Source organism: Quercus lobata, chromosome 4 (genome assembly GCF_001633185.2).
Source record: "Quercus lobata isolate SW786 chromosome 4, ValleyOak3.0 Primary Assembly, whole genome shotgun sequence".
NCBI classification, from domain to species: domain Eukaryota; kingdom Viridiplantae; phylum Streptophyta; class Magnoliopsida; order Fagales; family Fagaceae; genus Quercus; species Quercus lobata.
The window spans coordinates 31,934,239-31,995,186 of record NC_044907.1 but is presented as its reverse complement, the minus strand read 5'-3'; the positions used below and the strand labels follow the sequence as shown (position 1 = coordinate 31,995,186).

At 34.7% G+C, this 60,948-nt stretch overlaps 1 protein-coding gene across 5 annotated transcripts; it reads right to left on the bottom strand.

Moving 5' to 3' along the window:
- Window positions 1-12,412: 12,412 nt before the first annotated feature.
- LOC115983727 lies at window positions 12,413-55,543 on the bottom strand. Of its 5 annotated transcripts, none has more exons than XR_004090170.1 (2): window positions 14,967-15,135; window positions 12,413-12,642 (listed from the first exon to the last, which is right to left on the bottom strand). XR_004090170.1 is itself a non-coding variant. In XM_031106486.1 (2 exons), the coding sequence occupies exons 1-2, from the start codon at window positions 55,443-55,445 to the stop codon at window positions 12,568-12,570; spliced, it is 309 nt and encodes a 102-aa protein (XP_030962346.1). In that variant the 5' UTR covers window positions 55,446-55,543; the 3' UTR covers window positions 12,413-12,567. The 5 variants fall into 5 exon arrangements, 4 of the variants coding, with proteins under 4 accessions (XP_030962346.1, XP_030962347.1, XP_030962349.1 ...); XM_031106486.1 differs by lacking the exon at window positions 14,967-15,135 and adding an exon at window positions 55,212-55,543; XM_031106487.1 differs by lacking the exons at window positions 12,413-12,642; window positions 14,967-15,135 and adding exons at window positions 52,563-52,824; window positions 55,212-55,543.
- Window positions 55,544-60,948: the final 5,405 nt, after the last annotated feature.

Genomic DNA, 60,948 nt, shown 5'->3' with positions numbered 1-60,948 from the left:
GATCAAATCAAATTCTAGCAGCAGCATCCGCAAGCTAAGCATGAATAAAGAGCAATATCCGAAACACAAACCCATTTCTAAATCACAAACATATGCGAAAAAATCAAAGGGAAAAACACAAAATCAAGTAGACATGAGTGCAAAACTGAAAACCCATACCTGTGACTTGAAGATTTTGAGCTGAAAGTATGCAACAATGGAGATTGGAAATGGGAGCACGGAGTGTTTGGGAGGGAGATAGTTTAGAGAGAAGATGAACAGTCACAAATATTCGAGGGAAAACTGAAAAAGTTTTAAAAACTGCTCTTATTTCTGCAAAACACGCATTTTTCGCGACTTGATTAAGTCGCCACACAGTCGCCAGCTCAAGCCGCCAAAGCACTCAAGAACAAAAATTTGAAAAATTTTTCTAAGTGTTTTTCGCGACTGGAAGGTCTACCCACGAGTGAGTCGCGAGCTGAGCCGCGAAAATCTCTGAGTGAACCTCGTGACTGGACCTTCCACTCGCGAACAAGTCGCCAAAAATGACCAGCGAAGATGCGACTGAGGCTCGCGACTTGACATACCCGCGACTGAGCCGCCAAAACAGGGCAAAACTGGATTTTTGAAATTTTCAGATTTTTCAAACAAAATACTTTCCAAAAACACTTAAAACACTCAAAAATCTTTTTGTGCTTGAATTAACAAAGATTGAGCATGTGAAAACACATTTCATCAAATACAATCACACAAATGAATATGGCATTTATTGAACATAAACTTGTGTGTTGTGTGTGGATATCAACAATGAGATAGTCCTTCGTCTAATGTGAAGCTTCAATGATCAATTCAACCAAGGCATACACAATTAGCACTAGATCATGTGACCCATCTCAATTATAGAAATATGTATATATGACCTCCCACAAAACTTGATAACATGACTTGGAGCTTTACATTTTACTCCACTTTTAATCATAACATTTGATCTTTTTGATCTTTTGAGACAATCACCTCTCATTGTGAGAGTGATATTTGACATTTCACTTTAATGAACAAGCCTTTGGCTTATTGAATAAACATTCACTTTAATATAAGGTCGCTTACCCTTTTTCTTAGTCAAATACTAGAATGTGCGACAGGCTTTTGCAGCTCAATATCTCTTTTCATTTGGAGATTTACATTTGGTGAGCTCTTTTTAGCAAAACAAAAATAAAGAGTGGGAAGATATATAGACACAAGTCTATGCATGTCTCAAGATCAACATAACCATTCACTAATCATTCATGACAAGTTTGAAGATCTATTTACAACAATCACATAGATTTCAAGATTTTTCCCACAGTGATATGAGTGCATGAAAACAAGCAATGCTCGAAAATGCACAAAGCCATTAGCACAAAGGTACAAGACAAAACAAGTTTTGAGACAAAACTCAACAAAGTCAATCAAGCTTTTTGATTTTCTAATTTTTTATGTGATTTTTGGATTTTTGACACAAGAAACAGAAAGATTGATAAGACAAAATTAAAAAGATTCACAAGTAGACAAGCAAACAACCAACATCAAAAACAGCAAGCAAAAAGCAAACCAAACAAACATTGTCACAAAGCATAGGAAGTATTAATGCATGGACATGTTGTAATACTTATGCATGAGTACCCTTTTTCACCCACACGTCACTTGCGTTTGGGGTGATTTCCATATAGGATTGGGTACGGGAGTTAGGGCTTTCAAACCTTCGTGAGAAGCTTTCCAAGCAGTTGGTGAATGCACCAATCATCTTCATCACGTTCATCATTCCGGGATCACCATTCTGATCTCTAGATTGATCACCAGCCCAAATTCTTCTATCATTTCTAAGTCCTCCTGACCTTTGAGGAGTTGCACTATTCTTTGCTCTCAGCTTTTGGCAATTTGGTCGAGTATGCCCTTGAAGTCTGCAATAATGACACACATAAGTTGCTCTAGGACCTCTTTGTGGTCGTGGGCGTGACTTGGCACGAGATTCAGACCTGGCCACAGATTGATTACAGGGATTCAGCATCCGTTGGTTCACCACATTCTTCTTCTCCTCCACCTCGAGCTTCTCACCAGTAGGGTCAGCTACAACTGGATCTTTGGCCTTTACAAACTTCACTTCTTTAGTGAAATTTCCAGATGAACCACTTCCTCCGGTATATCCCAATCCTGATTTGTCTGAAAAGCTCTTTTGAGATAAGATAACATCATCTAGCTTCTTGGTAGTGACCCTCTCTACTTTAGCATTTGCTTGCACAACCTCATTCTCAAGAAATCTTACTTTTGTGTAAGTTTCGGACAACTCACCATTCAGTGTTTCTATCTCACATTTGGCCTCCCTATATCGGATTAGGAGACTTTTGTAGTCCTCCTCAGCCTTCTTCATTTTTCTCACAGCAGCCTTGGCCACCCTTGTGTACTCACCCGACTTCTTCAAGAGTGAGTTATAATTCTCTTGAAGATTTGTTGTACTTTCTTCCTCTTCAGCATCTGATTCTTCAACAATTCCTAGTGATTCATCATCACTATGTTCTCCAAGGTCTCGTACAAGCAGATTCAACTCATCTGAAGACTCAACATGAGCAATAGTCATAAAAGCCGAATAGTTCCCCTCTCCATCACAGCTCTCTTCAGATTCTGAGTCAGACGAATCCGAGTCACTCAAGGTCGTGGCATACACTTTACCTTTCGATTTCAAATAATTCGGACATTCCTTCTTAAAGTGTCCATGCCCGTTACATTCGAAACAAGTGACACCTTGTGTAGGTTGGAATTCTTTTCCATCTTTCCTTTTGAATTCCCTTTTCTCCCTTCCAGAACTTTGGAATTTTCTTTTATCATCAAATTTGCCATTATTTTTGAATTTCAAGAACTTTCTGAAATTTTTGACAAGGTAAGCAACATCTTTGTCAACCACATCTTTTCCTGATGAGTCTTGATCTTCCACCTTCTCATTAATGGTCTTTAGAGTAAGAGATTTACTCTTCCGTTGATTGGGCAGCGACATCTCATCAGTCTGCAGAGAACCAACCAGCTCCTGTACTTTGATGTCATCAAGGTCCTTGCTCTCTTCAATTGCTGTCACTTTAGCACGAAAACTTTCCGGCAATGATCGAAGGATCTTCCTTACAATCTTTGAGTCCTCCGTTTTCTCCCCCAAGTTGAACTTACTGACCACCACCTCATTTAGCTTCCCATAGAAAGAGTTAAAAGACTCATCCTCACTCATTTTGAGCTCCTCAAACCGAGTGGTCAGCATTTGCAACTTGGTGTCTTTCACTTTCTTCGTGCCTTCATAGGTGGTTTCCAAAATCTCCCATGCTTCTTTGGCAACGGTAATATGAGAAATCCTGTGAAATTCATCTGGAGACACACCACAGAAAATAGCATTGAGTGTTTTACTGTTAGCATTAGATGCAGCAAGTGCTGCCTTATCCCATGTGGATTTGGCTGCCTCAGGTTTGGTCCAACCAATCTCAACAGCATCCTAAACGGATTCATCAATAGAACACAGAAAAGCTCTCATGCGAACCTTCCAAAAAGCATAATTACTACCATCAAAATATGGAGGTGCATTTAGGGATTGAGACCTATCCATCTCAAAAGGGAGTCAAGGATCACACAATGGTAATGAAACCAATAGCAGTGTACCTGCTCTGATACCAATTGAAAGTTCAAAAACGTGTAAAAACACCTTTGAACGTTTAGACCCCCAAAATACAACTTAACCAATTCAAGTAATATGTCAAACAACTAGTGTGCGGAAACTTAACATATGCTATAATATGAAATTGGTTAAAAACTATCTAAGCCATAACAAAATAAAATCCACAGCAGATAATAAAAAGGCAAAGATAGAGAGGAAGGAAGATGCAAACACAAAGACAACACGCGATGTGTTATCGAAGAGGAAACCGAAGCCCTCGGCGTAAAATCTCTCCGCCGCCCTCCAAGCGGTAAACAATCCACTAGAAAATACAGTTGGGATACAAGGACAGCAATAGACCCTCCAAGCCTAATCTACCCAGTGCACCTAAGCCCTCCAAGCTTCTTGCTCCAACGAGGTTGCGCCGAACCTTTTTCTTTTCTAGCTTCCCAGATTCCGCTACTAGACCGTAGCATCAACCAATGAAGATTGGTTCCTTCCTAACTGCTTCCCAGAAATCCAAACAACTGTCTCACAGTGATGATGATGGTGAGAACCAGGTTTGGTATAATGCCTCTCAAGGATTTGACAATGGAGAGGAAGAGAGTTGAGGAATTTGAAGAGACTCTAAGGTATAGATTGTGGGTGAAACAATCTGGTTTTTCTTTAGGGTTTCTCTCTCAAAATTCTCTCTGGAAGCTCTCTTTCAATCGTGGGTAAAAGGGGTATTTATACTGGAGTGGGAGAGGAATGTGAAACGTCAGGTTTTACAAAACAGGGGTGGCTCGCGGCTTGACCTCGCGGCTTGACTAAGTCGCGAGATCCAGTCGCGAGATAACCGTATGGCCAGTTGTCTGTTTTGTGTCCTGTAGTGCTCCAGCTAGCATGACTGTTCATCTTCCAGCATGCTTGGCACGTGTGCTGCGTCTGGCGGCTTGCAGCCGCGAGTCACCCGCGAGTCCCAGCCGCGAGTCTCTGTTTTCTTGCACACTCTTGAGCAATCTTCACTCTATCTCACTCACTACCCTTACATCAAACCCACCTAAATACAGGGTTACTAAATGCTGAATTACAAGCAAATTTGGCACGGAATAAAGCCAATTAGATGGTTGAATAAATTCAACCTTACAACATGCATAAACCCAACAACATTCTTCTCCTAATACACACATGCAACAATGGAGGACCCAAAATTGTCTCTAATACACTATTTCTTTCTCTTTGTGTATATATCTCTCTCAATAATTTTTTTGAACCACTCAAACAATGGGGTTGTTTCTATTTTATCCAAATGATAGGGATGGGCCCTGCTTTGCCACGAGTTCAATTACCTTTTTAGAATCATATTGGAGATATGTCAATGGTCTACTATTTAGGCACGTTATTTGATAATCCGATAAATGGACCCATGTTTCTTCCTTCTGACACATTAAAACGTTATCTAATAATCGATATATGGACCCATGTTTCTTCCTTCTGAAGTAGTTACTAAGGTTATTCCCTTGTGATTAGTGCTATGTATTGGGTGACATGTTCTGCATACATGCTTCCCTAGGTGCACTAGCTCTTCGCCCGAATACCTTAGACATATTCACCACTGCAGATCAAGTGTGCGTTTAGCATTAATTATTTTTGCCAGCTTATTTTACTATTCAACTTATTTTTGCTATTATTCATGAGTCTCATTACACTTTTTGGTACTATTCATGGATCCCACTGTATTATTTCAGCTAACTTTTACTTTTATCTATAGTAATTTTAGCAAAAAGTTTTCAATTTTAACTAAATAAGCTATTCCTAAACAGACACCAAATTAAGTGATATTCTCCTTGGCAAATGCACTTAGGCACATTGACTCTTAGCTTGATTTTGGATTTGATGGGCCTGGCCGGGTTGGGCCTCTCTTCACAACTAATAGATGTGACAAATGGGCAGGTCGGGTTGGGTTCGGGTCAGGTCAATCGAGTTGCGGGTAAAAAAGGTCATTTTAAGAGAGTTAAAAATGGGTCGGGTCAATCAGGTTACAAGTTAGGTCGGGTCGGGTTAACCTGTATTTTTCACATAAAATTCTTTTTATTTAAGAAAACAATATGTGTTTGCCATTTGGAAAGTCATGCAATAAATTACTTGATGTAAAAATACATTACTTTTAATTCACCATTCATATCAAGAATGAGCTTAGCTAAACAAATTAATACTTATTCAATAATTTTAAAATTATACAAATCCCAACATTACTAACCAAAACAAAATAGCACAAAGGATAAGTAAAACAAATACACAAGTTTCATTTCTACACAATATCAACATCCCAAAACATAAAACAAAATTACAAATGCCATATTAGATAACTAATTTGACAAAGAATAAAAACATGTAAGATATTTACAAATCTTGAAAACTAATTTTATAATCTATTATCAATTATGGTTGGCACTCTATTTCAATTTGAGAATATACATTAAAGTTTGGTGATAAGCATAAACTTGAATTATGTTCAATATAGAATGAAATGAACAATTTTGAACTTTCATACTTAATTGGACTAAGTTTGGTTACAGAATTCAATCATGGCTATCTTATTAATGGGGTGTGACTATGGTGTGGTTCCCTATTCATTGAATAACCAATGTTTGAGAAATATATACAAATTTTTTATTATTTATTAATATTTGATAATTATATACACTTTATGGATATTTAGGGTTTGGTTTACTCATTTTTAATTGTATTTAGTTTTTCTTTTAAGTCAAAATAAGGTTAGTATATTTAGGATATATATTCTTAAGAATATTTTCACTTATGAAGCCAGTTTGTATAACCTATAAGTTGGTCCTAAGCTTACAAAAAAAACTGAAATTTGTTTTAAGTCAAAATAAGGTTAGTATATTTAGGATATATATTCTTAAGAATTTTTTCACTTATGAAGCCAGTTTGTATAACCTATAAGTTGGTCCTAAGCTTACAAAAGAAAACTGAAATTTTTGTATCAATTAGAAATTCCAACTATTTTTCTTTTCTTTTCATAGGATAGATTTTATAATAAAGTTCTTCCTTTGTGTATTCAAGTAGGGACGGACCCAGAATTTCAAGCTAGGGGGCTGGCGATAAGTGAAAAAAAAAAAAAAAAAACTAAACTAAAATAAGCATCCATATAGTATTAACAAAACACAAATCAATGTTTCTTAATATATTAAGATGTAATCATCTACAAACAAAGACAAAAGACACAAAACACTATTATTTCTTAATACATTATCTATGAAAAAGTGAATTTGACGCTCTTTTAAATCTTCGAAATCATCTATAATTGAATCCAAATTAAATGTTAAAGCTATGTCCCTTTTAGTGTATAACATCAAAGAGTCCGTCAAAAAATCATTTTCCATTTATCTAATTTAAAAATATTAGTTATAAAATTATGAGTTAGCTATGTTGGCAAGTCACAATTTAATTTTGTTAAATTTGTGTGACATTTTTTTTTATATTGTGTATTTTTGTCTTTGTCTCTCTATCTCTGTCAAATTGTCACTATTACGTACCCCACTACTAAGAAATTATAATGCACTACTTTTCTTCTTTTCCAGCTTTACCTTTTTTTGGGGGGACCTATCGTTTGTTTCCTATTATTGCCCTACTACCAACAAATATTCTCTACAAACTCTCTCTCTATATTATAACTTTATTCACAACTCACTTCTCACTATCTCAGACATTTAGTAGCTGCAAAAAAAAAAAAAAAATAAAAAAAATAAAAAATAACACAAAGACTCCTAAACACATAGATCCACATATTTAAATTTAATTCACAATCCCCCTAAGAAAAAAAAAACACCACAATCACATATGACAAATTCACAAATTTTGGTTAGAGATTTCTAATATTGTTGTTCAATTTTCAGTATTATGAAAATACATATTTGAGTGTTATAGAAATATGTGTCAGAAGTGTTATTATTATTTAAACACTAAAAACTGTTGTTTAAACACTAATACCAAATAGCATTGTAATAGTGGAGAGAGAAAAATCATATCAAAATCAATGTTAAGTTTTGAAGTTGAAGGAGAGAAAAAAATACTTAGAGCAGATCGGGATTCAGGATGGAGGCCGGAGTCTACAATTGCCGAGATCAGAGGAGTGGTGGGCTGGTCAAGCACCACAATTCAAGAGAATCCTTTATGGTTCTCTAGTTGGCCTTTTTAAATAGACTTCAAATTGGTTTTGAGAAATCCCCTCAAACCCATTTAAATGAAGATTTTTAAGATTAATCATGTGTATTATTTAAATAAATCATGTATCAATTGAAAATATCATGCAAATAAAAGTACTCGCGGATTGTCTTTTCAATTACCATGTAGCATTCCTAAAATAAATAAATAAACTACCAGAGGAACTTTCCTCCAATCCAATTTGTTAGTTAATTTTTTCTATTTAAATATAATTATTTCACAATTTCCATTCTGCACTAAACTAAAATGGTAGATCACATTTTCAAATACGTATGTAAAACTTTTTTATATGTACCATGTAGTATCCCTCACAAATGAAATTTGCTCCCACCACTCTGTCTCGATTTGTTTCATTGAATGCTAACATGTGAAGAAACAAAGACTTTTCCTACTTGAGTAAGTCTATTACCATAATGATTTTGACAATTTTGACCACATTTCGTATATGTGGCGAGTTGTAAAAAGTCAAAAAAAAATTCATGCAGATCCACAATTTTACTGCTAACAAGTTATCATATAAACAAATTATATTAAAATTGTGAAAATAGTTGTGATTCTAAACTTACTCGATCCTACTGGCTATTGGCTACACCTGCAAGTTGCAACTGCAACCATGTGAAATGAAGACTTCCTGTTGATTTGGTCATCGATTATAGGACCATTGTCATTTTTTTTTTTGGTTGAAAAAAAAAATAAAAATAAAAAGACAATGACAAAGGTCCTATGTCATTGTCTTTTGATAGAAGACTAAAGATTTATATTGTGGTGTCACTATACTCACTCAATTCTACAAAGGGGAAACAGCGAAACGCTCCACTCACAAAACATAAATCAAGTTCTATGAAAGGAACGCTTCATCTTTTACATGAAAATAAATTTGTGCATTCTATGAGCTAAACACAATTAAAAAAAAAAGAAAAAAAGAAAAAAAAAAAAAGAGATAAGATAAGGTGCCACGCGTCAATATTATGCAATTTCTAGGATTGGCATCTTGTTTTTGTGAACATAAGTCACAATTAAATGTGAGTTATAGTTCTTATCAAAAAATAAATAAAATAAAACAATTGTGGGTTTTAATTAACTCATTTGGTAGTCTCTTTTCGTAGAATAAGTGATCTACCGACAGCAAAAACTATCTGACGATAACGAACAATTATTAGGAGTGTACGCCATAAGTTCAAACTATATTTCAAAAAAAAAAAAGTCACAATTAAATTAAATAACTGAACCTTTCATTTTCAAATAGATAAGATTTTTATGTACATCTCAACTATTAAGAACCATGAAGATGTACAATGGAATCTCCCTCACTAATGCAATTTTTAATATATTTTTATTATTCTATTGAAAATGGAATTTGTAGGTGTTTTCCTTATTTCTGGCCCACTTAAACCCTATTGTGCATGGCATTGGACCACCCCAACACTAGGTGAGACATACCATTGATTGAACCTACAACGTCAAACTTGCAATGTGATAAGTCGGGAGGAATTCCTACCATCAGACCACCGTTTGGTGTGGTTTTGGCATTAATTTCATTGTAAGACGAAGACTTGCTATAGATTGGTCATAAGAAGGACCATTGAAATTGTTGTTTACCAAAGAAAAGATTAATTTATGGTGTCACTCACATCTTATGAGTTGGGTAGAGAACAACGCTTAGATAGAGTGCCATAAGTCAAAATCTTGCCATTGCTAAGATTGACTAACTTGTTATTGTGAAGTAAAAACTAATAACAAACAAATCAAGTCAAATAAGCTAAGGCCAGACAACAAGGGCAGAGGTAAATTTTATGAATACATTACTTCTTAATAGTCCAATATTCATAACCATAAAGCAAAGCTAATCATATAGTAGTCTTATAAAAATTTCCCTTCAGCTTTATAGGTATTCTACGATTGTACAAAACTTCTGAGATATTTCTACATTTCATCCACCCTGTCCTTATCCTATAATTCAAATCCTCATCAATCTTTCTATATTTATGAATTATTGATCTAAGATTTCGTCGCTCTTTAGTATCTTTTAACCATCAAGTCTTATCGAAAGCCTTTAAATTCTAGAGCGCTTTGCCAAAATTCTAATATGGCATTAACTTCACTTCTAATTTTATCCCATAAAACTATATCATAAGCAAAAGGCATACACCAAGGGGCTTCCTATTAAATTGACTTAGTGAGCTCATCCATATAGTGATAGGAAATTCACTTGTGATTCTTCCAGTTGTTCTCACACTAATTACAACTTCGTCATTTATATCCTTAATCAACTTAATATACTTCAGATGAACTCCTTTCTTTTCCAAAACCCACCACTTAACCCTTTTAAGGATCGTATCATTGCTTTCTCTAAATCAATGAAAACCATATTAAAATTTTTACAAGCCTCTATGTATATTTCCATTAAACATCTAAATAAGAAAATAGCTTCACGGGTAGTTTGTTTTGGCATAAAACTAAATTGATTCTCCGATATTGTTGTTTCATGTCTTAACCTATACTCGATCACTTTTTTTTCCAAAGTTTTATAGTGTGGCTCAGAAGTTTAATTTCATAGTAATTTGTACAGTTTTGAATCTCCCTTGTTCTTGTAAATAGATATTAAAGTACCTATTATCCTCCACTCAGAAAGCATTTTGATACTTATCCGCTCAAAATCCACCAAAGCAGGACCAAGTGCCTCATGAGAGATACCCTTGACACTTAAATTCAGCACCACATGATAAATTCCAATGTGAATGAATGTGCACCATTGCCATAGTTAGAAGAAGATGTAGGACCTATGCAAGAGCATTAACATCAGCCTCATAACAATGTCTTAGTAAAAATTCTAGCTAAAATTTTCGTATTTGCTATTCTAATTAACATATTGTTTGTTTATTTAATTATTATTCACCTTATTACATTGATGGTTAACTATGATTTTGGGGGAAGTCAAGTTCAGAACTCTTGTCAAATAGGTCACTAGTTGGATGCTACCACTGTGTTTTCTCGAAGCAACGATGGATCAACATACTCACTTCATAAAATTTTCTATCATAACTTTCCAAAAGAACAAGTCCACATAAATAAAATCACCCTCATAGGCGCTCTTTATCTCTGACAAAATTAGTTATTTTAGATTCCCCAATTGAATTCAACTATGCTAGAGTAAGGATCAATGCAACAAAAAGATCGAATAGGTTCCACCAAATCTGTAATCTCCAATAGGCAAGGTTCCTTTGAGTTAAGCAGTGCAAGGAGCTATTTGCAAACTCAATAACCATCAAGGCTTTTAGTGATAAGTAGGCTGCCATCCATAGTTGATCACCCAGAGAGGAAGCTGGTCTCTGCAAGCCACCATAACTGCTCCATTGCTGTCTATAATAACAATCCCAAAGCTCACTCTGTTGGTTGCAATGAAAGATGTCGGTGCCATGTTCATCTTAAAATGATGAGGCGGTGGTGGCTTCCATTTCAATGGAACGGAGCTTGTGCCCGCTGATTTGTCTCTATTCTCCATTGAGCATTTCTATTACATCCATATAGCCACGAAAAATGTCTTCGGATCCAGTGTGTGAAGTGTTTGCAACACTTTTCCCACCAGTTCAATGAAAGGCATATGCCGACCCAACGAGAGCTTTTCAACACCCCTGATTCTAACCAACATTTCTGAGCACTGGTACATTCCCAAAGCGTATTAGTTCCTTTATAATGCCTCATAATACAAATGAGCACAAAAACAACCATTTTTATATAGTTTCTGAAACACCTTGTCCTCCATACCCATACTGATCCAAGCTGAGAACACCACCACAAAGAAATTAGTCCAATTTTGAACAGGCCTCAAATGGATTCCAATGCACCCCACCATAAATCACCTCCATATATTCAAATTTCAAACATCATAGCATCTTTATTTGCAACTAGCTAGAATAGCTTAAGAAATAAAGGAACCAAATGACTAATACCACACCAAGCATCATGCCAAAACCATCCCTACTTTATATCCAACAAAACTATATAAAGAGTCCCACCCTGCACTGATGGCCTTCCCAACTTTCCAACTCGTGTTATGCAGACAGAATTAGAAGGCTGATTGTAACTTGCTATCCTCTTTCCGAGTAGGCAAAGATTTACCTATGTAGAAAAGATGATTCATTCAAATCGACATCTACTTTTTATGTACTTACCTCCAAACATACTTCTACTCTCGCTGTCACCTAACTCTAATTTTTTATCCTACGCGAACATTATTGGAGGGTGTAACCATATGGTTTTACACTAAATCCTTATAGAATTTAAATCCAGATATTAACTCAATGTAATCAGTGGTAGCAAGCTTCTTATCATGGATTATCTAAGAAAAAGAAAAGGAAACTCAAGCATACAGGAAATTTCTCACCCATTTGTTCATCATGGACAGAGCACACAACATGTTACTTCTGGTTTGAGAGAAGCAAGGACAGTTCTTAATAATAGAAAAAACTTCTGCTAGCTTCTCTTTGAAAAGAAATAGAAAAGTGTAACCATGAGTGTGCTTTTACGCATGCATGATATCCATTCTCTGTAAATGAATTTGTTTTCATTAAAAAATATAGACAATGATCTTCAAAGAAGATGGCCAGACAAAGCTACAATCATTCTCAGAAATAAAACTCAGTGCCTAAAAAATAACAAAAATATTCCAATTTATGTATACGAGAAGTAACTTATTCATCTCGTGCCCTTGGACGAACTCCAAGTCCAGTTCTTATATTTGCACCCACTTCCAGGAGGTCTTCCACCTATATAAGATATGCAACATTGAGCACATTTTCAAGGATTCAAAAGGATAATTATGTTGACTTTGCTACCTTTAAAAGGTCATATATGATAATAGAAACACTTATATTTTTTTATAAATGCCACTCTCCATCCCATAAATGAAAAGAAGAAACTTTAGACATGCATAGAAACAAGCTGATAGCTGACACAAACACAAAGGATGGAAGGAAACAATAATTAATAAATAAACCAAACAATCGCTTGAGAAAAGTTCTTCACTTTTAGGTATAGTGAGAGATTAATTATTATGCCAATGTGCTCTAGTTCAAACTGTAACTGGGTTCAAAGCCCACTACGTGCGGGAGTAAACATGGATATAATAATAATAAAATATTGGTTATTATTTTTTTTTTTATTGGTAAGTTACCTTGCTCTTACAAGGAGGTTCCATTGGAGTTATTGTTAGTCCCCCCTCCCTTTTACTCTTTTCTAGTGATTAGCAATAAGATCTTCAAACATTGTCAAATGAAAAATTATTATCCATTACAAACAGCCAAACAACAAGTGAAGTAAGTTTCAGAATCCCTATATAATTAGTGATAATGAGGTGGAAAAGATGCACAATGATTTATTGATCAATTATCATAGCTGATAAATTGTTGAACTCATAGTAGCAATGTCTGCCAAAAAAAATCAGCTTAGTATAGAATTAAAAATTAGGATTTTAGGTGACATCATAAAGGGTTCGAAATATGTTTGGAGATGAGAATAGAAAAAGTAGAAATTTAGGGTGAAAAAAAGAGGTAAAAGTACTTGACTCTAACTGCCGTGAGGTTGGAAGAAGAAAAGGAGAAGAGAAAAAAGAAATAAAAGTTTAAAAGATTATCTCTAACATCTGCCAAAAGAAAGAGAACATCTTTTTACACCCAAAATTTAACTCAAAGCAATGGAGCAAAGATATAATTGAAACACAATCCCTTCCAAGTAATGACACTCCAACGAAGTATAGTTCAGTTTTTATATATGGCCAAGAAGGCATAATTCCAGTTAGGAGGTTCAAAATTCAGAACCAATAAAGGTAAATTAGAGCTCACATGTGTTGGAAAACTTTTCAAGCATTAATGCTCTCAGTACACCCTAGCTAAAATCACTCATATTTGAAAAAAAATCAAATTGGGGGAAAGGACTCAACTCAACTCAACTTCAAATAACAAATTAGATGACTCATTCTGTTACCATCATCACCAGATACTGGTTAACAACTAAATATATCAAACAATAGGTAGACACTAAACAAAGAAATTCTATTTCCAGAAAATATGAGGAAAGAATATCTGTTTTGTTCAATGCTTATCATGGCATGGGCAAGTTACCACCAGGAAGCACTGCCAACCTTTTTTAACTAAAGCCTCTAATAGGACTAGAACCCTAGAAGTTACCTGTGATTGATAAACACTTTTTGCAACTAACAGAAGACCAAAATCACATCAAATGTTTTTCTTTTTCCTCTTTCAATATATCCAATGATCAACATACTCAAATTAAACAGTGTTGACAAATGAACAGACAAATTCATTTGCTTTTGTTCTCCGGCTGTGTTTCTATGGATCCATCCAGTAGAGTTCTTAAGGGAACTCCACAATAAAATTTCTGAAATCCTATCCATCCATATTGAAATAAGTGAACTAAATTTCGTCACGTCAGCAACATTTAAACAAACATTGATTATCACCATTTTGGTTCAATTTAAATTACTGACGATGTGGCAAAAAAAATCTAACCTGCCCATTTCAAAATGGATATAAAAAGGTTTTGTGGGGGGTAAAACATAAGTACATTACATTTCCCAATTAAATTAAAACACATTACACTAGTCATGCTTCATTAGTCAATACAGCCTTGTGTTTGAATTTATTTGAGGAATCTAATGTAGCGTACATAAGTAACTGTACCTATGTTTTGCCCCTTTACAAAACCTACCATTGAATTACCTAAGGACTCCGAAGCATCCTAATACGGGTTTCTATAATATGAATTTTGAAGATTGTTTAAGACCCATCTTACACAAGTAGTAAAGTAAATCTGCAGACAACATATTCAATCACGTTAGATGAACTACAAAAAAAGACACACAGTTTAAGCAACGACTAAAACTCCTTAGTTTTTCGTAATGAAAATGGTATATGTTGCAGTTTCCTATGATTCTTTTTTTCTCATAAACAGTACATGAATTATTTACTTAAGTTGTTCCACACTGTTTCACAGCCTTGACTTGATATTGGAAAGACTAAAAAGCCCCTAAAATGCCACAGAGAGAGAGAGAGAGAGAGAGAGAGAAGCGGACCTTGTGGATGCCGGAGACGTGGAGGACGGAAACGGCAGCGGTGGCAGTGGTGCCGACGAAGAGGGAGGCGACGGAGAAGGCTTTGAAAGGCATGAAGTGGGAGTCGCCGACGTGGCCTTTTCTGAAGGAAGATATGGCCCACCCCAACTGGGCAGCACTAGCTAGGGCCCACCAGATGTGGTTGTAGGTCTTAGTCCTAGTCCCACCCCCTTTCCATTCTTCCTTCCCCTCTCACTCCCCCTTTTTCAATAAAGAAGCCCCGCTAACTAGGGGACCCCCCTCTGATAAGGAAGGAAACGAAAGAATCTCCATTTTATGACAAATCCGGTCCGATGGCTGTTCTCCACTAACCACAAGGATATAGGGACTCTATACTTCATCTTCGGTGCCATTGCTGGAGTGATGGGCACATGCTTCTCAGTACTGATTCGTATGGAATTAGCACGACCCGACGATCAAATTCTTGGCGGGAATCATCAACTTTATAATGTTTTAATAACGGCTCACGCTTTTTTAATGATCTTTTTTATGGTTATGTCGGTGATGATAGGTGGATCTGGTAATTGGTCTGTTCCGATTTTGATAGGTGCACCTGACATGGCATTTCCACGATTAAATAATATTTCATTCTGGTTGTTGCCACCAAGTCTCTTGCTCCTATTAAGCTCAGCCCTAGTAGAAGTGGGTAGCGGCACTGGGTGGACGGTCTATCCGCCCTTAAATGGTATTACCAGCCATTCCGGAGGAGCAGTTGATTCAGCAATTTCCAGTCTTCATCTATCTGGTGTTTCATCCATTTTAGGTTCTATCAATTTTATAACAACTATCTCCAACATGTGTGGACTTGGAATGACTATGCATAGATCACCTCTATTTGTGTGGTCCATTCTAGTGACAACATTCCCACTTTTATTATCACTTCTGGTACTGGTAGGGGCAATTACCATGTTATTAACCAATCGAAACTTTAATACAACCTTTTCTGATCCCGCAGGAGGGGGAGAGCCCATTTTATACCAGCATCTCTTTTGGTTCTTCGGTCATCCAGAGGTGTATATTCCCATTCTGCCTGGATCCAGTATCATAAGTCATATCGTTTCGACTTTTTTGAGAAAACTGGTCTTCGGGTATCTAGGCATGGTTTATGCCATGATCAGTATAGGTGTTCTTGGATTTCTTGTTTGGGCTCATCATATGTTTACTGTGGGCTTAGACGTTGATACCCGTGCCTACTTCACCACAGCTACCATGATCATAGTCGTTCCCACTGGAATCAAAATCTTTAGTTGGATCGCTACCATGTGGGGGGGTTCGATACAATACAAAACACCCATGTTATTTGTTGTAGGGTCCATCTTTTTGTTCACCATAGGAGGGCTCACAGGAATAGTCCTGGCAAATTCTGGGCTAGACATTGCTCTACATGATACTTATTATGCGGTTGCACATTTCCATTATGTACTCTCTATGGGAGCCGTTTTTGATTTATTTGCAGGATTTCACTATTGGGTGGGTAAAATCTTTGGTCGGACATACCCTGAAACTTTAGGTCAAATCCATTTTTGGATCACCTTTTTCGGGGTTAATCCGACCCTCTTTCCCATGCATTTCTTAGGGCTTTCAGGTATGCCATGTCGCATTCCAGATTATCCAGATGCTTACGCTGGATGGAATGCCCTTAACAGTTTTGGCTCTTATATATCCGTAGTTGGGATTCGTCGTTTCTTCGTGGTCGTTACAATCACTTCAAGCAGTGGAAATAACAAAAGATGTGCTCCAAGTCCTTGGGTTGTTGAACAGAATTCAACCACACTGGAATGCATGGTACAAAGTCCTCCAGCTTTTCATACTTTTGGAGAACTTCCAGCTATCAAGGAGACAAAAAGCTATGTGAAGTAAAAGAAGAAAATTTCATCGACTGCTACTAAGAACCTAACAGAACTTTTCAAAATGTGGGTTCTAAAACCACTTGTGTAGGTCGGGGTTGAGAATTGGGGGGCCGACGAGGCTAGGGCCCCATTTTCCAGCAATGACCGATCAAGGTCAATCAAAGTGGGGATTCACAGATGATTCTCAGCATAGAAAAGATCTTAACAAGTCTGATCACCATTTATAGAAGGATTGAACGGTGAATTGATCATGAAATGGGCATACCTTTCATCTGCCCTAGGATCCCATCTCTCTTCGATTATTCAAGTGATTGATAGTTACAGGACAGGGACATCTCACTCCTAAAAGAAGCTTTGATCTTATTCTACGATACCACCAAAAGAAAAGATATCCTTCCTCATCTCGAAGAGCGTATAGATCACATTTCATTTGAAGTCGAAGCAGAAGGCATAGAGGAAAGTGGGGAAAGTTATAAGGAAAGCCAGCCATATCCTTCAAGTCCCACAGCTGATTCAATAGCAGTCCTCTATCAAGCACCGGTTACGAGAGCAGTTACCTTTCTAACAGCGTCTGATTGAACAAAAGCCATTCTTGAACAACGGCTATAGCACCAGCTCATTCCCTTTCTTCTTCCCTTCCCTTTGATCTGACTAATCTTTCATTTTCTCGGGAATTTTTGTTGCAGTCACTTTTCCCTTCATAAAAAAAAAAAAAGGAAATCGGACAAGTTCACGTTTTCTCGGGATTTTTGGATGAAAGTCAATTTCCTTTCCTAAGTGACAGTTTCATCGTGCCATTGTTTCATTTTCCCCGTATTTTTGGTTGAAAAAGCAAGAGGAAATGAATTAGCTTAGCTGCTAGGCTAGAGGAAATGGCACATTATTAGATTAGATCAATAGTGCAAGAATTATTATAGCTTAGCACAAGCGCTAAGCGATAATAATACCTTGAGTAATCATTAATGAAAGATATGAAGTATGATGCACCTCCACATGATTTAGTGCGAGACGGGCCCCATAAATCCTAGTGAATGTAGTCAAGTATGCCTTTACTAGTGTAACTCCCGGCCTTGAAGCTTCGCTTATGATGCTTCCCATATACACAATGCTCAAAAAATTCCTTGTCACCAAAGCACATCTTGGGAATAAGTTCCCTTTTCATCAAGATCTCCATACCTTTTTCACTTATGTGACCCAATCTTCTATGCCATAACCGCACCGGAAATTCATCATGTTCTATCACCATTTGTGCACCATCAACAACTGTGCTTCCAAGCAATTTATACAAGTTTCCAACCCGAATACCTTTCATGACAACCAAAATACCTTTGGTGACTTTAATAACTCCACCTTGCCCGGTGTATTTGTAGCCACGAGAATCAAGCTCCGAAAGTGAAATCAAGCTTTTCTTCAATTCCGAAACATGCCTCACATTTTCAAGTATTCTCACAATGCCATCAAACATCCTTAATTGCACCGTACCAACACCCATGATTTGACTCATGGAATTATTTCTCATCAAGACATACCCACCTTCACATGACTCATATGAGCTAAACCATGATTGATGTGGACATATGTGATGAGTAGCGGCGGTATCAAGAACCCAATTTTGATGGTAAGTGGGGTTGCTACTAGCCACAAACACCTCATCTTCAATGACCCCGGATGTTGACTCTTCCACTTGATTGGCTTCACTCTTGGTCTCGGCTTCATGCTTCTCTTTCCCATTCTCTTTACTCGAGTTGAAACTTTTACCCTTTCTAAAGCGGCAATCCTTCTTCAAGTGACCCTTTTTACCACAATTCCAACAAGTACCTTTCTCATACCAGCCTCTTGACTTTGAACAATGACTATATTTTCCTCTTGAATTGTTTCTAAGTTAACCATCCCACTCATTAGAACGCCCTCTTGTAACAAGAGCTTCGGTTTCTACCTCTCCCGAACCCTACAATGATGCACATTTTCGGGATTCATCGGCAAACAATGCACTAGCCACATCATCCAAGCTAAGCTTATCAACCTTGGAACAACTTTAAGTTGTAACCAAGTTATCATAACTATCCGGCAATGTACATAGCAAAGTCACCGCTTTATCCTCATCATCCATCTTTACACCAATGCTTTCAAGTTGGCTAAGGATGTCATTAAAAGTGTTCAAGTGCTCGGAAACCTTGGCGCCTTCTTTCATCTTCAAAGAATACAATCTCTTCTTCAAAAGAATCCGATTGAGTAGAGACTTGGATTGATACAAGCTCTCTAGCTTTGCCCACAACCCGGATGCCGTCTTCTCACCCCTTACATTAAAGATAACATTATCTGCCAAACACATGCGAATCGAGGAGACCGCTTTCATATCCATCTCTTCCCAATCTTCATTGGACATAGTTGTTGGCTTCTTGTCTCTACCGAGCAAAGCCTTATGTTGCCCATGAAGCACTAGGACATCATGGATTTTTATCTTCCACAACTCCACTTTCTCCCATGAAATAAGTTAGCAGAACTTCACAACTCCATGTATTAGTCTTTTTCAATCAAACAGAAACTTCACTACGAAAGCACGCAACTAAATCAATTTCAAGACTTTTTTTCGAAAAGAAGTTACAAGAGATAACTAAACTAAAAACAACTGAATAGGGGGGCCTAAACTAAACGATGAGCCTAGAAATATCAATATCTGTCATTGACTGGCAAGCTTCCCGCCTTCTTGATCCAGCTCCATCAAAAAGCGATCTCACTTTCCATTATGATCGGGACAATCTTGCTGGGTCTCATGTTAACAGAAAGGATCTCCATTGGATAAAGAGGACTTTTTCCCTTGTCCTTTCTTGCTCGGGTTCGGTTGTCAATCTTTTTGTTGTCTGTAGTTATTTTGGTATAGTTTAATTAGCAAAACAAAGGCCTTAGTCTTCGTCCTTTAGTACTCCTACGAGTACTATACTGTAGCCTCCATGGCATGGCTACATAGCATTTTTCTCACTAAGGTAGCAGTGTGGGTTTCCCTACTAATGGATTGAATCCTTTCTTTGAACTTCCCCCTGACGGTGAACTGAGACCTTCAGACACCTTCCTGTGACCTTTAAGACCTAGGTGGCACTGCACCTTGCCTTGGAACTGAGTCTTTGGGTTGGCCTTCTGACTTGGTTAGACCTAGGCGAGGACTCTTTAACCTGTTGGGTTGGACGAAGACTCCACCTTTGGTACGGGGGTGACCTTACTACTTTCAAACTAGACCCACTCAGTGGTTCATCTCCTGGCTCTCATGCGGGATTTCATACCAAACCACGAAATCGATTCAGAGGAAGACAGGCCAATACACGCACTTGCTTTATCTAGTGGGCCGCCCCTATTACGAATTAGGGGAATCGAAGGGCAGTCCACACACGAACTAAGAGAAATGGGGAAAGCCAGACTAGCCAATCGAATGGACAAAACAAAGCCCGGTTGAAGTCCACCATTCCAATCGGATGAAAATCAGTTCAACGGTTGGTTCCTCAGGCTAGTCTTCTGCTCTCTTTCGGTCTTTTCTTCCGTCACTCCATTCTCGAGCCTCTAGCTAGTTGATTTGAGAAACATTAAGGTCCCTCACGTGAGATACTTTCAAGGCTCTCTGTTGTTACACTAAACTGGCCATCAAATTGATAGCCTTCGATCTGCTCCGAGGCTGCTGATCCACCTTCTCGCTTAGTTTCTTGGGCAACTTTTCAATCATTGAATTCGACCAGGGAAGAGGTTTCATAACCAGTGAAGACAATTCTGTGTCAATTCTATAGCCATATTTCTTTTGTGCTGCTTTGAGCTTCCATTTCTATTAGCTAGGTATCTGGCTATGGAGGTCTTTCCCTACCCACTGATTTGAGTACCGAAACGATTGTGTAAGAGACTCGGCGCTTCTTTCTCTATGCTGTCTTTTATAGGCCTTCATTGGTGCATTTCCTTTGTAGGTTTGCTCCCCAACCGCTCTTTTTCTACAACCTCTTTTGGAAGAGAATCTGTTGTTTAATCTAATAGGTTGTACGTACCCCAAGCTGAGCTAAAAGAATGATTAAACCTTCGTCCAGGCCTAACTGGAGTGAGTCCTCTTCTACTATCTAGGTATCCCGATAGTTCGCTAGCAATCTAAGTGAATAAGGGTCCCGTTAACCTCGAAACGAAAGTAGGTAGAAGGAACCTCGCTAACTCTGAGAAGGTATGCTGCCCCGATAAACCCGAGTTAGTCCGATAAGCCCGATCGGGATGAGAAAGGTGGACTTGTCCTACCATTAATTAAATTAAGAAGAAAGCCTGAGGTAACTATCACTAGAATTCCGAACCACCTATCCTAGTAAATAACATCTTTTTTGTTTTATTGAATCGCTTTTTAACTGCTAATAGAGTAGGTTGGTATTGTTCCTAAATAGAATAGGGCTGGTCCCAGTGCCTCTTTCCTCTGAGCTGGAATAGGGGTAAAAGAACGAAGTTGGCTTCTACTGCGGCCAGGCATAAATAGAGGCATTCCTGGGGTGATTTCCTACTTCTTCCTGTGGATTCCCTACCCAAAGGGAAAGGTTACGGTACATAGGTACTAAAGCCAAGGCCTTTTTTTCCTTCTATCGTTCCTATCTATGCGTCTCCCGACTCTAGTTCTATCATTTTAAGGTTCTTTTTGATTTGTTTAGATGCCCTTCCCTATGTAGGTTCTTTGTAGGATTTCAATCTAAGATTCCAACTTTGAAGAGAAGTTATATCATTCTTGAAGTCCAGAACAGGGTCCCGGTCGATAGAGTTTCCTTCCTTCATTCTAATTCTTTCGATCTTTCTTCTTCCTACGTCCCCCTTCTTCTGGAGTTCTTTCCCGCAGTTGGTTCTTGGTCTTTTTCGTATCGAAATGTATCGCCCTTACCTTACACGAGCCCTTGTTCCCTATCGTTCTCCGCCAACAGGCTTAGTTGTAATGGATTCCTTCTGAACGGGATGCTTCTGCCTCCCTGATCACTTTGGCTTAAATGCTTTTCCTTATCCATATTGCCTTCCACCTTGTCACTGGAATTTCCATAATAAGAAGACTACTGATCGCCTGAACGGTCATAATACCTCACCTAGCCTTCCATTAGCATTAGGCCTTTCTTCCTTAAGCGCCTTCCCTTCCATTAGATACAGAAGGAATCCCATACCTACCATTCCCTTGATTCCTTGGATACCTGACATTAGATCCCCTTCCAGCAGTGCTTAGATAGGTTTCGCCCATACATATCCCTTTCTTGGCACTTAGGATGCCATGCTTCTTTGAAAAACTTGTCTTTCTAAATGAAAGTGGAAGACTGGACCGTACATTCCGTGGTTCATGGGATTGGGATTGAGACCTTAACTTGGATTGACAGATTCCTTGGTGTGCTTTTAAGGATACCTGATACATTAGATCCCTTCTTATCGACATACCTGCCCTTCTTGCAGAAGCACTACTGTTCACGAGCCCGAGCCCCTATCGTTTTGTTCTCTTAGCACGGATTGATCGAAAGCGAAATCATCAACTTCAGAGTTTTGTAAAGTAAAAGACATAGGGGTTGCTGGTTCAGGCGTGATAGCTCTCGGCTTTCGTGACTTTTCTTTATGGCACTGGTACTTGTATCCCGCACTTCTTCTCCTTATCCCGCAGCACCTTCTGTTGTGTAACTTCTCTTTGCAACCTATACCTCTAAAGTAAGGTTCTTGCCTTTCCGAGCTAGTTGGAAGCTATGCAACGTGAACTGCAGTGTTCATTGAACCCTTTCTTCTTGCCTCTGCCCCTCTCTCTAAAAGCTATGGCATCCCATCGATCCTCGCATCGGGTCTGCCTTTTTTCTTTGCTATCAAGGCAAGGCATTCTATGGCCTCTTCCGCCATGTCCAGAAATGGTATGCCACCAAAGATGTTTTCTCCTTAGCCAACCAAATCTGATGGCAATAACTGTTTTAGGATTACTTCTTTTGGGTCCATCAACAGGAAAAACGAGAGCCATCTAAGGGGGATCCATACTATTGATCAGAAGGAAGAGAGGTTCAGCGCAAGATGTCCCCACAGGTTGATCTGACCCCTTGTTTCGACCTCAATCTCAGGTAGTGGTCGTGCAAGAGACAGGCTATTGTGTTTTCTTTGGCTCATCATTGATCTGTTGGAAAAGCAAGAAACAAGAAACTATATCCAAGTCCAGCACAGAAGAAGCCGAGTACCGTGCCATGTCTTCTGTTGAGTCATTTTTTTTCTTTGCTTATAGCTTTAGAAGAGTAGTCGCACAGTGAAGTCAAGCGTTAGCAACATCTTGCCCAAGTGAAAGAAAGACAGGAAGTATATCAGTGATTGAATCCCCGCCTCTACCTCTGTTCGTTCCAAATGTCTCCCCTTCTCTCCAGTCTTTTATGTTTATCATCCCACCTATCTGGATAAGTATGCCCTCCATACAGACATAGAGAGCTTGCTAGTTTAGAATGAGTGCTTCTATCAGCTTTTCTGAGTTCCGCTTGTGGACTCTCTGTGACTGTCTATTTCGTGACCCGACCAATTGACTCCCACTCCTGCTATCCCTACTTCTGTCCTCGCGGAATCTCGATATCGATCTCAATCAACAGGCTCTGGTTCAATTGTCTCCACCTCCGCTACCTAAACTCAGTCAAATACAATTGTGGGTGATACTTCAACCAGAACTGGGCCTTACGTGCCACACTAACCCTCCACCTTTACCTATGCCTTCGCATCTAATGCTTTTTTACGATCAACCACCCCCCTTTCCTGAGAAGAAAGAAAGAGATATTCATTTTGAACAGCCTTTAAGAGATAGGGGGTGCCACAAGCCTAGGTCCCCAACGGAGATATTTGATATTGGTTTGGTGGACAGAGTCTAGGTCTCCAAACCTAAGCCCTCTGACAGAGAGTATGGATTACTATGTCTCAAAAATGCGTCTTGCTTAGGTTGAAGCAAATCCCAGTATAGTTGCTGTTCTTATGCCGCTATTAGTAGATCAAACGCTCTTCTTTCTCTGATCTTTCGGAGTAGATCTTTCCTTAGTCGAGTCAGATCTGCACCGCACAGGTTAATCTCTCGTTTTTTGGAGCTTTACTTTACTAATAAGGGCTCGCTGCCCCTACATGCTTCAAGCCTATGGACACTTTAAGCTCGTATCTTCGCATCTTGCCTTTAGGTTTTATCAACTTGCATGCTGATAAGCTCTTTCCCTCGGGTTCTATGACTCGAGTAACAAGAGCTCTACGCTAGAGCACAAAAGAACGGCATCTCTCTATCGGGTTGGCTTACCCCTTTGGTATACCATCGGCTTACCCCGACAGTATTTGTATCGGTATCTCGTTCTGTATGGTCCAGTGGCAAGATTCATGTCTTTTTTTGGCTTCTCTGCCCCTGGAACAATATATCCTCTTTTCTGTCTCTGTCTTTTTCAAATAAAGACCTTTTTCTGTCTTTTCGGGAAGTGGATTTGCCAACTCTATTGTTCTTATATCGGTCTGAATTCCTCTTCATCTTGCTTTTCACTTTTGGTTTGTGGATTCTATTTCCCCTTGTGCTTCCACTTCCTCTTGCCTCGAGATCGTGCCTCTTTTACTCGACTTGCTCCCTGCTAAAAAAAGTCGATCTTATTCCGCAACTCGGGTCGATATGTTTGGGAGTCATGGTCACATCATGAACTTTTCTACCTGTCGCGCTCGCGTCATTCGCTGGCCGGTCGGGAGGATAGTACATTCCAACTCATATGCTTCCCAAACCAAGACTTGGGGACAACAGCGCGACTGCTAAATCGACTAGATCTGGATCATCCGGAACTACATCTAAATCTCTGACTATGGCGACTAGGACTCTCTTTGGATCACGATTTCAAAATGCCTAGATCGCTCTTCCGGGCCGGGTCGAGTCTTTCAATAGTGCATCGTATGTAGTAGTAACAAGTAGTTCCTTCCTAGATCGAGAAGCTTGAGCAAGAAATTCCCCCATACAGATAGAGGCGCCTATAGCCTTGCCTTTGGCTTTGCCCCTTATCTACTACAAGTGAATCTCTTCGATCCGGAATTTCACTATCCCTAAAAAGAAGGCTTTGCTGCTGCTAGCTCCGCTATTGGGCCGACTTAAACTACTGCCATAGGTCCCTCTCTATCCGGGTCCTCACCCTCCACCGGAACTCCTTCGGGTTAGAGAGATGGAACTACTGAAGCTGCTCCTTCTGCTTCTGGAATTGTAAAAGGGTTGGGGGGCAATCACTTTTTAGATCATGGCTTGTAATCCTGGAGCCTTTCCCTTTACAACCGAGCTTGCCTAAGGACGGCAGAAAAAGTCTAGGATTGAGATCTGAGCAGGAATTTCTCCCAGGTGAGTGGCTACGTCATAGGGTGATAATGGGTTGCTTGGTCGAGTAGCTGCCCTTCCTTGGCATGGAAGGAAAGGTGCTCCATAGCATCTGGGGCCGAGGCCCTTTTCTGGTTACTATAATGTAGCACCTTTCTTTTCAGGGCTTACTTCGGAGAGTACCACTGCTATTGTTTGAGTATAATCCTGGCATCTTTCTACAATCGTCTTTGTGGCTCCTGTTGCTACAGAGCCTCTGTGCTGTTGGTTTTACCCTGCTTGGTAATGGGTCCTTGAATATTCTCAAGTTCCGATTGTCGACAAAAAAACCAGCTAAGCTCTTTTTTCCTTCCTCCAGTAGGTAAGGCAATAAGTTTTGCCAAGTCCAACAGGCATTAGTAGCATGCCCGTGGTACCTGTGGAATCAACTGTATGCGTTTGGGCGAAAGTTCGTGGGTTTGGTGTAGTGAAAGAGAAAAAGTAGCTTCAGTTTCTGAACAGGGCAAGCATACCTAGGAAATCGAGATTGGGATCCCATTGATCCAGCAGAAGCAACGGCTAGGGCATGGACAATAACAGATCTTTTTCCATAGCCGGGGTCATGAGGTTTCTCGTAGCCACAGAAGCTACGACATGGGCATAGCTAGGTGCTAGCTTAAGTACTGGTGAAAGTACCTAAACCAGTGGTGACATCGGCAGGAGAGGCTCCAGCACTGGTAGGTAAGGGCGAAGTCATCATAAGTGGTTGACTGGGCCTAGGAACGACCATCGGTCGGGGCCCGCGAGCTTTTAAGGCAAATTCATCGTTTTTCGCTCGTCTTTCATGCGTGCCTATATGAATTGCATAAGTCGTTGTGTTTTGGCGGTGGAGAAGTACAGAAGTGAATAGTGTGTTAGTATTTAGTTGTGCGAAGCATTGTTGACAAGACTTACTCAACTCACTGCTTTCACCTTCTTCCGGTGACAACTACCACTCTCTTATGAATGGGAGGGTAGAGTACCAAGACATAGGGGTTGGCCAGCGAAGGCGGTTTATTTAGTACCAGATTTACGTATTTCGAATTCTTTTCATGGCAGTTCAAAGGCACGAAAGATAAGGAAAACTAAAAAGCTTCTCAAACCAGAGGAGTAAAGCGAGGGATAGGATATCAATGCCAGGAGGCGGATCAAGATTCATGGGAACGATAACCTTTTCCAAGAAGAGTAAAGCGAGGGATAGGATAGATGAATAGGTTTAAGCCTTTATCCGCTTGGAGGGATGCATTTCAAATTTGTAAGGCTTCATTTTTTTCCGGCAAGCAGCTAAGGAAGCATTTATTCCCAAGCGATAGGGCTTGGAATTCATATTGATGCCTTAGTGCACACCGAGATAGAAAGATACCAATAATGGAAAAAGATATGCTCTTGAACTCCAACAGTAGGTTGATCAGTTACTATCGGTAGGGACGGGAGACAAAACTGCCACTGATGGGAAAGCGATAAGAAGACTGAAAGCGATTCTGACAGAAGATACGATGACAGGAAGGGAGTTTGATCAGAAATAGACAGAAAAAAGGCTGCTAGGCTCCTTTCTTTCTCATAGGAGGGGTTCGCATCCAACCCTTATCGATACCCCTCGCTAGGACATTTAAGTGAGTCGAGTTTCTTTCCGATTCTGAAATGAGGCGGTGTTACCAATGACTCGATATCCCGCTGCTACCAAATGAAGTTCGTCCTTCACCCCTTTCCCTATAAGAAAGTGCAGGCCCCCGTAGATAGATGTCCTATATAGCCCCTCCTCTCCTGGGTTGGGTCGAAAAAAGAATCGAAGTGGGTTGAGAGAAGTTTATGAATCAAGTGAAAATGAAAAAGAAAAATCGTAAAATAAAAATGGGCAAGTGTGCTTGCTTATTTTTATTATATTAGAATTAGAAAAATACCAAATATATGAAGAAGAACTAAGGCACTTGCTTCGGCGAAACCTTTCTCCATCGTTACGGAGTTCTTCTACTCTAATCTCCGAAATCGAAGATTAGCTGACTGAGGAGTTAGTATTGATTCATGCAAAGATTCTCCTCTGAAGTTGGAGTAAGGGATTGTCCACCTCACCACCCCGAAGAGCAGTGGCTTTGTTGTTTTGCACGCCTACGGAGAGAGACTCCAAAAGTACTGACGCTCAATCGAAAGAAAGAGAAATCAACTATATGCTTAACTCATGCCCTAGGAATCCCTAGACACAGGGGGTACGAGCGAATATTTTACTAGAGGGAAAGCTGGGGAAAAGCATAGAGCGCGCGTGCTCAGCTCTCGCCTTCCTCCCGCCCATGACGCTCCCAAATCGATCGTTATCGTTTTCTTGCTTTCTTGTTGTCTTGAATTGTTATAGAACGGCTTTCTCTCAGGTATAGTTGGTAGAATGAAGTGGGATGAAGCCTTAGTGGATATAGCAAGTGTGCCGGGGATGCGGCTCGAGCGTAGTAGGTCTGGACGCCTAACATGAAACAACCTTCTCTCGTAGTGGCACTATACTAAGGTATAGTATCTCTCTAGCTTCCAGTCTATATAAAACGTAGTTAGTAGAGGTAAGTCTGTCTGGCGTTCCCTCGCGTAAAGGGCGACTTTAGCATCAGCTCTCTCTCGTTAGGTAATTACCGAGGTGAAAGCAGCTTTCTCGGAAGTAAGTTTCCTCACCATCTTAGTGGGACTAGTCTAATAAACTTTCACTTGAACTGCCAAGACTTGGATTTTTTTTTTTTTTTTTTTTTTTGGTAACGCTCTTCTAGAATTACGTTTAACTTCCTTTTATGACTTTCCCGATCGGCGCCTCGGGTCGGTAGCCGGGGTCCGGGACATTACTACCACGGCTACTATCGGCTCAAGCAAAAAGAAGGAAAAGAAGGGACTAAAGCGAGGAGTTCATTGGTCATACATAGTGAAGGGGGATGGGGGTCAACCTCTTTCATGACCCATGGCCCCAGTGTGTCACTTGGTTAGCATTTCTAGAACAAATTAAGTAGGGTTGGTTTTTCGATAGGGAAACAGGGGAGTTGGCTGTAGTTGAGACACGTTTTTCGGATGGACAATATGGATTTTTTCGATATGGTTAACCACTTTTTTAATCGTGAGAGGGAGGTTATTCAGAACCCGCTGGCTTTAGAACCGGTGGAAGTTCCCCATGCCGATCCCCATCAAGAACAACGTGAGGCACTTCGAAGTGCCATTCACACTTTGATTCTTGAGCAAGTTCGGGAACATTGTGAGAAGGGGAAAGGGTGGCTATCCGTTCACTTTCTGGAAATGGCAGAAATCTATTCCAGTGTCGCAGAGAACATTATGTCTCGCGATCTGGAAATATCTGTGGAGATGGATACTGAAACCCTCCGCGGATGGGTGGAGGAGATAAAGGAGAACCCTAATCTCCTAAAATCCCTCATTAGGGAACACCTGTAAGATGAGTCTGCCGCTTTCTTTCATAACAGAGCCAGGAATAACGGCTAGCATAGAAGTCTCTCGCACGCAAGGAGATGCTACTGCTGGATGTCACGGTTCTAGGGCGCCATGATCCTTCTCTCTGGAACAATCAAGGGCATTGCCTTCCTTCAGCTTTCAAAGGTAGGGGCTGTGTCAATCATCGCTTAGTGAGCTATTTATTGCCAAAATATTCTTTGCATCCTTGTCTATTTGATAAGGAATAATCTTTTCTTCCACTCAAAGGAATAGCCTTTTTTTTCCACACCAAAAAAAAAAAAAAAAAAAAAACCAATTTAGTTTTTCTTTCTTTAACAAAAAAACCAATTAACTTTTCAAGTTACAATAGGAATTTAAGGCATTTCACAAAAATATCCACTTTATCTCAAATTCTATCACCATTTTTTTTTTTCCTTTTGAGATAGCTCCAACTTAATCAAAGAAAACCTTTTCTTGAAAAAAAAACACCACTTATATAGCTTAACCCATACTCATGCACACTTGGACTACAAACTTGTACCAAATATAATCTTCTCTCAAATTCCATCAGGACCTACCGGTCCTATATATCTCATAATTCATACAAGAAATAATCCAATAAATCAACTAAGCTCTAATACCACTAATTGAATCCTAATTTAGTCTTACTTGAATTAAGAAAATCAACTAACAATTTTAATCAATCAAAAACTTTATCACAACAATTACCGTGTCAAGATGTCAATCACACACATAATCATAGAATTAGGAAGATCATTTATTCTCAAAAGGAAAAATCATGGGACAAATTCCAAATAAATTCACTATTATAAAATAAATTACAATATCTTCTCAAGATTATGCCCAACTTGAGATCTACGCCAAATACAATGCACCTTCTCTTTAGAAAATAATAGAACTCACTTAAGAATCACTCACCTTGGATACAACAATTTTTATGGTTGTAGCACCCCAAAACTATTTCCCTAGAGAAAACCTAAAATTTATCTACCTTTCTTTTGATTTCATGCTCAATTTTAAGATTGTCTCCTCTCCCTAAAGGGGAGGTCCCTTGGGCCAAAGTTGTCAAATCATTTGCTACATACACTATCTATTTATAAGACTTTAATTCCTAAACATGGTAGACAAGCAGAAATACATTATGTCTTTGACAAGGAAGAAGCTTAGGGTATGTTTGATAATTGTTTTTTCCCCTTATTTTTTGTTTGCAAAAACAATTTTCTATTTTTGAAACTAAAAAACTTGTTTGGCAATCCAAAACAGACAAAAAACAAAAACTGTTTTCAAAATTCAATTTGTGAAAGAAACTGAAAACATGCAAAATGCTGTTTTCAGTTTCTAATTTTCAGAAGTCAATGAAAATACACATTTACTTTAATGAATCTGTCTCATTTAATGAGTTAGCATTAAAATTCAAATCCTAATAACAACATATTTTAGTATTTTCTATTTTTTTTTCAAAAAATTATTTTTTAATTTGAACTAACCAAACATGTTTTTGATTTCAAAAATACGAGAAAATTTTTTTTTCTTTATATTCCCAAAAATAAGTTTTTGAAAATAGAAAACAAAAACTGTTACAAAACATAACCTTAAGTTCTATTTCAAGGAATAGTCTTTCCTTCCACACAAAGAAAATCCAAAAAATAACCAAATTAATATTTCTTTTTTCAAGTAGAAAACCCAATTAGTTTTCTAAGTCACAGTAAGAATCTGAGGCAATTTCCCAACAAGTGCAGCCCTATAATAGTTTAGGGAGTCTAATTGCATTTTACCATTGAATTTAATAATTCTTTGAAATAATAATACTGTTTGTATTTTATTGGTCAATACAACCAATTGTTTGAATTTAATTAAAAAATATAATATAATGCTCCTAATGTACTGCATCTAAGGCATTGCCCTTCGGAATACATGGGTTCAAGAGCATGGTTTTTTCTTCTCAAAAAAAAAAAAAAGGGTTTTAATGGATTGTGATTTATGTGTTTGAAAAAAATCTGGCGTGACACTGAATTATGGGAGGGTGAAATACAAGGGCCTTTATACCGAGTCTATTAAATTTATTTATTACCAGCACTAGAAAGAATGCAATTAATAATGTAATAATACAACATGGTGTTATATAAATTAAAACGGAAATGGATGTCACTCTTTTATTAGGGAACAGAGGATACAAATATGCTTCATATTTTTTAGAAAAGGAAAGGATATAACAAGCTGGAATTCGAATACAACTACTAGCAATGCCAAACTTCCAATACATATTAAAATATCACAATGAAAAGAAAGTTAGGTATTCGTGAACACAAAAGGCCTAAGGAAATTTAAGATAGTGACGAGCACGACCACGAACCCAACAACAGTTGCCGTGCTTCTCCAAATATCCCGGAAATCTACATTTCTCAAGGATGCCATATTTTTGTTCCAACTGCTATTGTAGTACTTATCAAGTTTTTCAGTGACAGCACTGTAATAGGATTTTGTTCCCACAATTTCACGGCAAAGGTTGTTAATCATTTTAGCAACTGCATGGTTGCTGCCCAATGAGTTAACAATAATCTTTTTGTCAACAAGCAACTCCACGTCTTCCTCCCTGTTGATAAGAAAATCCAATAGTTTGATATAATTGAATATGTAAGCTTCATCTGGATAATGACACTGCTCTAGGGCCATGAGGTTTCGGAAAATTTCTTCAATTCGGTCATGTACCACAAACTCTGGGATTACCAAGCGAATTTGAAAATGCTTCAAGCTTGGAAATTTTTTCAAGCAAACTGTGGGCCATGAGCAATTGATACGCGGACAACAGGCCGAGCTAGGCTTGAATTGTATGTCTAGTAAACATCTTTTTTCTTCTAATGAATATTTCTTCTGCTTCTGATCATTAGGTTCCCACTTCTCTAATATCAGTCCTACGTTGTCCAGCTTTGTTGCACTATGTGGTTGCTGATCAGTATTTTGTTCTTCAATAATTCCATGTTTGGGGGGATGGTAGAATTTTCTGTACAAATCAGTGAAATGTTTTACGCCTTTCATCTCATCAGTAGATAATTCCTTGTCATCGGGCAATTTCTTGCGATCAAAAAAGTATTTACAGGCAAGCGTAAGAAAGCCCTTAGGAATGCCTGTAAACCCACTTAGATCATATAAGCGGTCGAGAATAAAAAATGGAAGCTGATTCTCAAGTAATATCAAGTCTTGCATTATGCCATCTTTTAGGCATGCTTTACTTAAAATATAATCTTTTTCATCTTTTGGATCCTCATAATTCCTCAAGAAGAGCTCAATGATAAAGATGGAATCCAATAGAATCATATTCACGAAATCTTCACCTTTGGGTTGAGAAATCTCTTTTGCATAACAACATTGGATGTCATGTTCATAGTTTATAATGATGGATTTAAAATCCTCCTGGGATTTGCCAGTCCGCCGAAAGAACACCTCTAAATATATATTTTTCAGCTCTTGCATCTCCTTTAGTTCGCCATTGTTGCGATGAACAGGGCCTATTGAAATTAACTTTGGAGTGTAGGCTTTTTTATTGACATTACGAAGTCTTTTGGGGACCCTGTAGATGCAACACTTGGGGTTCCAGTTAGGCTCCCTGGGTTGTGTAATGTCAATGATAGTATCATTTTTTTCACAAGTAGGCATGTTTTCAATCGTTAGCTTCCTTTTTCCTGTGATAGATAAACAACAATCATTAGCACTAGAATACAATCATTCCAGAATTTAATCCACGAGGCATAACTTGCTCTAGGCTCCAGGCCCCAACCCAAACCTATATACATATCTTCATCAGGACTTTTATTAGGTTTTTTCTTTTGAAATTATCGCATAATCATCCGAACACTGGGGCCATGATTGAAAGATAAATAATTAGACAATTGAATATTTTTTAAGAAAACAATAAACAAAAATTTAATGTCTTCAATCTAACCTTAATTGTGCATCTATATATATATGTATGTATGTATAACAACAATTTATTTTAACAATCAAGATTAAGTGGATAATGATTCCTCCATAAAAAAAGTGTAAAATTTTTAGTTGATTTGATTAATTGTGCTTATTGTGTGTGTATATATATATATAGATAAAAGGATTTTGAGAGAGAAGGGGAAGGATTTACATAATTCGGCCTCATGATTTATGTCTAAAAGAAGTAAAAAAACAAAAAAAACTCTTAGTAGCTACATTTTTTTTTTTTTTTTTTTGAATTGTTATTTTACAATGAACCTTAAATATAATGTATATTGGAACTAAAGTTAACTTATTAGGAGAATCCTTTGATAAGAATAAATTCAAGGATGATTAATATTTATTGATTTTAGTCAACCAAAGAAATCAACATGTGTTGAATGTGATATTCATTAAACACTAACACTTAGGCATCACAATTGTGAATAGAGTATTTCATGAGAAAGTTTCGCTAGAAACTTTGTTATAATCAATGATTACAACTCCCACTAAAAAGATTAACATAGGCCACATAATTTGAAAATCAAATTGTTAGATTGTATGCATGTTCTTTATATTCTTAACATGCAAGTCAAAATTTGCGCTAATCAAATGTTATCTACTATTTGATCTATAAACTTTATTGTTTATATACATAATAAGACTACAAAAAGTTAAACTTTCAACATTTAATTGATGACATAACTATAGATGTTTTAAAATTTTGTAATGATAGAGAATATAAGAAAAAAATGTAATTCAAATTTGAATTTGTCAAAATTTACATATAATAAAAATATATTTAATGGAGTTGTAGTCTTTTGCTACAAATTGGTTTGTATCCCGATTTTGTCCAATTTAGTAATAATTACAACATGATGATATGTGAATTATCGTGAGCCCACTGATGTAACCGAGTCCAAAAATCTTTCAAAATCAATTAACTTTGTTTCAATAGAAGATCTTGTGTAAAGACAGTTTTCCATATTTTCTAGTATTTAATAGTGTAAAAAAAATGAGTAAGAGAAAAATTATCTTTGTTAAATAAGAAAAGAGTGGCTTATTTTTAAAGATTGTTTTCCATTAATTTTTTTGGAAAATGACTCTATCTCACAACAAGTTAAATAAAGGAAGTTATGAGATTGTTTTTCCAACTCATTTAAGGTTGCTACCAAATATTGGAAAATGAGATAGTTTTATTGAAAATACTTTTTAGAAAATATTATCATTGAAACAAACAAAGTCAACCAAAGAAATCATAATGTGTTTTTTCTCAAAAAAACACATTATGATCTTTGGTTTTCCACTTGTCCGGCTCTTTTCTTTCTAGCCGCAAAAACAACATTAACTAGCAGGGGTAATTCTCACCTCTCAATAGGCAAAGACTTGTTGCACATACGTTAATACGCACAGAAGAAGAAGAAGAAGAAGAAAATACAAACAAATGAAATGGTAACAAGAACAAAGTTTAATTACAAATTAACCAAGTTGGAGGACATGCCATCTCACCCAACCTTCTTAAGTCATTTAACGAACCCATTCAAAACTTAAGTCGTTACTCTCCCATCCTCTCTCTCTCTCTCTCTCTCTCTCTCTCAACCCTCGACTGCTTTCTCTCACTTTATCGGCACTCCCGATCCCTTGTCTTTCTTCACCATTCCCTATCCCCACTCCCTTCACCTCCATAGTGTCACCACATTACTGAATCAATATCATTTTTCAAAGACATCAACTGCATCCAATTTGACCCAAGTTTGTGTCAACTGAGCTCAATAACTCAACCTAAACCCATGACCAGAATCACCCACACAAAATTCAATTACTCTCTTACCTAATTAGCCACCAATTGTTAGTCAAATAATCAACCACCACACATATCTAGCTAAGACCCACTCAACCAAGCCTCGCATAACATACCATCATGGGTCCATTAAATGACTTAAGGTCATCATGTGAGATTCACATGACAAGACACTTGTTTAATTTAGGTGGATGTTACCACTGCACACTCTTGGTGCGATGGTCACTCTACAAGTATAATTACTTATGAGGTGTGGGGGCAATTGCCGAGGTTCAAGTCTCTAAGAGGGAGCTTCACACACATATACACTTAAATAAGACTAAAGTAGAATTTCTATCTTGTATAAAAAAAAAAAAAAAAAAAAAAAAAAAAAAAAAAAAAAGGTGGATGTCACCTCTCCTCCAATCAGGTTTGTAACTAAAACTTTTCCATGTGAGAAAGGATTTCTTAAACAAAATAGGACATAACACTGAAAGCTTTTGATGCAAGAGAGAAAGGAAGAAACTAAGAAAGGTAAAAGAACAAAGAAACCCTTGGCTTTCTGAGCAATGACCTAAAAGACTTCATAAATATGTAATAAAGGTAGATTTTGTGAATAATTAATTTGAATACCATTAGACAAAATAAATCTTAATCATCTTTTTAACTCAAATGGTTCTCAATAATCCAAAAAGGTGTTCGAAAAAGGGGGAAAAGAGTTTAGAGAGGGAATAAGGAAATCTGACCAAATAAGCAAAACCTAGAAAGCTTTACACAAGAGGAGATAAGAGACAAAAAGAAAAGAAAGAGGAAGAGGGATAGTAAATCTGAGGATTGTAAAGACACCCGACCCAACATAAAAGGACCCAAAGTATATTAAGAGGTTTTGTTAATGATCGACCCTCTCCCGCCTTTTTTTTTTTCCCTCCTTATTTTTATTTTTATTTTTTTCTCTAACGAGAGTACATAGAGCCCTTTGAGATTTGAGCACCTCACTATTCTCTCAAATGAGTGTAATTCCTTGTCTCACATATACTAGATTAGTGGCGAAGCCAACAATATTTTCCAGTAAGGCCAAGCAAAATATATCTATAATTTATACCCACACATATCAATTATACTTAAAACATGTCTATTACATGATTGAGTGTGTGTATATACATACATACATACATACATATATATATATATATATATATATATATATATTATTTTTATGTATTTATAAAAATTTGATCAAGTCAATTTTATACAATTTAAGAGAATTTTTGTTTTTCATTAAGTTGTGTAGTTATCCTTTAAATTAATTATAATTAATATTTTGAATATTTTAAATAATTTTGTGTTGAATAAATTAAAGATTACACAGTAACGTATAATAATAGTTTTAGAAAACATGAAATGTATAAAATAAATTAATTCAAATACATTAATTAATAAATATTACTTTTATATGCCTTAACATATACAATGTAATATAATAATATTAACTAATTGCTAACCCGTGCGATGAACGGAAAAACTATTGACTTTTAAAATAAAAAAAATCCAACAATGAGTAAATAGACATTTTGCTAGATAGTTTTTTTTTTTTTTTTTTTTTTAATGAAGAAATATTTAACTTCTATACTTTTCCATAGTTTAGAAGTGTTGTCTAACATTGAACGTTATTGAGTTGCAAGTGCATAGTTACCGAAACCTCCAAAGTAATTTACAATTCTTAAATTAATAAAACAAAACTCTCAATAGTTATACACACACACACACACACTCAAAACTAATATAAACTACAAATATATAAACAAAGGCCATGATATGAGGAAGACACATCAAGTTTCAAATTTGAGTATCAATATGACTTTCTCATAGTAATAACAATATAGACAACTCAAAACATGGAACAATATCAAAATTATAATACCTAATTCCATTATCTTTTATGTTGAATTCAAAAAAAATAATTAATTGAAATTAATCCAAACAAATAATTAATCAACCAAAAATCATAGCTTTTAATAGGAAAACAAAAAATCACATGAACCTAAATAAAAAGCATTTAAGGTGAAGAATTAATATCAAACTTCAAAATTTATAGAATCTTCAAATTCTACTTCAAAACCAAACCAAATTCAACAAATTTATATATAACATACCAAATAAAAATTTATCATTCCCTAGGCTGGAAGACATAGGTTGCAGCTTTGATTTTTCTCCAAAAAATAGAGATGCTTTATCTGCCATGTACAATTAAAAAAAAAAAATTAGTAGAAATTTCAACCCAAAAACCAAACCCATGAAAACAATGTCAATATAAATATGGAGATTAACCCAAATACTCAAAAGAAAATCAATTCTAAACATAACAAAAGAGTAAGATAGAAAGAAAATCTTAGATATAAACAAATATCCAAATATGTTGAATTGAAATTTTATTAATAATAACAATATAAAAAAATTCGACATAAAATTTATTAATTAAAGAAGAAAGTTGAATTAGATTGCTTGCATTTTTTTTTTTTTTTTTTTTACGTTAGTCTCTGTTTTTTGCTTCGATTATATATATATTATCAATGTTTGAATTTGAGTTTGAGTTTAAGTTTGACTTATTAGAGAAATAGAGTTTCACTCATTGTTAAGTTTGGATTAAACAAAAATAATTTTGTTTTAAAAAAATGATAATGATGAATTTGAGTTTAAGTTGGACTTGTTATAGAGATAGAGTTTCACTACTTGTTAAATTTGGACTAAACAAAAATAATTTTATTTAAATATTGTGCAGACGTGAAAAATTGTGAGAGTTTCGGAAGCTTTGGTTATATATATATATATATATATATATATATATATATATATAATAAATTAACTATAAAAAATATTTTACTTTTTTTATGGATGAAAAAATATAACCTATCCTAAAATTTTAATTGTAAAAATCATAGTATCGTTTCTTTTAATGGAAAATGGAAAAAAAAAATGCATTCTTGTATCCTCAATATTTATTTAAATACAAAATGAAAAGGAGTGTGCTTTTAAAAACTACAGAGAATTAATAAGTTATATATGGTAAAAACCGTAAAATAATAAATATTAAAATAAAAAAAGAGATATTGTACTTCAAATTAATATTTGTAAAAAAATTTAAATATATGAGGGGCCATTAAGGCAAATTAGACATAATAAAATATATTTTTAAAAAGTGGGGTGGGGTGTGGGTCCTTTCCCTACACCACTACACCAAGTAATTACAGGAATGATCCTTTTAGACGGCCTCAAACCTAGATTCTCATAAGTCTCATGATTGACCCTCGGTAGTCCTTCTAACTCACCACCAAAGAGGGAAAACACAGGCACATGCTCCAGCTGTTTGTATTGTATGTAATCATTGTATTTGTATCGTAAAATTTAAAGGTCAGCAACAGTAGTACCTCATCCTTTGCTTTTTTTGGTAGTAAAACCCATAATACAAACCCATAAAAGAAATTATGTATAGAAGGGGAAAAAATAAAGAAAAAAAAAATTGATTGTGTCATATATATAATTAAGATGAAGCTTCATGCTTACTAACTTATTCATAAATACATTATTATTAATAAGCATAACTTGACCAATAATCAAACTTGAAATTAGGTTAAACGTTTGTTTGTTTGCTAAAGAAATTAATATAAATTTGGTTGTTTCTTAACATGAATTCAAATTGTTTATGAACATTTAAAGAAAAAGCACCTAGTGGGGGTTCGAATATGCTTAACTAGTAAAATTCTTGTCGTCGAATAAGAGATCTAAGATTCAAACCCCGCCTATACTAAAAACTAATTGATATCTTGCCCAATAATAAAACGCAATTATCAAGAAGTAGACACTATAAATTAAAATTAAATTATATCTATATAAAAAATGTAATGAAAAAAAAAAGTATCCACTTATGTTTACATATACAGCCATGGTGCATGGTTATATTTTTTTTACCAGTCGAGATAATATTTTATATGTTCATTAATGATGTTGTAACATAGCAGTACTTCTCCTTCTTCAATAAAACTATTATTCTATATTCATAATAATATGGAATGTGTGTTGCCCCATTTTTTTTATTTGAATTTCATCTCCTTTTTATCCACTACCTACCAATCTCTTCTTCTCTTTCATAAGTTGTATGTAGATCATATTAGAATATCTCTTATCAAACCTGTTATTGTTTCCAAAATGCCAAGTAATTACTCATTTAAAATATATTTTTATTAATTAATAGTGTGTTTGAAAGTTTGGACTCTAAAGCGACAAGAAAGCAGAGAAGATGAGAGAAAAGGGGAGATGAATGGTTATCTTTTCCCTTGTTTGGATGTTTTAGAAATTAATTATTAGAGGATAGGAGAATAAATATCTATCTCCTTTATTTAGATGTTTTAAAAATTAAAATGGGACAAATATGCCTCTTTTTTATGTTGCGCATTTGTATTAGAATCTCATTCATTTTCCTTTGTGTGTGTGTGTGCGTGCTTGTTTCTCAAAAATAAAATAAAATGGGAAAGAAAGAAAATGATAAGAGAAGTATATATAACTCTTTTATGTTCAATTATAAGTGTAAAATTGACAATTTAATATATATTTTTTAATATAAGTGTAACCTCTACTCTTCCCCAATTTTTGAGATTAAAAATAAAGGGTTTGGCTCCAAATCTCTTCCCCATTTATTTAAGGATATACACACACAAGCACACACAAACACACACACACACACACATATATATGTATAGGTGTGTGTCTATATATATATAAGGTTAATTTAAAAATGCCTACATCCCATCCCCTTCCCTCTATCCCAATTCCCAACACAACAAATTTTCCAAAAAAAAATAGGACAAGATTTTTCTCTAAACTAGTTTGAATAAAAACCCTTCAAACTCATTATAAATGTTTTTATTAGATATAACTTTTAAAAACCTAACCGTTTGATTGCATTTACTTTATTTTCTTAATACGCATGCCAAATTTTGTTCAAATCAAATGTTATTTACTATTTGATCAATAACTTATTTTTGAAATTTAAATTTTTGATTGATGATATAGTTATTGATTTTTTATCTTGTTTTTGTTGAAATTTTATAAGCATGGAAAATATAATAAAAATATGTAATTCAACGATTAAATTTTTAAAATTAACATTCAACAAAAATATATAGGAAACATGGTTTCTCTCTAAATAAATCTTTTCCAAAAGAATATATAGTAAGTGCTGAAATGAGAAGGTAAGAACCTGCAAACTTCACTGGAAAGAAATGCTTGTATTTCTTGAGATACCTCCTCTAAAATACCATCACACTCATTTGTAGTCTGTCTCTTTTTGTTGATTATGTGCTCTGATCTCTTCCGCTTGCACTCTTATATATAGTAGGTGTGGTCTGTCCAGACTGTCCCAATCCCAAACACTAATCTCCTTTTCTCTCCAAAGCAGCTGCAATAATGTTTAGTCACGTCGGGCAACAGTGCATGATACGGGACCAGTGTTTCCATATATGCATTGTGTTGTTTTATTTTACTCTAAAAAAGGCCAAAACAGTGCACGATAGGGCACCAATGTTGTCATATATGTATTGTTTGTATTGTTTTATTTTACTCTAAAAAAGGCCAAAAGATACACTTTTTTTTCTTTTTTCTTTTTTCTATCTTTTATCTCCCAAAAAAAAAAAAAAGACTTGGTATTAATTTCTTCTTGTTTAAAAACAAAAAAAAAAAAAACAAAAAACAAAAACAAAAAAACTTGCTATTAATTTGTTCATTAGTCATTCATTAAGGACCATTGCCATTGCCCTTCCTTATTGTTGTAACTATTGATTTAAAAAAAAAAAAATGCTACATAATGTTTACAAGCTAACAAGACAATAAATTAATGTGATTAATTTTACATTAGCAACATAATTGATAAATGGAAAAGTTAACGAATGTTTTAAGAACATCAATTTATAAAATATTTTTAGAAACTTTTTATGGGAAAATAAAAAAGAAACTAACTTTTTCAATATTTTTTTATATTTCTTGTAAAAGTTGTATTAAAACTTTCCTAAAATTGTCTATTAACAAATACCCTAAGAGTACCCGTTAACCGGACACATAAATAAAATTTTTTAATTACTTTTTAGTTGTGTTTTATAAAATGATACATTAGTTTATAAAAACATTCACATCAGACTCAACAAAATTTTAGTTAAACAATGGAATGGGACTATGGTAGTTTCCTATTTATTGAATAATCAATGTTTGAGAAATACATACAAAATGTTTATTATTTATTAATATTTGATATTTATAAACATTTTATGGATTTTTAGGTTTTGTTTACTCAAATTTAATTGTTTTTAGTTTTTATTTATGTTAAAATAAGATTCTTACATAGTAGAATATTTAGGATATATATTCTTAGGAATATTTTTATTTATGAATTATGTTTGGGTAAAATACGTTTTTGGTCCTTATTTTTTACACCGTATTTTAATTTAGTTTCTAACTTTTCAATTATGTCAATTTGGTCCTTAACCATTTAGTATCATGTCAATTTATTCCCTGCTATTATCTTTTGAATGGAAATTATTGACGTGGCTAACAGCCAAAATAAAATTTTAATTTCCGTTGATGTGTGACGTAGAACAAACAGTGCATGCCTTCCTAGAGCAGCAGGGGCGTTGGAAGTCATAACGTAAGATCAAGGGGGGGTGCCAGTAGAGGCCATTGAGGTGACAGTGTCGGAATTATATGAAATTTGGCAGGTTGAAAAGAAACGGCAATCTGATCCAGACTTAAGTTAACTTGATTGTCACCTAAATTTAGGCAAATTCCTTCGTTAAGGCCTCGAAAACAGTATTTTTGCTATTTATAGTAATATTTGTTTTTCCTTAATAACTTTTAGTTTAAAAGTCAGAATAAGTTCTCGTTTATTTTAAGACGTCTCTTAGAGATAGTAATTTCGCCACCTAATTACGTGATTAGCATGAATTAGAGTTTCTGGGCGTTTCCCTAGCTGCTCTAGGGTTTCTTTTACTATTTAAATAAATTGTAACCTCTAGGAAAATTCAGTTTTTAGATTTATAAAATAGAGACTTTGTCTATTTTTTTCTGGTGGATTAATTTCTGATTTATCACCTTATGAATTCAAGGAACCTCTCATGAATTTGAGCTTTATTACCCAGGAACTAACAGTTTATTTTCTGTCCATCAAAGAGAGCATCATGTGTGTTTTTTTCAAACTTTCACGACATCAATGTGACAATAAACTAGTTTTTTATTTTGGCTGATTGCCATGTCAATAATTTCTGTCCAAGAGATAATGGAAGGAACTAAATTGACATGACATTGAAAGTTTAGAGACCAAATTGACACAATTGAAAGGTTAGGACCAAATTCAAATATACTATAAATGATAGGGACAAAATACATAGTTTACCCATTAAGTTTATATAACATATAAGTTGGTCATAAGCTTAAAAATGAAAATTGAAATTTTTGTATCAACTATTTTTTTTTTCCTTTCATATGATAGATTTTATAGTAAAATTCTTCTTTTGAGTATTCAAGAGAATCCTTCATGACTCTAGGTCAAATTTTTCCTTCACATGAATATTAAACAAATCATATGAATATTAAAAAAATATTAAAATTCTTTTATGTGTATTATTTAAACAAGTCACATGAATATTAAAAAAAATGTTATATGACTAAAAGTACACGTAAATTCTCTTTTCAACCACCACATAGATAGAGGGGTAGGCTTCACTTAGTTCAATTAGTAAAGCCTCTTGTCATTAAATATGAGATATAGGGTTCAAACCCCGTCTTCTTGACCTGATGATAAAAAACATGCATTATAGGATGAAATTTTATCTTATTTGTTATTATTTTTATTTTTTTTAAACCTCTATCTGGTTGGAGGAATTTTCATGCTAACCGATTTTACACATTTCTTTTTGGGCAGAACTAAAATAGTAAAATGGTAGATCACATTTTCAAATACATACATAAAACTTTTATACATGTAGTGTTTTTTTGCTGAATCTTTTATACATGTAGTTATGTAGCATGTAGTCTCCCTCACAAATTAATGAAATTTTCTCCCACCTCTTTGTGTCAATTTGTTTCATTAAATGCTAGCATGTCAGTTTGTTTCATCAATTAAGGGACCTCTTGTCATTTTTGTTGGAACGAAGGGGAAACGCTCCTTTTACAAAATGTGACTTATTACTTTCTATGAAAGGAGGCTTCATCTCTTGAAAGAGATAAGATAAGGGACCAGGTGTCAATATTTTACAATTGAAAAGATTGATTTGTTTGTTTTTGTGAACATAAAAATCTGTTTGGTTGGATGGAAAGCATGTAAAAGTATTTTTTTTAAAGAAAATATTTTGTGTGTTTCTGAAAAAGCTTCGAAAAATATTTTCATTTGATTGATTGAATTCCTAAAAATGTTATAGAAAACATATTTTTACTAATAATTTTTATGGATTTTTAGGTTTTGTTTGCCCATTTTTAATTGTTTTTTAGTTTTTATTTAAGTTAAAATAAGGTTCTTATATTGTAGTATATTTAAGAAATATATTCTTAGGAATATTTTTACTTATGAATTAAGTTTATATAACATATAAGTTGGTCATAATCTTAAAAACGAAAATTGAAATTTTCATATCAATAAAATTTTCAACTTTTTTTTTTTCTTTTCATATGATAGATTTTATAGTTAAATTCTTCTTTTGTGTATTCGAGAGAATCCTTCATGACTCTAGATTAAATTTTTCCTTCACATGAATATTAAACAAGTCATATGAATATTAAGAAATTATTAAAATTCTTCTACACATATTATTTAAACAAGTCACATGAATATTAAAAAAATGTTATATGACTAAAAGAACACACATATGGCCTTTTCAACCACCACATAGAGGGGTGGGCTCTATTTAGTTTAATTGGTAAAACCTTTTGTCATCAAATAAGAGATCTATGTTTCAAATCCTGCCTTCTTGACCTAATGATAGAGAACAATCATTATGGAACGTGCATTACAAGTTGAAATACTATCTTATCTGTTTTTTTTAAAAAAAAAAAAATCCTCTATTTGGTTGAAGGAATTTTCCTGCCAACTGATTTCACACATTTCATTCTAGCATGAACGATAATAGAAAAATGGTAGATTACATTTTCAAATACATATGAAGAAACAAAGACTTGGTCCTACTGACTACAACTGCAACAATGTGAAACGGAGACTTCCAGTTTTGATCATGAATTAAGGGACCTTTGTCATTGTCGTTTGATCGAAGGGGAAACACTCCTTTCACAAAACGTGACTTACATTCTATGAAAGGAGTGATTCATGTCTTAAAAGAGATAAGATAAGGGGCCACACATCAATATTTTGCAATTGCAAGGATTGACTTCTTTGTTTTTGTGAACATAGAACCATGTTTGATTGGATGGAAAGCATGTTAAATTTTTTTTTTTTTTTTTTAAGAAAATATTTTGTGCAGTTTTGAAAATGCTCTGAAAATTTTATTTGTTTGGTTGAGTTCTTAAAAATGTTATAGAAAACATATTTTTTACTACTTTTTCGTATTGTCTCATCTTCCAAGCAGGTTAGTGGGGGATGGTGATTGCGTGACTAATAATAATGATTAGGGGTGGAGGATTAGTTGAGAACAATGGTTCAACATGCATAAACCCAACAGCATTCTTCTCCTAATACACACATGCAACAATGGAGGATCCCAAAATTGTCTCTATTACACTATTTCTTTCTCTGTGTATATATCTCTCTCAATAATTTTTCTGAACTACTCAAACAATGAGATTGTTTTTATTTTATCCTAATGCAGTAATGAGTATGTGTTAGGTTCTAAGGAATTAGGAACTAATGTATTAGAAGTTCAATGTGTAATGTTGGCAAACCATGATCAAAACATTTAGTCTAGATTTAGGTTGCTCAAAGTGTGTTTTTGTGTAAAGTTGGAATCGAGTGTACTGCAAGATTTATTGTGTAAATCTGCAAGGCTCGATCGATAAAAAAATTAGACTCGATCGATCGAAACTCATGCAAATTGTTTTTTTGCAAAATTTTCCAACTCAAGCCCAAGCCCATATGACGTGTAGAGTTTTATGTTTTGCCTTAAGTACAAAAAGAAAAACCCTAGTCACGTTTTATTGTTGTTGTTTATGCTGTGTGTGTGAATCTCCTGTGAGATCTAGAGGTGTTTGGCTTCTTACATACTTAGGATTATCAAGATCAAGATTGATGTCGAGAGCTTGGTGATCGTTTCAATTGCTCATAAAAAGCTTAAAGAAAACACAAGTGGGAGTACTTGTGGTTGCTGTGAATCTAAGAAAGAAGTAGTTCGTGGACTCGGAGCTGTCATGTGGTCGTGGTAGTAAGTTTTCTACTTGAGTTAGCAATAGGATGTTAGTAGTCTAAGTCGCTATTATAAAACTTCAATTCTTTCATAGTGGATTTGTTTTACCTTGAAGATACCTAGGTTAAATCCTCTCCAGGTTTTTTACCGGTTTGGTTTTCCTGGGTTATCATATTATTGTGTTCTTTATTTTCCACATTGTTTCAATTATATGATTTACTTGTGTTAACTTAGATTTGAATAATTTACCTAAGTTAATCACTTGGCTAAATAACTAGGTTAATTTGTTTGTGTTTAAGGGGTCTAAAAACATATAGTATGTAATGATAGGGGTGGGCCCTGCTTTGCCACGAGTTCAATTACCTTTTAGAATTACCCCTACATGTCAATGGTCTACAATTTAGGCACGTTATTTGATAATCCGATAAATGGACCCATGTTTCTTCCTTTTGACACATTAAAACGTTATCTGATAATCGATATATGGACCCATGTTTCTTCCTTCTAAAACAGTTAGTAAGGTTATTCCCTTGTGATTAGTGTTATGTATTGGGTGACATGTTCCGCATACATGCTTCCCTAGGTGCACTAGCTCTTTGGCCGAATACCTTAGACATATCCACCACAGCGGATCAAGTGTGCATTTGGCATTGATTATTTTTGCTAGCTTATTCTACTATTTAGCCTATTTTTGCTATTATTCATGAGTCTCACTACACTTTTTGGTACTATTCATGGATCTCACTGTACTATTTCAGCTAACTTTTACTTTTATCTATAGTACTTTTAGCAAAAAGTTTTCAATTTTAACTAAATAAGTTATTCCTAAACGGACACCAAATTAGGTGATATTTTCCTTGGCAAATGTACTTAGGTGCATTGACCCTTAGCTTGATTTTGGATTTGATGGGCCCGGTTGGGGTGGGCCTCTCTTCACAACTAATAGATGTGACAAATGGGCAAGTTGGGTTAGGTTCGGATCAGGTCAATCGAGTTACGGGTTAAAAAAAGGTCATTTTAAGCGAGTTAAAAATGGGTTGGGTCAATCGGGTTACAGGTTAGGTCGGATCGGGTTGACCTGTATTTTTCACATAAAATTCTTTTTATTTAAGAAAACAATATGTGTTTGCCAGTTGGAAAGTCATGCAACAAATTACTTGATGTAAAAATACATTAATTTGAATTCACCATTCATATCAAGAATGAGCTTAGCTAAACAAATTAATACTTATTCAATAAGTTTAAAATTATACAAATCCCAATATTACTAACCAAAACAAAATAACACAAAGGATAAGTAAAACAAATACACAATTTTTATTTCTACACAATATCAACATCCCAAAACATAAAACAAAATTACAAATGTCATATTAGATAACTAATTTGACAAAGAATAAAAACATGTAAGATATTTACAATCTTGAAAACTAATTTTATAATCTATTATCAATTGTGGTGACACTCTATTTCAATTTGAGAATATACATTAAAGTTTGGTGATAAGCATAAACTTGAATTACGTTCAAAATAGAATGAAATGAACAATTTTGAACTTTTATACTTGGCTGGACTAAGTTTGGTTACAAAATTCAATCATGGCTATCTTATTAATGTGGTATGACTATGGTGTGGTTCCCTATTCATTGAATAACCAATGTTTGAGAAATATATACAAAATTTTATTATTTATTAATATTTGACAATTATATACACTTTTATGGATATTTAGGGTTTGGTTTACTCATTTTTAATTGTATTTAGTTTTTCTTTTAAGTCAAAATAAGGTTAGTATATTTAGGATATATATTCTTAAGAATATTTTCACTTATGAAGCCAGTTTGTATAACCTATAAGTTGGTCCTAAGCTTACAAAAGAAAACTGAAATTTCTTTTAAGTCAAAATAAGGTTAGTATATTTAGGATATATATTCTTAAGAATATTTTCACTTATGAAGCAAGTTTGTATAACCTATAAGTTGGTCCTAAGCTTACAAAAGAAAAATGAAATTTTTGTATCAATAAAAATTCCAACTATTTTTCTTTTCTTTTCATAGGATAGATTTTATAATAAAGTTCTTCCTTTGTGTATTCAAGTAGGGACGGACCCAGAATTTCAAGATAGGGGGCCGGCAATAAGTGAAAAAAAAAAAAAAAACACTTAAATAAGCATCCATATAGTATTAACAAAACTATCAACCAAGAAAAATACACAAATCAATGTTTCTTAATATATTAAGATGCAATCATTTACAAATAAAGACAAAAGACACAAAACACTGTTGTTTCTTCATACATTATCTATGAAAAAGGGAATTTGTCGCTTTTTTAAATCTTCGAGATCATCTATAATTGAATCCAAACTAAATGTGAAAGCTATGTCCCTTTCAGTGTATAACATCAAAGAGTCCATCAAAAAATCATTTTCCATTTATCTAATTTAAAAATATTAGTTATAAAATTATGAGTTAGCTATGTGGGCAAGTCGCAATTTAATTTTGTTAAATTTGTGTGAAATTTTTTTTTATATTGTGTATTTTTGTCTCTGTCCTCTATCTCTATCAAACTGTCACTATTATGTACCCCACTACTATGAAATTATAACGCACTACTTTTCTACTTTTCCAGCTTTACCTTTTTTTTTGGGCACCTGTCGATTGTTTCCTATTATTGCCCTACTACCAACAAATATTCTCTATAAAGTCTCTCTCTGTATTATAACTTTATTCACAACTCACTTCTCACTATCTCAGACTAGTAGCTGCAAAAAAAAAAATAATAATAATAAATAACACAAAGACTCCCAAACACACAAATCCACATATTTAAATTTAATTCACAATCCCCCTAAAAAAAAAAAAAAAACCACAATCCCATATGACAATTTCACAAATTTTGGTTAGAGATTTTTAGTATTGTTGTTCAATTTTCAGTATTGTGAAAATACATGTTTGATTATTATAGAAATATGTGTTAGAAGTGTTATTGTTGATTAGATACTGAAAATTGTTGTTTAAACACTAGTACCAAACAGCCTTGTAACAATGGGGAGAGAAAAATCATATCAAAATCAATGTTAAGTTTTGAAGTTGAAGGAGAGAAAATATTTAAAGCAGATCAGGATTCAAGATGGAGGCCGGAGTCTACAGTTGCCGGCATCAGAGGAGTGGTGGGCAGGTCAAGCACCACAATTCAAGAGAATCCTTTATGGTTCTCTAGTTGGCCTTTTTAAATAGACTTCAAATTGGTTTTGAGAAATCCCCTCAAACCCATTTAAATGAAGATTTTTAAGATTAATCATGTGTATTATTTAAATAAATCATGTATCATTTGAAAATATCATGCAAATATAAGTACTCATGGATTGTCTTTTCAATTACCATGTAGCATTCCTAAAATAAAATAAAAAAATAAAAAATAAAAACTACCAGAGGAACTTTCCTCCAATCCAATTTGTTAGTTAATTTTTTCTATTTAAATATAATTATTTCACAATTTCCATTCTGCGCTAAACTAAAATGGTAGATCACATTTTCAAATATGTATGTAAAATTTTTTTATATGTACCATGTAGTATCCCTAACAAATGAAATTTGCTCCCACCACTCTGTCTCAATTTGTTTCATTAAACGCTATCATGTGAAGTAACAAAGACTTTTCCTACTTGAGTAAGTCTATTACCATAACAATTTTGACAATTTTGACCACAATTCGTACATGCAGCGAGTTGTAAAAAGTGAAATAAATAAAAAAAAATAAAAAAAATAAAAAAAAAGTTCATGCGAATCCACAATTTTACTGCTAACAAGTTATCATATGAACAAATTATAGTAAAATTGTAAAAATAGTTGTAATACTAAACTTACTCGATCCTATTGGCTACTGGCTATGCCTACAAGTTGCAACTGCAACCATGTGAAACAAAGACTTCCCATTGATTTGGTCATCGATTATAGGACCATTGTCATTTTTTTTTTTTTTTTTTTGATGAAAAAAAGAGAGGACAATGACAAAGGTCCTATGTCATTGTCTTTTGATAGAAGACTAAAGATTTATATTGTGGTGTCACTATACTCACTCAATTCTACGAAGGGGAAACGACGAAACGCTTCACTCACAAAACATGAATCAAGTTCTATGAAAGGAGCACTTCATCTTTTACATGAGAATAAATTTGTGCATTCTATGAGCTAACCACAAAACAAAAACAAAAAAACAAAAAAAAAAGGAAGAGATAAGATAAGGTGCCACGCGTCAATATTATGCAATTGCTAGGATTGGCATCTTGCTTTTGTGAACATTAGTCACAATTAAGTGTGAGTTATAATTCTTATCAAATAAAATCAAATAAAACAATTGTGGATTTTAATTAACTCACTTAGTGAAGTCTCTTTTTGTAGAATAAGTGATCTACCAACATCAAAAACTATCTGATGATAACGAACAATCATTAGAAATGTACACCATAAGTTCAATATATATATATATAAAGGTCACAATTAAATTAAATAACTGACCCTTTCATTTTCAAATAAATAAGATTTTTATGTACATCTCAACTATCAAGAACCATGAAGATGTACAATGGAATCCCCCTCACTAATGACATTTTTAATATATTTTTACTATTCTATTGAAAATGGAATCTATAGGTGTTTTCCTTATTTCTGGCCCACTTAAACCCTATTGTGCATGGCATTGGACTACCCCAACACTAGGTGAGACAACCACTGATTGAACCTACAACGTCAAACTTGCAATGTGATAAGTCATGAGGAATTCCTACCATCAGACCACTATTTGGTGTGGTTTTGGCATTTCATTGTAAGATGAAGACTTGTTATAGATTTGTCATAAGAAGGACCATTGTAATTGTTGTTTACCAAAGAAAAGATTAATTTACGGTGTCACTCACATCTTATGAGTTGGGTAGAGAACAACGCTTAGATAGAGTGCCACAAGTCAAAATCTTGCCATTGCTAAGATTGACTGACTTGTTATTGTGAAGTCAAAACTAATAACAAACAAATCAAGTCAAATAAGTTAAGGTCAGACAACAAGGGCAGAGGTAAATTTTATGAATACGTTACTTTTTAATAGTCCAATATTTAAAACCATAAAGCAAGCTAGTCATATAGTAGTCTTATAAAAAATTCCCTTCAGCTTAATAGGTATTTTATGATTGTACAAAACTTCTGAGATATTTCTCCATTTCATCCACCCTGTTCTTATCCTATAATTCAAATCATCATCAATCTTTCTATATTTATGAATTATTGATCGAAGATATTGTCGCTCTTTAGTATCTCTTAACCATCAAGTCTTATCAAAAGCCTTTAAATTCTAGAGCACTTCACCAAAATTCTAATATGGCATTAACTTCACTTCTAATTTTGTCCAATAAAACTATATCATAAGCAAAAGGCATACACCAAGGGGCTTCCTATTAAATTGACTTAGTGAGCTCATCCATCACTATTAAAAGAGATATGGACTTAATGTTAATCCTTGATACAAACATATAGTGATAGGAAATTCACTTGTGATTCTTCTAGTTGTTCTCACACTAATTACAACTCCGTCATTTATATCCTTAATCAACTTAATATACTTCAAATGAACTCCTTTCTTTTCCAAAACCCACCACTTAACCCTTTTAAGGATCCTATCATTGCTTTCTCTAAATCAATGAAAACCATATTTAAATTTTTACAAGCCTCTGTATATTTCCATTAAACATCTAAATAAGAAAATAGCTTCATGGGTAGTTTGTTTTGGCATAAAACTAAATTGATTCTCCAATATTGTTGTTTCATGTCTTAACCTATACTCAATCATTTTTTTCAATCACTTTTTTTCCAAAGTTTTATAGTGTGGCTCAGAAGTTTAATTTCACAGTAATTTGTACAGTTTTGAATCTCCCTTGTTCTTGTAAATAGATATTAAAGTACTTATTATCCTCTACTTAGAAATCATTTTGATACTTATGCGCTCAAAATCCACCAAAGCAGGACCAAGTGCCTCATGAGAGATACCCTTGACACTTAAATTTAGCACCACATGATAAATTCCAATGTGAATGAATGTGCACCATTACCATAGTTAGAAGAAGATGTAGGACCTATGCAAGAGCATTAACATCAGCCTCATAACAATGTCTTAGTAAAAATTCTAGCTAAAATTTTCGTATTTGCTATTCTAATTAACATATATTTTTTTTTTCTTTTAATTATTATTCACCTTATTACATTGAAGGTTAACTATGATTTTGGGGGAAGTCAAGTTCAGAACTCTTGTCAAATGGGTCACTAGTTGGAGGCTACCACTGTGTTTTCTCGAAGCAATGATGGATCAACATACTCACTACATAAAATTGTCTATCGTAACTTTCCAAAAGAACAAGTCCACATAAATAAACACCCTTATAGGCGCTCTTTATCTTTGACAAAATTAGTTATTTTAGATTCCCCAATTGAATTCAACTATGCTAAAGTAAGGATCAATGCAACAAAAAGATCGAATAGGTTCCACCAAATCTGAAATCTCTAATAGGCAAGGTTCCTTTGAGTTAAGCAGTGCAAGGAGCTATTTGTAAACTCGATAACCATCAAGGCTTTCAGTGATAAGTAGGTTGCCATCCGTAGTTGATCACCCAGAGAGGAAGCTGGTCTCTGCAAGCCACCATAACTACTCCATGGCTCACTTTGTTGGTTGCAATGAAAGATGTCAGTGCCATGTTCATCTTAAAATGATGAGGCGGTGGTGGCTTCCATTTCAATGGAACGGAGCTTGTGCCTGCTGATTTGTCTCTATTCTCCATTGAGCATTTCTTTTACATCCATATAGCCACGAAAAATATCTTCGGATCCAGTGTGTGAAGTGTTTGCAACACTTTTCCCACCAGTTCAATGAAAGGCATATGCTGACCCAACGAGAGCTTTTTCAACACCCCTGATTCTAACCAACATTTTTGAGAACTGGTACATTCCCAAAGCATATTAGTTCCTTGATAATGCCTCATAATACAAATGAGCACAAAAACAACCATTTTTATTTAATTTCTGAAACACCTTGTCCTCCATACCCATACTGATCCAAGCTGAGAACACCACCACAAAGAAATTAGTCCAATTTTGAACAGGCCTCAAATGGATTCCAATGACTAATACCATAAATCACCTCCATATATTCAAATTTCAAACATCATAGCATCTTTATTTGCAACTAGCTAGAATAGCTTAAGAAATAAAGGAACCAAATGACTAATACCACTCCAAGCATCATGCCAAAACCATCCTACTTTATATCCAACAAAACTATACAAAGAGTCTCACCCTGCACTGATGGCCTTCCCAACTTCCAACTCATGTGTTGTGCAGACAGAATAGAAGGCTGATTGTAACTTGCTATCCTCTTTCTGAGTAGGCAAAGATTTACCTATGTAGAAAAGATGATTCATTCAAATCGACATCTACTTTTTATGTACTTACCTCCAAACATACTTCTACTCTTGCTGTCACCTAACTCCTCTAAATTTTTTATCCTGCGCAAACATTATTGGAGGGTGTAACCATATGGTTTTACACTAAATCCTTATAGAATTTAAATCCAGATATTAACTCAATGTAATTAGTGGTAGCAAGCTTCTTATCATGGATTATCAAAGAAAAAGAAAAGGAAACTCAAGCATACAGGAAATTTCTCACCCATTTGTTCATCATGGACAATGAGCACACAACATATTACTTCTGGTTTGAGAGAAGCAAGGATGGTTCTTAATAATAGAAAAATCTTCTGCCAGCTTCTCTTTAAAAAGAAATAGAAAAGTGTAACCATGAGTGTGCTTTTACGCATGCATGATATCCATTCTCTGTAAATGGATTTATTTTCATTAAAAAATATAGATAATGATCTTCAAAGAAGATGGCCAGACAAAGCTACAATCATTCTCAGAAATAAAACTCAGTGCCTAAAAAATAACAAAATATTCCAATTTATGTATACAAGAAGTAACTTATTCATCTCGTGCCCTTGGACGAACTCCAAGTCCAGTTCTTATACTTGCACCCATTTCTAGGAGGTCTTCCACCTATATAAGATATGCAACATTGAGCACATTTTCAAGGATCCAAAATACAATTCAAAAGGATAATTATGTTGACTTTGCTACCTTTAAAAGGTCATATATGAGAATAGAAACACTTGTATTTCTTTATAAATGCCACTCTCCATCCCATAAATGAAAAGAAGAAACTTTAGACATGCATAGACACAAGCTAACAGCTGACACAAACACAAAGGGTGGCGAAGGAAACAATAATTAATAAATAAACCAAACACTCGCTTGAGAAAAGTTCTTCACTTTTAGGTATAGTGAGTGATTAATTATTATGCCAATGTGCTCTAGTTCAAACTGTAACTGGGTTCAAAGCCCACTACAAGCGGGAGTAAACATGGATATAATATTAATAATAAAATATTGGTTATTATTATTATTTTTTTATTGGTAAGTTACATACTCACTTGGTAGGTCTTACATCAACAAGTTTACCCTCCACCTTGCTCTTACAAGGAGGTTCCATTTGAGCTAGATCTCACTGGAAATTAATTATTATTGTTAGTCCCCCCCTCCCTTTTACTCTTTTCTAGTGATTAGCAATAAGATCTTCAAACATTGTCAAATGAAAAATTATTATCCATTACAAACAGCCAAACAACAAGTGAAGTTTGTTTCATAATCCGTATATAATTAGTGATAATGAGGTGGAAAAGATGCACAATGATTTATTGATCAATTATCATAGCTGATAAATTGTTGAACTCATAATAGCAATTTGTCTGCCAAAAAAATATCAGCTTAGTATAGAATTAAAAATTAGGATTTTAGGTGACATCATAGAGGGTTTGAAGTATGTTTGGAGATGAGAATAGAAAAAGTAGAAATTTAGGTTGAAAAAAAGAGGTAAAAGTACTTGACTCTAACTGCCGGGAGGTTGGAAGAAGAAAAAGAGAAAAGAAAAAAGAAATAAAAGTTTAAAAGATTATCTCTAACATCTGCCAAAAGAAAGTGAACATCTTTTTACACCCAAAATTTAACTCGAAGCAATGGAGCAAAAATATAATTGAAACACAATCCCTTCCAAGTAATGACACACCAACGAAATAGCTCAGTTTTATATATGGCCAAGAGGGCATAATTCCAGTTAGGAGGTTCAAAATTCAGAACCAATAAAGGTAAAATAGAGCTCACATGTGTTGGAAAACTTTTCGAGCATTAATGCTCTCAGTACACCCCAGCTAAAATCACTCATACTTGAAAAAAAAATCAAGTTGGGGGAAAGGACTCAACTCAACTTCAAATAACAAATTAGATGACTCATTTTGTTACCATCATCACCAGATACTGGTTAACAACTAAATAGATCAAACAATAGGTAGACACTAAACAAAGAAATTCTATTTCCAGAAAATATGAGGAAAGAATATCTGTTTTGTTCAATGCTTATCATGGCATGGGCAAGTGACCACCAGGAAGCACTGCCAACCTTTTTTAACTAAAGCCTGTAATAGGACTAGAACCCTAGAAGTTACCTGTGATTGATAAACACTTTTTGCAACTAACAGAAGACCAAAATCACATCAAATGTTTTTCTTTTCCCTCTTTCAATATATCCAATGATCAACATACTCAAATTAAACAGTGTTGACAAATGAACAGACAAGTTCATTTGCTTTTGTTCTCCGGCGGTGTTTCTATGGATCCATCCAGTAGAGTTCTTAAGGGAACTCCACCATAAAATTTCTGAAATCCTATCCATCCATATTGAAATAAGTGAACTAAATTTCGTCACGTCAGCAACATTTAAACAAACATTGACTATCACCATTTTGGTTCAATTTAAATTATTGATGATGTGGCAAAAAAAATCTAACCTGCCCATTTCAAAATAGATATAAAAAGGTTTTGTGCGGTAAAACATAAGTACATTACATTTCCCAATTAAATTAAAACATATTACACTAGTTATGCTTCATTAGTCAATACAGCCTTGTGTTTGAATTTAATTGAGGAATCTAATGTAGAAGTAACTGAACCTATGTTTTGCCCCTTTACAAAACCTATCATTGAATTACCTAAGGACTCTTGAGGCATCCTAATCCGTGTTTCTATCATACGAATTTTGAAGACTGTTTAAGACCCATCTTACACAAGTAGTAAAGTAAATCTGCAGACAACATATTCAATCACGTCAGATGAACTACAAAAAAAGACACACAGTTTAAGCAACGACTAAAACTCCTTAGTTCTTCGTAATGAAAATGGTTTATGTTGCAGTTTCCTATGATTCTTTTTTTCTCATAAATAGTACATGAATTATTTACTTAAGTTGTTCCACACTGTTTCACAGCCTTGACTTGATACTGGAAAGACTAAAAAGCCCCTAAAATGCCACACACAGAGAGAGAGAAGCGGACCTTGTGGATGCCGGAGACGTGGAGGACGGAAACGGCGGCGGTGGCAGTGGCGCCGACGAAGAGGGAGGCGAAGGAGAAGGCTTTGAAAGGCATGAAGTGGGAGTCGCCGGCGTGGCCTCTTCTGAAAGAAGATATGGCCCATCCCAACTGAGCAGCACTAGCTAGGGCCCACCAGATGTGGCTGTAGGTCTCAGTCCCAGTCCCACCGGCACCGCCGCCTTCGTTCTCCTCCATCTGCGATCCAACTTCAACTTTGCCCTCTCCAGCTTTAGCTCTTGCAGTTGCAGAGAGTCTTGCTCTGCCCCCATCTCTCGTTTCAGTAGACTATCTAAAATTTGTTGTACATTCTTTGCTTTTCCTTTCTCTGCATGGGCTTAACTTGGGGGATGGGGTCTGTCTTTTTTGTTAATGGGCTTTACATAGATGAACTAATGTGTGGGTATGATAATGACACCATCTGCATTGTAAAACAACCAGCCCATTAATTCAACCAAAAAAAAAAACCAAACCAGCCCGTTAACTCACGAAAGTATCTAAAACCCACCAACCCCATCGATTTAAAATTGCAGTATCTAATTTTACCTAAATTTCAATTTTGTTGTGTAATTTCAAATTCGTTTAATTCAGTCCCCTCTCTCTAAAACAACGTTGTCTTGTGTTTTTCTTTTTTCACGTTTCCCTCTCTCTTTATTTCACCCTTAATTTTAAGGAAAGAATTCTTGGGCCAAAACATTCTTTACATTCTTGTCTATTTGTAAGACTTCCTATTTCATTACTTATGTGGTAAGGAATAATCTTTTCTTCCACTCTAGGAATAGCCTTTTTTTTTTCCACACCAAGGAAACCAAAAAAAAAAGAAACCAATTTAGTTTTTCTTTCTTTAACAAAAAAACCAATTAACTTTTCAAGTTATGATAGGAATTTAAGGCATTTCACAAAAATCTCCACTTTATCTCAAATTCTATCACCATTTTTTTTTTTCCTTTTGAGATAGCTCCAACTTAATCAAAGAAAACCTTTTCTTGAAAAAAAAAAAAAACACCACTTAAATAGCTTAACCCATACTCATGCACACTTTGACTACAAACTTGTACCAAATATAATCTTCTCTCAAATTCCATCAGGACCTACCGGTACTATATATCTCATAATTCATACAAGAAATAATCCAATAAATCAACTCAGCTCTAATACCACTAATTGAATCCTAATTTAGTCTTACTTGAATTAAGAAAATCAACTAACAATTTTAATCAATCAAAAACTTTATCACAACAGTCACCGTGTCAAGATGTCAATCACACACATAATCATAGAATTAGGAAAATCATTTATTCTCAAAAGGAAAAATCATGGGACAAATTCCAAATAAATTCACTATTATAAAATAAACTAGTATGTAACCCGTGTTACCGCACGGGAATGAATATATTATTAATCATGATTTTATTTATGTTTAAAATGCTCAGTTAAGTTTAAATTCATATTATTAATCAGAAAATTTCATTCACAAAACTTAGCAAATATGTTTTTATGATACTCCCAATGTATTCAATTATTTTTCTTCTTTTATGACATGAAAAAGAAAAGAATCATTAAAATTTTCTTATTAAATTAGAGCAATGTTACACTATAAACATTTTTTACAATGATTGAGTTAGTAAAATCAAACGCCTTTTTGACCTTCTAGCTTGTGCCTCATCCATAACTATCTCAAATAATATACTTGTATTATCCAACCACTAACACAACATTACCGCTAAGTACTCACCATATTTGTTAATTACTTGAAAATTTATTAACTGGGAAAATACAAAGTTCTGGTAGTTTGTGAATGCTACTAAAACAAAAATGTTAAAACCTATAACGAAAAGAATATTAACTATAAGTCATGTAATTTATCAATAATAATAACAACACTATGTAAAAGAGTAGCTAACCTTTTTCAAGAAAATAAACAATTATTAATATATTATCATGGATAAATACTTACCATATTTTTCTAATCACAACATAAGTAGGGGGGAAAAATTACCTTTGTTAACAAAATAAGCAGGTACTATGGAAAATCACAACTAACTACTTGTCATATATATATATATATATATATATTTAAAAAAAAAAATTGTAGACATCTTACGCCTTGTATGTATAGAATTCTTTAAAGGTATGACTATTTGAGAATATTTATATGCATGCATTAATCGTTAAGGGTAAGTTTGATATATATATAAATATATATAATGCTAAAAATTGTAGAACTTTAAAATTTTAGATACCAAAATATTATAAAATCAACTAAAACTCAAATATCTTAAATTTCATAAATATATATTATATGTGTTAGGATTGAATTGTTAGATTTTTTTTTTTTTTATAATATTATACCACTTGACTATTTTGTATAAGATTATTATTTTTAAAATCTTTCCATTATAACGTAGATTTTCTTTATTGAATACCATAAAATATTTTTCATTTCATTTTCAAGGTCAATACTAAATACAAAAAAATAAGATAATTTTCTTGAATTCATTTTTTTGAATAAGAACTCATTTTTTTGAAAAAAAAATTATTTATGTTGAACCAAAAATAATATTTTGGAAGTGTAGAGTGTATAGACTCTAGAGAAACAACGTATTTAAATCATTATAGTTGCATCTTTAATCTCTACCTTACCTTTTCTTTTTTGTTTTTGGCTATTTTTCCTTTTTTGGGCAATTATCTGATCTGTGCCTTCGGTGTCAATTCCTTGAAAGCACTTGACATGTTTTGACTAAAGATGAAACGTGGATTGATGGAAATCCCACCACGTGAACACTTAGAACAATTTTCACTTCAATTGAATTTGGGATAGATGTTTATACACACTTTTTTTTCCCTTTTTTAATGTCATATAGATGTTTTGATTTTCAGATGTAAGAGCCGTTTGGTAATGTTATTCTAATAATATTATTTGTATTTTTTTAAAATATATGTGAGTGAAAAAATGTGTGAAAATATATGTAATGTTATATAAAAATTGAAAATATGTTCTTAAACTACTCTACAAAACGGGGACCTTAGACTTTACACTACAACACATATTTAGTCTACATTTATATCTCTAATAAATAGAATATGAACAACCTATCAAATAATTGACCAATAATAATAACATAAACAATAAAAAAGAGCTGACCTTTGATAAGAAAATAAGTAGCTAAAAAACCTCAGTTCGTTCGCAATAGAGTTTCCCAATTTTACGACAATCTGGAGGGAAAAAATCACACAAAATAAGGACATGAATTGTAAAAACATAGATGACCTTTGTTAAGACAATAATCTATTTAAAGACCCTTCATCAATCAAATATTGCATATTTATAAACAGTAACTGTAATAGTAAATAAACAGTAAAAATATTAGCTTGAAATGCATGCCAAAAAAAACAAAAAACAAAAAACAAAAAAAGCGCACACAAAATAAAGATGTGAAATTCTACCTTATGATTCTACCAAAAAAAAAATCTACCTTTTTTTTTTACTGAAGAAGGGAGAATTGATATATTAAAAAATGGCAAGATTACAAAAGTATAACAATAGGGCCATAAGCCACTATCCACCTAGGCTACAGGACAAGAAGCAGACTAAACACTGCCACAAACAGAAGACATGACTCAAGGTAATAAATAAAAAATTAAAGTTATAAAAAATTCTACCTGTTCACTTCCGTCTACTTGTTATAAAGGTAAGCTTGTTGTTTATTATATATATATATATATATATATATATATATTTATTAATTACTGTTTACTTTTTATGGCCCATACTGTTGCCTGACCACTTAGGGGCTCTAAATTTTGAGACTTCTACTTTCAACCATACACGTGGGGGAGGTAGATGGGTAGTTGATAAAGATGTTTGGTACAATCAAAACTCTCTGTGCTTCATAAAAATGAAGGAAGAACTGGCGAAAAAATAAAGAAAGAAGAATGGGAAGAAAAAAGGTAGAAGACTTAGGATGCTGGAGATTTCTCTTCAAAAAAAAAAAAAAAAGGATGCTGGAGATTTAGAGATGAGCTAAGAAAAGTGTGAAGACTACTTATTTAGCAAGCGCCTACCCAGATGCATCTGCCAGCGGAAGTTAGTATGGTGGTAAGTTGCTAAAATTACATTAAGCTTGAAGTTTTTTTTTGGGAGGGCAAGCTTGAAGAGGTGGCTCCGCCTGATCACCACACTCACGGCTTCGCCTCACTGTCCACCATCGGTTGAGGCTTCTCATGCTGACGGATCAGCTTCTTAGTCTCAAGACTCAGGTATATTTTCTTCCTTTTTCATATATCTTTTTCTCTATTTGGGAATATGATTTTTTTCCTTTAAATTTATGTACATTTCCTGATATTTAGTTTTATCTTTTTTTCTTTTTTTGGGTGTTTTCATTTGCTTATTCACAAAAACGAAGGAATAAGAGTAATCAAACCTTTTGTTTTGCAGAGCAGCACCTTTAAAATTGTGAAGAAAAGCACAATCGGAATAGATGGAGAACCTCTACCTATATAAGATACAGAAATACATGCATCATGGACACCGAGATATTCTTTTAAAATTCCATAGCATTAATTGAAGAAGAGGGGAGCTGTATATTGAAGGAGATGAAGGATTTTGGGATTTGATTACTGTAGAAGGGGTGGTGAACCTGAAAATAGGGAGCGAAAAGCAGGATGTTTTATTCACCCCAAAAAAAAAAAAAAGCACAGCATAATCTGATCCCACTTAATTTTAGACGGATTGAGGGAAGACACGTCACACAGTTGAAGTTGTAATTTGAAATTATAAGCTGGACATGTGGCATAAAATTAGAGATCTAATTTAGAATTGCAATTTGAATTTCTCTCTGCTTCACCTATTATTTTATATATAGATTACAATATCTTCTCAAGATTATGCCTAACTTGAGATCTACGCCAAATACAATGCACCTTCTCTTTAGAAAATAATAGAACTCACTTAAGAATCACTCACCTTGGATACAACAATTTTTATGGTTGTAGCACCCCAAAAATATTTCCCTAGAGAAAACCTAAAATTTATCTACCTTTCTTTTGATTTCATGCTCAATTTTAAGATTGTCTCCTCTCCCTAAGGGGGAGGTCCCTTGGGCCAAAGTTGTCAAATCATTTGCTACATACACTATATATCTATTTATAAGACTTTAATTCCTAAACATGGTAGACAAGCTGAAATAAATTATGTCTTTGACAATGAAGAGGTTTACATTCTATTCCAAGGAATAGCCGCCTTTCCTTTCACACAAAGGAAACCCAAAAAATAACCAAATTAATATTTTCTTTTTCAAGTAGAAAACCGAATTAGTTTTCCAAGTCACAATAAGAATTTGAGGCAATTTCCCAATAAGTGCAGCCCTATAAAAGTTTTGGAAGTCTAATTGCATTTTACACTTGAATTTAATAGATTTTTTTTTTTTTTTTAAATGTTGAATATAATTTAAATTTGGGTTAACTATAGAAATTCACCCTAAACCATTGGGGTACTTGTTTGCAACACAAACTATAAAAGCTCATGATCAATTCCCTAGTAGAAACAAACCTAACTATTTGTACCCCATAGTTCATCTTGCTGTTAACTTTAGTAGTCACATGCCTTGAATGTGATTATTAGAAAATGAGATGACAACCCTTTTACATTTAGATTACCAAATTGTCGACCTACTATTATTTATCCTTAATCTTAATCTAA

Bases quoted from the DNA above. Each gene is read 5' to 3' on its own strand.
- LOC115983727 (XM_031106486.1), bottom strand. From the start codon at position 55,445: ATGGAGGAGAACGAAGGCGGCGGTGCCGGTGGGACTGGGACTGAGACC. The intron at 12,643-55,211 runs GTCCGCTTCTCT...TATCTTATATAG, and splicing joins ACGTCTCCGGCATCCACAAG to GTGGAAGACCTCCTGGAAGT.